Below are 72,089 nucleotides of genomic sequence, written 5' to 3' on the forward strand. Positions count from 1 at the left end.
TATGTGACCATGAGCTATTGGAACATGTGTATTTACTCATTTCACATTTGTGTGCATGTTCACTTTAGCACACAACACCATTCTTGAAGAAATGAACACTTAGAGTAGCATTCATTTACATATTTTTGCTAAATGAGACCTCAAGGGCATTTTTGGTATTTCACTTGAAAAATAAATGTTGGTCTTAACATGGTTGACCAGAAAACATGATTTTAAGGGGGGTTACTTCACAACTTTTTTCCAAAAAAGTCCCAGAAAGTCCTCAAAATGGCATTTCAAGGTCGCATTTCAGGTGCAGCTACAAGAGTTCGAGCGCTCTAAATGGGAGTTCGAGCGCTCGAAGTTTGGGCAGAAAGTTTTGGGCTCGGGTAGGTACTGTTCGAGTGCTCGAATTCCTAAGTTCGAGCGCTCGAAGTACTGTTCATAGGGTGTTTTTGTGTCTTGGTTCAGCATTGCATCTCCAACTTCAAATTGTCATATCTTCCTCGTTTTAACTCCAAATTGGTCCGTTCTTGAGTCTAAATTGACCACATCGAAATAAGATTTCCAATGGTACCAATTAGAGTTTCATATTCCTTTGGTAGCTCAAGTTATTCAAGTTTTAGTGGAGGGGTGTCAGTTTTTGGCTCGAACCGGGATAGGGTTTTTCTTCCTTCGACTTTAAGGTTTGATGTCTTTGCCGTCCGGACTCCGAATCAAGTGATTCTTGAGTCTAAATTCATTAATTTTTTGTTTTCTTTCCAATGGTGTGCTTGGTAGTACTCACTTTTAGGATGGAAATGACCATTTTACCCTTGGGTTCCTTTTGTCCATTTTTGAAGTCTTGTTTCCACATTTGTTTTCTTTGGGTTCTATGATCTCATTGAGGGTCTCTTTGGTGTCCTAGAGACATGTTGTGTCCCTAGGGATGTCATTTATCTTTTGCTTCCGCAATTCGGATCCGTTATCGGGTCATCTTTCGGTTCATCACTAACGCACAAGGTTAAAAAACCTTGGGCCGTCACAAGTGGTATCAGAGCTCCTAGGTTTGAACACCTTAGGACGACGAGTTTTGGGTGCATATCATGCTTTTGTTGATGTACTTTGATGCATTCACATTCTTTTGATAACATGTTTTGACTTTATAACATGTTTAGATGTTTCTTGATAACATGCTTAGTAGTATAACATGTCTTTATGCTTATATGCCTATGTGGTTAAGAGTGCCTTTGTTTGACATGTATGTTTATCTGTTTAAGTGCTTAACTATTTAAGAAGTTTTTATAAATTGCTTTAGCATGACAGTATGTTGCATACCTAGTCTTGCTTCTTGTTTTATTACATTCATAGTATGAGTTGCATTTAGTCATAATAACTTGTGTTATTGTTGGCTTCCTTTGTTTTACACGTTTAGAATCATGGTTGTCACACGTGGAGAGTCTTCACGTCAGGGCATTGAGGAGCAGGTGGCTGACACAGAGTTCACGAGGGGTCCGGGGAGGCCCAGGATTCCAGTTCGTAGCACGGATGCTGATCCGCCGCGGGCACAGACTTACGAGGAGCGAGTAGCTCAGGGTATCACTCAGGGAATTGCTGAATCCCTACAGGAGATGATACTCAGACAGGTGGCAGGGATACAGATTCCAGCACCGGCACCGGCACCGATTGTCAATGAGGCGCTAGAGTACTTTATGCGACTTCAGAGGGTCAAGATTGATCCATTTGCAGGGAGTTCAGATCCGCTAGTCTCAGAAGCTTGGTTGGACCTTATGGTTCGCAAGTTAGACAGTATGGCGGTACCCACAGACAGGTTGAGGATTTCTTTGACTGCTTCTTTGTTCATGGGGGATGCAGATATCTGGTGGAGGTCTATGACCAATGTCCACAATATTGAGTTGATGACTTGGAATGAGTTCAGGGGTTTGCTCTTCGAGCGCTTCTTTCCTAGGGCTATGAGGCGGGAGATGAGGACACAGTTCGCAGGTCTTTATCAGGGCACTATAAGTGTCATTGAGTATGAGACACGTTTTACTTCTCTCTCTCGTTATGCCGAGGATATGGTTGCAACAGACGAGGCCAGGGCAATGAAGTTTCAGGATGGGCTACATCTTGATATCAGGCCACGGGTCTCAATTCTTGATTTAAGGACTTACCGAGAGGTGGTTCAGAGGGCAATGCTAGCTAAAGCAGAGGAACGGGATCAGTTACGGATCAGGAGTTCACGTAAGCAGCCTCGTGGAGATAATCCATCATCTTCCGGGAGTTAGTGGAAGAAGGCTAAGGTAGGGAACAGTACTCACTCATAGGGGGCATCACAGCAGAATCATTCTGCACCCACAGTTCATGTATCTTCGGGATCAACCCAGGGAGTGGTTTGTTACCATTGTCAGCAGCCGGGGCACATCAAGCCTCGTTGCCCACAACTTCGGGCACAGGCCAGTCAGACTTCAGTTTCTACAAAAATAGGGCAGGGAGCTTGCTTCTATTGCAAGCGGCCAGGTCATCTCAGGAAGGATTGTCACAAGTTGTTGAACAAGTCACGTGGGGGCACAGATTCATAGACGGTACCGGCACAGTCTGTAGTGGTTCAGTCTGGTTTCAGAGTTCCTCAGGCACCACAGGCAGTGGCGCCAGTTGGCACTTATCTAGCCAGAGATTCTACACCTACTGCTTCTACACATCAGTCAGGCTATCAGGGCAATTCACAACAGGGCTCAAGGACTCAGGGACGAGCCTACGCTCTTCCACAGGTGCATGCTTCCGCAGGCACCTCTTCAGTTTGAGGTATCTTTCCAGTTTTTAGTTCTTGGGCACGAGTTCTTGTTGATACCGGTGCATCCCATTCTTTCATTTCTGCATCATTTGCACATTCATTGGGTCTGGAGGTCACACTTCGGGATAGTTTTCTCTGTGTTGACACACCAGTAGGGGGTCCAGTGTCTTTGGATCGTGTTTGTCGAGGTTGTGCTATTAAGATAGCTGGACGGACTTTGGAGTTCGATTTTGTTGTTCTTGACATGATGGGTTTTGACGTCATTCTTGGGATGGATTGGTTGTCATTCTTCCAGGCTACGATCGATTGCTTCCGTGGGAGGGTGTCTGTTTGCACTCCCAAGGGAGATTGTTTCCATTTTGTGGGAGATCGGAGCGATTCCCACCCGGCAATGGTTTTCAGCATCGGTGACTGGAGTCGCCACAGATCCTACTTGGCTAGTTTGCTAGTTGACGAGGATAGCAGTTTAGGCCGTGTTCTTCCGGCAGTTGTTGAGGAGTTTGTTGATGTCTTTCCAGAGGAACTGACAGAGTTACCTCCTTTAAGGGAAGTGGTTTTTGCCATTGATGTCATTCCCGGCACGGCACCCATCTCTATGGCACCGTACCGTATGGCACCAGCAGAACTTGATGAACTGAAGGGTCAGTTGGATGATTTGAAAGCTAAGGGCTTTATTCGTCTTAGTGCTTCACCATGGGGAGCACCGGTTCTTTTTGCGAAGAAGAAGGATGGGTCTTTGAGACTTTGCATCGATTATCGCAAGTTGAATCAAGCTACGATCAAGAACAGGTATCCTTTGCCTAGGATCGATGACTTGTTTGATCAGTTGAAGGGAGCGACATGCTTTTCGAAGATTGATTTGAGGTCGGGCTACTATCAGTTAAGGGTTAAGGATGAGGATATATCCAAGACTGTTTTTCGTACACGGTATGGCCATTATGAGTTTCTGGTGATGCCATTTGGTTTGACCAATGCTCCAGCAGCTTTCATGGACTTGATGAACCGTGTATTCAGTGACTATCTTGATAAGGTTGTGGTGGTGTTCGTTGATGACATTCTCGTGTACTCAGCTTCAAGGGAAGAGCATAAGTATCACTTGAGAGCAGTTTTGCAGATCCTTAGGGATAACCAATTGTATGCCAAGTTCGAGAAATGCGAATTTTGGCTACCGGAGGTGAAGTTCCTTGGACATGTCGTGTCAGGGGGCGGTGTTGCTGTGGATCCGTCAAAGATGGAGTCTGTAATGGATTGGGAGCAGCCGAAGACAGTGTTTGAGATTCGGAGCTTTCTTGGCCTAGCCGGCTATTACAGGAGATTTGTTCAGGATTTCTCTCGTCTAGCGGCACCAATGACTCGACTTACTCGCAAGGGAGTCAAGTTCATATGGAATGAGGCTTGTGATTTTGCTTTTTAGGAGTTAAAGGTCAGGTTGACATCAGCTCCAGTTTTGATCATACCTGAACATGGTTTGGGTTATGTGATCTATTGTGATGCTTCACGGGAAGGTTTAGGTTGTGTTCTGATGCAGACTGAACGGGTGGTAGCTTATGGGTCTCGACAATTGAAGACTCACGAGTTGAACTATCCGACACATGATTTGGAGTTAGCAGCAGTTATCTTTGCCCTTAAGGGGTGGAGACATTATTTGTATGGGGAGAAGTTCAAAGTTTTCTCCGATCACAAGAGTCTCAAATATCTCTTCTCTCAGAAGGATTTGAATTTGAGACAGCGCAGATGGGTTGAGTTCATGGAGGACTATGATTTTGTGTTGCAGTATCATCCGGGGAAAGCCAATGTGGTGGCGGATGCATGGAGTAGGAAGTCACGAGGTATTCTAGCTAGCATTTCCATTCACCGATGGAAGATGTTAAAAGAGCTTGCAGATCTTGGTTTGCAATTGTATGAGGATGTTTCACCGGCTATTTTATTTAGCCTTGTGGCTTAACCAGCTCTTGTTAGCAGAGTTATTGAGGCACAGCAAGAGGATGGGGAGATGAAGTCCATCCACGATCAGATTTCAGGCGGCGGGAATGTAGAGGGTTGGACTTTGCATTCAGACAGTGGTCTCAGGTACAGAGGGAGGATGTTTGTCCCTTTGTCTTGTCGTGACGATGTTCTTCAGGATTTTCACCATTCTTGACTCGCAATTCATCCAGGTGGTACGAAGATGTATCACAATTTACGAAGACAGTTTTTGTGGAAGGGTATGAAACGGGATGTTTCTCAATTCGTGGCTAAATGCCTTACTTGTCAGCAAGTGAAGGCGGAGCATCAGAGACCAACAGGTTTGTTGCAACCACTACCAGTGGCAGAGTGGAAGTGGGAGCACATCACTATGGATTTCGTTACGGGACTTCCGAGATCCAAGGCAGAGAATGATGTCGTTTGGGTCATTGTTGATAGATTGACTAAGACGGCTCACTTTCTGCCTATCGCGGTGACGGACGATGCAGAGAGACTTAGTGGACTGTATGTGGGGCAGATTGTCAGGCTTTACGGGGTTCCAGTATCCATTGTTTCAGATAGGGATCCCAGGTTCACGTCTCACTTTTAGCAGAGTTTTCAAGAGGCTCTTGACACAGGGCTTCACTTTAGCACGGCATTCCATCCTCAGACTGATGGTCAGTCAGAGCGTACCATTCAGATATTGGAGGATATGCTACGGGCTTGCATTTTGGATTTTAGGGGTAGTTGGGAAGACTACTTACCCTTGGTTGAGTTTGCCTACAACAACAGTTACCAGACCAGTATTGGCATGGCACCTTTTGAGGCGTTGTATGGCAGACCTTGCAGATCTCCAGTTTGTTGGACCGAGGTAGGTGATACAGTCGCCTTGGGTCCCGACATTGTCATTGAGACTACAGAGAAGATCAAGTTGATTCGTCAACGGTTGGCTACAGCTCAGAGCAGACAGAAGAGTTATGCTGATAAGAGGAGGAGATCCTTGTCTTTTGAGGTAGGGGACCACGTCTTTCTGAAGATTTCTCCACGGAAGGGACTTCTGAGATTTCGACAGACGGGCAAATTTTCTCCTAGGTTCATAGGACCATTTCAGATTTTGGAGCGCGTTGGTGAAGTTGCTTATTGTTTGGCATTACCACCAGACTTAGATAGAGTTCATGACGTCTTTCATGTATCTATGTTGAGGAAGTATGAGCCGGATCCATCGCATGTTTTACGGTGGACTGATGTTGTTGTTGATGAGGATGTGACCTACGAGGAGGGTCCAGTCCAGATTCTTGATTCACGGGAGCGGGTTTTGAGGACCAAGACCATCCCATTGGTTAAAGTTTTGTGGAGACATCACGGCGTTGAGGAGGCTACTTGGGAGCTCGAGCAGGAGGTTCGCTCTCGGTATCCCCATTTGTTCTCTCTTTCAGGTACAGCTCAATTTCGGGGACGAAATCCTTTTAAGGAGGGTAGGTTGTAATGACCCGGACCTTTTCCTCCTTTTTCATTTTTGGTGATTTTCTTTTCTTCGTCTTTTACTCGTTTATCGTTTTTCCTCGCTTAACCTCACTTCGGGTGTTCGGATTTGATTCCGGTTTTGCATGCATTCATGATACTTGATTTTCATGACATTGGTATTTTCACTTTTGTTGAAAAGCATGCTAGTTGCTTTTATTTTTCATAAAGGGCATGAATGCTTACTTTAGTGTAATTATACATAACTTTTGGGATTTTAGTGTAATTATGCAAAATTATTCTTTTTCGTTTGAGGGACCTTTTTGCAATTTATTTTAGAAGATATTTTGAAAAACGACCATTTTGCAATTTTTGGAAAGTGTGACAAGTGTCACACTCTCATGAAGCCATTTGTTGGCATTTAGGTGAAGAGACTTGGCACCATGATCTTTTGACATTTGGTGGGTGGAGATTCATCCATGTGTTGGCCTTAGATTGGTGCACATGTAACCATTGGATTGTTGACAGGTGTAAGCTTAGGATTAAGTCTTGGAAGAGGCATTGGATTGTTGACAAGTGTAAGCTTAGGATTAAGTCTTGGAAGAGGCATTGGATTAGTGACAAGTGTAAGGCCATGATCTAGTCCTGCATTGTGTGTGGTGAGAGGTAGTGTAAGAGCACATAGTAAGTGGAGGATCTCTAGCCCTTCCACTCACCATTTTTCACTTATCCTCTTCATTTTCCCTTAGTTTTTCAAAGTTCTAACCTAGCCACCATTGGAGAAAAGCTTGGTTAATAGCTTTCTTCTTCAATTTTGGTGCCCTTCCATTCATCTTGGACTAAGAACCTTAACTAGTAAAAGTTTCCTCTCATTCTCCTCTTCATTAACCCTAAGCTTGTTATCCATTTAGTGCTTGGTTGCTTGGATTATAGAGATACAATTCTCTATTGAGGTAGGGGTGGAAGTATGTTTATTTTCTAAGTGTTTTGAAATCCTTGGGGTTTAATATATATTGTGCACATGCTTTTAGAATTGTAGTATTGCATACTATAGGAAATCCTTATGATTGACTTGGGATTTCATTGATCAAGCATGTATGTTGTGTATATATCTTGAGTAGGATTGTTGAAGTTGTATAGAATTCTTAATGATTTGAATTACTATGCTATTGTGATGAAAATCCTACATTCTAGTGTATTACTATTGATAATCATGGTTGTTTTAGAAGCTATTTGCTAAAATGTAAACATTTAGTATATATGGCTTATTGTTGAGGCATGCTTAAATTGATAAGTTAATTATATTGTTTTATGCATAATATCATGCTAAGAACTTGTCATCTATCATGTCATTCTAGACTTGGAACCCTAAGACATGGTTTATATGGTTTCAAAGTACTTGTGCATGGAAGGTGGTTTATATGCCTTGTTATCTATATATAAGTTTTGAACTTGATATATATACTTTAGATTCTCTTGGGACATGGTTACTAGTAACATGGCTAGAGTTTGGCTTTAGTGCGGGAAGTATGAGTTCTCCCCAATAGAGATAGTGCGCACTTAGGGTGGTCTTCCCTGCGGGTTAATGCCCGGAATAACCGTTGAGGTCTCGGCAGAATTTCGAGCTTAGGTGTCCAAGGATTCTACTTTTTTTAATTTCGCATTCATTTCCAAGTTGACAATCAATGCTATTTGTAACTTGTAAATTTTGTTATATGCGGTTTGATGTTGCTAAGTACATCTATTTTGATATTGTGTTGCTAAGAAACATTTAAATTAGCTTAAGATGATCCCTTAGAACACCTTGAACATAGACGTTAAGTGGAATGCTCCCTTGTATTCGTCTATATTAATCTTGCAATGATATTGAAACTTTAGGTTATACGCATATGCTTCTCCTACGAGTAACTTGATTACTCACCCTAGTGGTTTGGGTTATTTTTCAGGTAAAGAGACCATGTTCTTGGATGCTCATCATCCTTAGAAGATTTTGAGTTATTTGAAGCATTTTTGTATATTGACATGCACTTGTTTAGCATGCCTTCCTTTTTGGATGTTAATTTTGTATACCATGGATGTATGGTATTGTAGAAGCTAAGATGGTTTCCTTGATGTGTAATGTATATCTAAGAACACTTGAAGATGTCTATTTTGTAAGCATAACATGAGGCCAAGTGCCATGTACATTTATATCACATGTATGCTAGTTTAATCCCATAGTTGTCTTATGAAATGATGAGAATTCGAGGTGTGAAAGGTTGTATTTTGTATATGACATGTTAGGTGACCATGAGCTATTGGAACATGTGTATTTACTCATTTCACATTTGTGTGCATGTTCACTTTAGCACACAACACCATTCTTGAAGAAATGAACACTTAGAGTAGCATTCATTTACATATTTTTGCTAAATGAGACCTCAAGGGCATTTTTGGTATTTCACTTGAAAAATAAATGTTGGTCTTGACATGGTTGACCAGAAAACATGATTTTAAGGGGGGTTACTTCACAAACTTTTTCCAAAAAAGTCCCAGAAAGTCCTCAAAATGGCATTTCAAGGTCGTATTTCAGGTGCAGCTACAAGAGTTCGAGCGCTCTAAATGGGAGTTCGAGCGCTCGAAGTTTGGACAGAAAGTTTTGGGCTCGGGTAGGTACTGTTCGAGTGCTCGAAGTCCTAAGTTCGAGCGCTCAAAGTACTGTTCATAGGGTGTTTTTGTGTCTTGGTTCAGCATCTCCAACTTCAAATTGTCATATCTTCCTCGTTTTAACTCCAAATTGGTCCATTCTTGAGTCTAAATTAACCACATCGAAATAAGCTTTCCAATGGTACCAATTAGGGTTTCAGATTAATTTGGTAGCTCAAGTTATTCAAGTTTTAGTGGAGGGGTGTCAGTTTTTGGCTCGAACCGGGATAGGGTTTTTCTTCCTTCGACTTTAAGATTTGATATCTTTGCCGTCTGGACTCCGAATCAAGTGATTCTTGAGTCTAAATTCATTAATTTTTTGTTGTCTTTCCAACGGTGTGCTTGGTAGTACTCACTTTTTGGATGGAAATGAGCATTTTACCCTTGGGTTCCTTTTGTCCATTTTTGAAGTCTTGTTTCCATATTTGTTTTCTTTGGGTTCTATGATCTCATTGAGGGTCTCTTTGGTATCCTAGAGACATGTTGTGTCCCTAGGGATGTCGTTTATCTTTTGCTTCCGCAATTCGGATCCGTTATCGGGTCATCTTTTGGTTCATCACTGACGCACAGGGTTGAAAAACCTTGGGCCGTCACAACAATTAAAATCCAAATGCAAGAAAATATTAGCCTCCACATGGGCCGATGCTTGGACTTAAAATAAAGCAATAAAATAAGCCTTAACAAGGGCTATCACAAGCATGTAAAGAAGTGAAACAATTAAAATACAAGAGTTCCAAGAATTGCTCACAATGGTCCTTAAGCAACTTCAAATTTTAATGTTAGCTTTAAGCTCCAATGATTGCTTCAAGTTCCAAAGTTTGCCTTCCTTGTAGTCAAGTACCTAATTGAACAAATAATAATGAGAACAAGAGAAAAGAATATATAATGGAAAATAAAATAAAAATAGAAACAATCAAATGAACACTATTGTCTAGTTTAATTCCACCAAAACCGTTAATCCCCGGCAACGGTGCCAAAATTTTGACGACGGCCGTTCCTATACGCCAAAATAATGTAGTGAATGTGCGGTTCAAGAAAAGCCTTTTGGGTCAAGTTTAAATTTATAAAAACCACTACCAACACTACTACTAAAGTAGCAAGAGTGAGTAGGGATCGTCCCAAGGGATTATACGTGTTGGAATTTAACTTCAACTCTAGCATATCATAAGATTGCAAAAGATAGAGATTAGTTGATTAAACTAGAAAACAATTAATTAAAATGAAAGTGAAATAAAACTAATTAGAGATAGGGATTCAAAAGATATGAAGAGAGGACTTAGGGTGTTGGAATTACCACTAAGCTCGTGTAACTAACCACTTGCTTTCCATTAATGGGGAATACATTGTTGTGAACAAAATGCGACTACTAATTGCAATATTAAGCATGGACCATCTAATTTAATAATGAATTGACTACCTAAATTAAGTGTAGCACAACCCATCAATTTTAAGCATGACCCAGCTAACTAGTAACAATTGTAGCACACATCAATCTAGAGAATCATGGAATTTGCAATAATAAGCCATGGAATATCTAAGCAAGCATAGATTGTCTACCTACCTACAAGCATGAATTAAATTGTAGAACAACCTATTAAGCATAAGTATAAACCATCAGATTAATTGACAGACCCATTCAATGAAAACCTATGCTTAGCCATCACTAAATCCTTAATTAATCACACATAGACATGCAACCAACATAGAGAATCTAGTGTAGAGATCAATTCCCCAAATAATCACACAACATGTAATTAAAATAGAGAATCATAAGAAAGAATTAAATCAACAATCACAAGGCTAGAGCACTAATCACAACAATATATATATATACATATCCCCAAAAATAGAAATACAAGGGTTTAGATTACACAAGACTTAGGGCTTATCCAAGCCCTAAGTATAGATCTAGCCAATCATGGAGGAGGTGGATGTGGTCATGGAATCAAGCTCCAATTATGGCTCCATCTTCTTCTTCCTTTTCTTCTTCTTCTTCTTTGAAGCTCTAGAAATGGAGAGAGAAAGTGGTCTGGAGATGGATCTTGAGATGTGCCTCCACTTCCCTCTTTTCTTCTAACCCTAATCTCTAACTTTGCTAGAGAGAGAAATAAAAATTACAATGTAAAAAATAAAAAGATAAAAAGCTTCTTTACAAAATGGGTCACTTCCCTTTATATAGAAGGTCCTTTTCTTAGTCATTAAGTCAAAAATATAGCTCCAAAAATATCTAATCTCGTACTATGTAGTAGGTGGACTTTTGGGCGCACACGAGAATAAGACAGCTCGCTGCCAGCAAAAGTTCAATCGATCAGAGAAAAAGTTCTATCGATCATAGAAAAGTTCGATCGATCCAACTTTGATTTTCGATCGATCCAACTTTGATCGATCTCACTTGGCAGCATTTTAGGATCAGCCTCTTTTTGCTCCAAATTAACCTCTTTTTGCTCTGGATTCTCACCAAGACTTAGTTTGACTCCAAAAAGGCCTTAAGAAACCATTTTTAGCCCATTTTAACATTATTGACCTGAAATAGATAAAAACACAAATAAGTACTAAAATGAAAAAATAAGATAGATAAAGGTCCTAGAACACTCAAGCTTAAGGGGTTTAAAAACGCACTTTTCAGCGCTCATCAGTATACCTCATACTTTCCCCCTACCACATATAGCATGCTTGTAATTAACATAAACACTTTATTTACATGTATCGACAATTTAAACACGTATGCACTTAGCAAATAGGCACGCCTTTCAAAACAATAAACATTTAAATAGGTAACATGTAAGCATGCTTCTTAAACTGTTAAGCACTTTAACACATAGGCACATAAACGATGCAAGTCAACTCTCTACCCTTTTCTAGGTAAGCCACTACCCGTCGTCCGAAAGGTATTCGAACCTAAGGCTCTGATACCATTCTTGTAACGACCCGAACCCGGAGGTCTGAACCGTTAGCTGGGTCCTTATTCGAAGCTGAGGTCGTCCAAGTCTTTCCCATGGTTTCTAAGGTCAAAACATCAGTGTTAAGGTCATAATTACAAATCACAAGGATTCCAAACAACCTCCCAAGGTGAAGGATAGTTCATACCCAAAGAATGAACAAAGTGGGCAAGATTGGAGTGTTTCGGTCGACCGAAGTGGGGCTTCGGTCGTCCGAAACAACCCCCCTGAATCGGTCGACCAAAACTCCCTTTTGGTCGACCGAAATGAGAGATCCCGAGAGCTTGAAAAGAGTTCAGTTGAAAAAAAGAGATCTTGAGAGCAAGAAGATGGTTCGGTCAACCAAACCCTATTTCGGTCGACCAAAATAAGAGATCCCGAGAGTATGTAGAAGAATCGGTCGACCGATGCACCATTTCGGTCGACCAAAATGGCTCAGCTGAGCCTGGGACCTGATACTGAGAAGCTGCACTTGTGGAAATGAAGGGAAACTGAAATGAGGACTTTGCAAATGCTTTAAACTTGTCCCAAACATTAAGAAAATGAGTTATTATATGATCATTAATAAGAACACCGATACATGATCTCATTACAACGTCATTTGATTCAATTACATAAAGTTTATGCATAGTCCTTACAATTGTCTTAATTTACAATGAAATGGATTCAAGCTTCAAGTTATAACACAATTTACATGCCAAATAAAGTCGGTACATTGCATATCATGTTGCTGTACAAAATCAGTTTAAGTCTTTACAAAATGCTCTCAAAATGCCTTCAAGTTCTGTTAAGTCTGAGGTGGATTATCATTCGCCAATTCCTTACCATATCCTGATAAATGTTAAGTATATGGGGTGAGCAATTTGCTCAGTAGATGGCACTTAAGACACGCTTCCTGTGTCCTCGTGAATCCATACAAAGAATAGAGCAATGGGGATGGGGATCATACCATGTAGGGATAATATAACACAACCACTAATCTCAACATAAACATTGTAATGCAATGGAATGCTATACATGCTAATGTCACTCCCCATTTTCAACATTCAAACCATCGCTTTCAAACTGTTAAAACAAACCGCCATTTGGCGACTTCGTAGCGACACGAGAGAAGGATTGGCTAGTGTCCCTGACACTTGGTACCCCCGCGGCGTCATTTTAGGCCCAGCTAGCTCAACCACACTAGGACAGTCCCCCTAGTTCCCTCTAGGTTATATTAACACTCCGGCCCTTTGGTACCCCCGCGGCGGCCGGGTTTTCATAAAACCAATTCATCAAAACATTTCCCCAAAATTTCCTTTTTCATTTCAAAATGATTTCTCCCATTCATGCCCCATAGTATGCACGTACGTCATGTTCTTAATGCCATGGAAATGAAGGCTTTCACACTATACAATTGTGCATACACTACAAGTACTCTAGGGAAATAACACATGCCATCACATATCATTTCTAACAAGTTTTACAACAATATAAGCATGGTAGATCAACTATTAGACAAAAAAATTAATCAAATAAACACGTTCTCATATAACTTAAGTAACACATTTAATCATAACTTTACACATAACACTTACATCATCTTTAGAACAATTAATTTAAAAACAATCATGCTTTACAACAATTTAGGAGGTATAATTCACAAAAGAGCAAGAACATCATGAATTAAGAACCCCTACCTCTTAGTTACGCAAAACCCTTAAAATGGGTCTCAAATTTCGAAATTCAAAGGACGGCCTAAAGCTGAAATTGTTGGTATTCGCACGTAGAGCTTGTCGTGCTCTCCGTTTTCCCTCAAACGTCACTCTAAAATTCCAAGAAATGAAGTTGGAATCAAGATTTGAAGTTTTGAAACCAAAAGAAAAGAAAAATGAAGAAGAAATGAAGGAGAGGGAGAAACTTACGGGGAGAGAGAGTGTGGGAATGAAAATGTGGTCTCTAGACCACTTATGAGGTAGTGGTGGGTCCCACCACCAACATTTCTTTTCCTTTTTTCTTTTATTTGCAATTTTACACCACAATTAAATATATAATGCACCACCACACAATTACTACATAGCTCACATAATTTAAAATGTATGAAATGCAAATGGACTCAACCAAAATCCCGTACGCGACAATATCGGCAGCGGGTCCCACACGGAACCTTCTGGCCCGAAAAACAAAAAAATGCAAAAATGATCACCCTTACATTTCAAAGAGTCCTGAATTCAATGAAATACCCCAATCAACTCTCGGACATAACCGGCATACCCCAATCAACTCTCGGACATAACCGGCACACTCCACGGTCCCCCTCCCCCCCAAAAAGGGACACAAAAACGATTAATAAGGGTTGAAGTTGGTTAATTGAATCAATCCATGGTTGGTTATGTAGTTATCCTAGATTTGAGGTCAATTGTTCGCTTTGAATAAGGACATGAGAGATAAATAAGGGACTGTTTGGGCTGAAGTAATTGAAAGGAAAAACATAAAAAGAAGCAAATTCATTCTTTGCTCTACAATTTGCAACTCATTAGAAAATATCTTAAAATCCAATACTTGTACCAATTTTGAGTCCGGTCATAAACTTGCACAAAATTCAAATGGGCTACTTCAATTAAAATTTGGGCCGTGTACCACGTGGAGTTAATTATTTTCTGCTGGAAGAATTGCATGTAGACCAAATTGCGTAGGCTGCTGGGCTTTGTCGTCCAATTCTTTAAGTGGGCGGGCCTGAGTTTGTTTTTGCGACCCCTGTGTGGTCTACAAACCCAGCCCATCAAGTATGCGGGCTCAAAATTTTAAAAAAATTAGAAAATAGGTCATATAAAAATAATAAATTCATAATTTTTATAACTTGAATACTTATAAAAAAAAAAATGATATCCCTACTTTATATATATATATAAGTATATAAGTTAAGAATTATTATATAAGTAAATAAATTATATACTTTAAATATATATCAGTTAAATAAGTATTTGATATAACTAATGTAAATATTACTTAATGTCTATATTTACCAATGTAAGTTATAATGACTTGCCCTAAAGTTTCACTTAATTACACATGACAACAATGTTCATATACTTCTAATTATATTATATTTATTAAGATAAATTATAATGACTTCTCTAAAATTTGACATGATAACAATCATATTGGCTTGTGACCTAAGTAATGTTAATTTATAGAACACTCACTTTTCATTTGAAACATGAGTCACTATCACTATATTACATTTGATGAAACTCTAATGTAATAGAAGGCACCATTCATGTACCTAGCATGTAGTTAATAGATTGTCACTACAACTATATATGAATAGTGTTTATGTTTATTTATTTTTATTATTTTTTTTTTTTAAACGCGTTTATACAATTTGAAAATATCCATACATGCATCAATACATATTGAAATTAGCTCTCCCCCATATATCTACACACGCAGACACGTATATATTGAGAGGGGGTGTCTTAATGCGATAGTGAATGGCAAGGGCCACAATATATGTGTTGATATAATATATTTATATTTATATATTCTCAAAAACTTAATATAGATGAAATAAATGAAATCAAACACAATATGAAACTGAATATTCTCACGAATAGTTTCATATATATATATATATTTGAGACAAATAAGATATTAAATAAATTCCCAAGAACAATACAAAACACACTAAGAAGCATAAAACTTTATTCAACTTTTTCTAGCTTGGTACTCTCACGTTCATGTTCCGAGAGCGCTCTCACGCTCCTCCCGCGTCTTTTTTCACGCTCCTGTTCTCACTTTATATCTCCGATTCTCATTCTTACGAAGATTTCAAGACAAAATATTATAACAACAGTGGCCTCGATAATGAAAAGTCATTACAATCTTTAAAATCTTTAAAGATTTCAAGACAAAATGCATTTAACTCCTGGTTTGTCTTTAAAATCTTTTCCGGCCTTTGCAAACTTCAATGAACACACTGTTAAAACAACCAACAAGCTACTAAATATTAACCGGGAACACACTGACTTTGATTTAAATAATTTAAATTGGCTGTTATGCGTAAGTTTAATCTCACACTCATACTTGGTGCTGTATGAATTTCTCTCCTTGAAATTGTTAAATGTTCGTTGGTAGATTATGTCGTTTAATAAGCTTTTAGTTAATTCAGGAGAAAACAAAAAGAAGACAAAAGCTTTCAGTTACGCACTTTCGTACATGCTCATGAAAACCTTTTGTGAATGAACTGGAAATCTGTCTCTAGTGATTTATTTCTAAAATTTGTAAGTGCTGCCTTCGTTCTTTATTACTTTTTTCTTTTCCTCTTTTTCCACAAAGTGCATCTGCAAGAGTCCATTATTTTATTTTATTTTATTTTAGGTAAATTTTACTCAGACCCTCTGAGGTTAGGTCATTTTTCAACTAGATGAGAATTTTGGTTTTAACTTTCACTTACATCCCAATTTACTTTTTAGCATCTGATACATGTGAATTGACCATTTTTCCTCAATTTTTTTATTACAAAATATATATAATCTTAAATGACAAAAAGACCCATATATATATATATATATAATCAACTGCCGCCCCACCCTTAACACCTCTGGCGGATCAGAGTTACGGAGATCCGACGGAATCAACGCCAGCGTCCTCTCAGGTCTCCTCTACACTGTCGTCTTCGCCCGCCGACGCTGCTCTCCCATTTCGGTGATGAAGCTCGATTGGTTCAGCGGTGGCTTTGGCTATGATGAAGCTCGGCTGGACTGATGGTGATGCAACGACGGGCTGGTTCGGTCGGTGTAGACGGGCTTGGCCGTGGATGCCGGAGGAGACGTACTCGGCCGTGGACGGCGGATGAGATGGGCTCGGCTAGTGGTTTGCGGCGAAGGTGGGCGAAGAGGATGCTGGTTTGAAACTTGGCCATTAAGAAGAAGATCGGTGGATGGAGAAGAACCCACCGGTGGCGATGGATCCGGCGATGGGCGGGCGGCCAACAAGATCTCACGGCTGTTATGAGCAAGGGCGATGGAATTGGCTGGACTGAACTCAGCCGTGATGAAGACGGTGGCTCGCGATGTTATAGCAGCAATGATTGATGGCGATAATGGATGTGCACGGCTAGGAAGGTGATGGCAGTGAGCAAGCCTGGAGAAGCCAAGCTCCTTGAGGCGATGTGGATGATGCTACAGCAGGAGAGCCCCGACGACTACGTGGTGGCGACGAAGTGGCGTTTGGGTACGTTGGGTTGAATTGGAAGGACTATATAGTGATTGACAAGAGGTATTTTAGGCCTTTCAAAACGGCAAATCGAATCGGTGATAGATAGGATTTGGGTCTTTCTGGGCACTGTGCTTCTTCTCGGTGGAGGAGTGGCGTCAGTGGTGTTGGGTCTTGAGATCGACGTCGGTTGGGAGGCGAATTAAATAGGGTTGGGAGGTTGGCGAGTTAAGTGTCGCCACCTACACCTCTTCGACCTCACCCAGCCACCTCCACCTCCAATCCACAACCCAAATCCCCATCATCAATCGGGCCGACTGCCCCTGTCTGTTTTGTATGTGTGTATATATCTATGATTCTATATATGTTAATAATTTTGTGTGTATATATCTATATATATACTATTTGTGTGTGTATATATATATATATATAAATATATGTTTCTATATAGATATATATGTGTGTGTAATTTTGAGGAGTGGTGCGGTGGTTTTGTCCGGCGTGAACTGTGGATGATGATGGTATGTGGAGAAAGAAGAGGAAGGTGTATGTTGTGGTATTTTCGTCACAAAAATAGTCAATGGAAGGTCAAAGGGTAGCATAGTCATTTAACATCTCAAAAGTACTATAACCCTGCCAAAAATTGACATTTGGGGTGTAAGTGAAATGTTAAACCACTAATTCAAATACAAGCGAAATCTGAAACCAAAATTCTCATCTAGCTGAAAAATGACCTAACCTCAGGGGGTCTGAGTGAAATTTACCCTTTTATTTTTTATCACTATATATATATATATATATATATATATATATATATTCCTAGAACAAAGAGAGATTCAACCATGCACATGCCAAGTTAATGAATATGTGATTGAAGGTAAAATTACAGGATCAAACAGTTGGATTGTTGTACCCAAACTACCATTATTTTAGGCAATTTATTTTTCAGCTGTTTGGTTGATATTGTGGGATTTATTTACAAATGTGCTGCTACGAATCTTAAGGTAAGACACTTTCGAAGCTTATTTAAAAGCTCGATTAAGGGCTCATACTTGCTGCTACTGTTTATGTTGGATTAATTGAGAGAAGCAGCTGAATTCAACAAATACTAATATATTCAACGTGTGATCCTCAATTGAGCTAGAGATGCTTTTATGTGAATTAGGGCAAGGTGAAAGATAACAAGACTAGTAGATGGCTTCAAAGAGAGTGGGGATTGTGAGAGCAAATGTTACCTTGATTGTGCTTATTTTATGTGGGTTGAGTTTTGATCTGATTGTTTATGTAGGTGGTGTGCTTCAAAGAGAGTGGGGTTTGCCTTGTATATGCTTATTTTATGCGGGTTGACTTTTGATCCCGATTGCTTGTGTAGGTGTTTCATTATTGTTGCCCAGTTGATGTTGAGATATATTATGGTGATTCTTTACGGTGGAAAATGATGATAGGAAGAAACAGAAAGCGTGACCAAGTCTTTTAGGTCTTATTTGAGGTAAGACTCTATTTCAACAATTGTTTTTGTCAAAGAATAGAGAAACTTTTGTTAACCATGTTTTCCTAGTCATATTCTTAAAACTCTTACCATCTTAAACAAATCTAAATCCTTTTCAAGAATGAAACTCCTCACCCACCCCCCCCCCCCCCTCCAAAAAAAAATGAAAAAAGAAAAAAAAAACAAGGGATTGAGTATGAAACTCCTCTAGAGCTTATTTCATAAAAAAACTCATCTTTGTGGCAATGCTATAGGCTCCTAGAATCTTAGTCGATTTATGAGGGTGTCTGTTTCCTTTTGGACAGTTTGGGTTGGAAGCACGCTTGTTTCAAAATGTGAAATTGACACCTACATAAAATATGATGAATGATTGAATTTGAATAACTCTGTTTGCAAGTTGCAACTACAACCTGGATAATGTCCAATGACCATTTCCTCTTGTAAGATTAGAGGAGATAGCAAACACATATATATACATAGAGAAGGGTCACATATACAGAGAATATAGATATACACATGTCATATATTTTGATCATGGCTTCTATATTTTTGTTTCTTTTCCTTCCTGCAATTTCAGCTGCAACAGCTCAACAAAGAAACACCAACATGAGCATAGGCTCTTTTCTATCACCCATTAGCAATTCATCCTTGGTCTCACTTTCTGGCCGCTTGGATTTTGGATTCTACCCAAAAGACAATGGCTTTGCTATAGGCATCTGGTTTGCTGAAATTCCCCCAAAAACAGTTGTATGGACAGCAAACCGAGATGATCCACCAATCTCCACCAATGCTACATTAACCTTGACTCTTGATGGTAAGCTCATCTTGCAACAATTGCTAGGTGGAGGCCAACCCTTTGTCAATGCTTCACAGTCTGTTGCATCAACTTCCATACTTGATTCAGGCAACTTTGTCCTCTATAATTCTGATTCAAAGATCATCTGGCAAAGCTTTGATTATCCAACAAACACACTTTTACCAGGACAGCTCCTACCAGCTAGGGATGAACTGGTTTCTGGTGTCTCGAAGACTGATCACTCTATTGGGAACTACAGGGTAAAGATGCAGTATGATGGGAACCTTGTTATGTATCCTGTAGGTTTGCCAGATGGACCTGAAGCTGTTTATTGGGCAGGAGATACATACTTTGCAGGAGACAATGCAACATTAACTCTTGATGGAAATGGCCTTCTGTATGTGTTTGATAAGACAGGTACCAACATAAAGAACATAACCAATGGTGGGAACTTATCCATGGGGAAGATATTCCGTTCAACGATGGATGCAGATGGGTTATGGAGGTTATATTCTTATAGCTTGAATCTGAATAGTAATTGGACAATTGAGTGGTCTGCACCAGATGATAGGTGTGATATTAAAGGCATGTGCGGCATCAATGGGTTTTGTGTTCTCATGGATCAAGAGCCTTCTTGCACTTGTCCTCCTGGTTTTATTTACATTAATCAAGGGCAAAAGAATTTGGGTTGCAACCAGAATTTCAGCACAGAGAGTTATGTTTTCAAGAATGGAAACATAAATTATACCATATATGAATTGGATAATGCCATTTAGGAGGATAGCGCGTACTCTACTTTTTTTTCCATGACCAAAGAAGGTTGTAAACAGGCCTGTTTAGAGGACTGCAACTGCGAAGCCGCCACATTTCAAAACCAGGACTGCAGAAAACAAAAACTTCCATTGAGATTTGGGAAGAGATAAGTAGATGACTCCACTGCAACTCTTGTCAAAGTAGGCACTGGGGGGATCGGCTGGAATGGAACCACCACTACAGCTAATCGGGTTCCCAAATCTTCCAAGAAAGACCTGCGAATGGACATTCTAATTATTGGTATTGCAAGTCTTAGTTTTTCAGTTATTATACTAATAGCCACTGTTCTTATATATAGACATCGCATTTGGGCATACAAAGAGCTTCCTTGTAAACGGGATGATGGATTGATTGAAGATATAACCCTGCGATCATTTTCCTACGATGAACTTGAAAAAGCAACCAGTGGCTTCAAAGAAAAATTGGGCCAGGGAGCTTTTGGAACAGTTTTTAAAGGGGTCTTATCGAATGGGCAGAGGGTCATTACTGTGAAGAGATTGGAGAAGGTTGTAGCCGAAGGAGAAGAAGAATTTCGTAATGAGATGAGATCTATTGGGAGAACCAATCACAGAAATCTAGTTCGGTTGCTTAGCTACTGTCATGAGAGATCCAATAGGCTTTTGGTGTATGACTACATGAGCAATGGTTCATTATCAAACTTCCTCTTCAAATAAAAAATGAAACCTAATTGGGATGAAAGAGTTCGGATTGCTCTTGACATAGGTAGAGGCATCTTATATCTACATGAGGAGTGTAACAAATAGATCATTCATTGTGACATAAATCCCAATAACATACTCATGGATGACAATTGCAGCCCCAAAATTGCAGACTTTGGATTGGCAAAGCTACTGATGCCGGAGTAAACCAGGACATTCATTGGCATCAGAGGAACAAGGGGATATGTTGCCCCTGAGTGGCACAGGAACTTGCCCATAACTGCGAAAGTAGATGTTTACAGCTATGGGATTCTGTTCTTGGAGATCATATGTCGACGCAAGTGTGTTGATGTGAATGTTCCAGAGAATGAGGTGGTCCTTGCAGACTGGGTGTACACCTGTTTTGAGGAAAATAAGTTGAGAATGCTGGTTCGCGAGGAAGAGGTGGACGAGTAACAATTGGAAAGGATGGTCAGGATTGGACTTTGGTGCATCCATGATGAGCCATCACTCCGTCCCTCAATGAAGAAGGTTGTATTGATGTTAGAAGGGACTGTAGAAGTACCAGTTCCTCCCAGCCTTGCTTCTTTATTCAGTGTCATCTAATTCATGTAAGGCTTGGCACCACAATGATGGTTATTTCTCAGATGCTTTGTAATCAATGATCTGATAAAGTATCAACATAAGATCCTTCAAAGTATGTTTCCTTTTCTTGCTCATTTCTGTTTAATGTTGTTATATGTAACTCTGTTGAATAGAAATGCCTACAATAAAAAAAAATAGAGTTCTTCTCTGTTACAATGCATAATAAGTACTTCTATGCATAACAAAAGTTCTCAAATCTAAGTATTGTACTATTATATATAATACATAAGCCTCATTGTAGGGCATAGCTCAATATATTACGAGTAATTTGGTAGGTGAATCATACAAATGTATGTAATCATATTTTTGCCTTTGCCCCATATGGAAGAATGACCCACATTAGTTCTCTTTTTTTTCATTCTTTCTTATTATATACCATTACTTCTCTAATATTTAGTTCCTTAAAATATTTTTAATTACTTTAGCATATGTAAGTTTTGATCTGTCTCTTTCACGTTTACCTTGCGGGCTAATCCTTTTCTACCCAGTGTATCTTTGAGTCTATATTTTATATAACCATGCCACATAAGTCTACTTTCTCTAATTTTATTATTAGTATACGATATTTCTAGTTCTCCACTCACTCATCCATTACTGATCTTATCTCTTCTAATTATTCCCGTCATCCATCGTAGCATCCTCATTTTTCACTACACGAATGCATTGTTCGTATTTCTATTTCATTGCACAATAATCTGTTCCATACAATTTAGCTGACCTAAGAACTATGTTGGTCCTTGTGTTTCATTGTGTTTGCCCTTTTAATGTCAAATCCATGTGTTTCAAGGCTGCCGTGCTATTTCATCACTATTCCTGTTGTGCTTAGTGGTGTATATTATCTCACAGGGGTAGTTTAGTCTTTTACTAACTTGTGATATATTTTCATAAAGCTTAAGGATGGTACATACATTGTGTTTGGCACTCAGTTATAAGGCATGTTTCTGGTTTTTTATGAGGTTCAAGGTGTGATAATTAGTTACAGGCTTATCCAGGGGCATTAATGTCTTTTCATAGTTGAATTGGACCTTTTCGCACTTGTCTAGTATGCTGCATTGTATTGAACATCACAGAATTAAGGTCCATTGCAAGTTTTACATTTTCAGCAACAGTTTTGTGAATTATGTGGCAAGTGGCATATCTAAGGGAATTTATGTCTTTATGCTCAGAGCCTAAGGTGCGACATGTGGCTATGGTCCTGAAGTGAGTGTATATATACATAAATGCATTTCTTGACCACCAAGTGTGGATAAGATTGATGAACGTGCCTTGCAATGTGAGCTATGATTTTTTGTTATATTACAAGACAAAACAACTGAGTTGGCAGGGGTACTATAGTCTTTCAATATCAATGTCAAAAGTATTCAAGGTATTATATGTTGTGGTATAGTCAAAGGCTATTGTGGTATATTGGTCAAGGGATTTATGGATGTTTGCTCAAAGTCTAATTGATAAAGGCACATTGTTCACAGAATTTATCTAAGAAGGCACTACAGCCTTTGAAGCTCAGTAAATTCTGTTTCAGCACAGATGGTTTACTCACAGTCCTTCTTAAGGGCAATTCTGACTTTATACACATCCTGGGGTTCATATTACATTTACCTGAGAAGCTACATTATTCATTTGAGTTCATCTTCTCAGTATAACAGACCAACCACATGTTCTTCAAATGCTACATCAGTGTTTTTTTACTTGTCTGTCAAATGGCAACTGTAAGGGCATTATTGTAATTTTGTGTGTAGCTGACACGTGCATAGTGGTCCTGCTTAGAGAAGATAATGATAGAATCGCATTCTTTGGCCTCAAGTGTATAATGCTTTACATATATACATATACACATGTATGTGTATATTGTGACTATTAAGGGCTACTCAAAAGTGTGTATCAGCATGTATAAACAAGGACAATGTGGTCCTTTCTCACACTTGTATATTAGATTTGTAACGATCCAAATTCGGGGGTCGGATCGCTAACAGAGTTTAACCAGACCCGAGAACACTCAAGGGTAAAATGGTCTTTCTGACCAATACAGTGTACTAAAGGTTATGATAATGCCATAATAGTAATTACTAATCCAATTGGTTCACTTACGGGTGAAAGAATCAACTCCATCCTCAAATCGGACCAATTAGGGTTACAAGGATAAATTGGTCTTTTTGGACCATGCAACGCATTAGGGACCTTACAACTATAATCTAGGTCATATCTAGTCACTTAGGTTCATTTGTAAATGAAAGAAAACTACTTGGTTCGATGTCACCCATTTTAGGGCTAAAAAAGGTTAAAATGTCATTCCGGACCAATCCACTCGCATTCTGACGAGGCAATAGTGATCTAAGCCCCCTAAATACCGTGTGGGACCCATACGTTGAAACTCGTGGCCAACGAAAAACTTTCAAAAAAATAGTACCTAATTTATAATATGGAGCACTCCGTCGACGTCCTCGGACAGTGCATGCCTCTAGCGCTCGGTGGACACCCTCGGAGCGCTTGATGGGCATCCTCGGAGTGCTCAGTTGGCACCTTGAGGGTGCTCGGGGTGTGTCTTAGGCACCCCAGCATGCACACCGAGCGCTCAAGTAAGCCAAAAATGGGTTTTTTTGCCCTTTTGTTCCCGTTCGTGATCCCAAACACTTGTTTGGTCATTTTTTTGGACCTTCTTGCCCCTGTCCTAACTCACAAGCATGCATAAATATTGGATAAGAAATTAATACATCAATTTATGATTTTAAATCATAACACTTAGTCAAATTCATTTACATGATCCAAATTACATTGAAAACAATCCAAAAGAATAGAAGTTACACATATAAGTCTTTACAGTCACAATTACATCACTTTACAAAAGAATTACATAAATTAAGCCTCGATTACAAGAATAACAAATGAAGCTCTCGTCAACCCTAAATATACATGTGAAGGTCCATCATTGATCACCTTTTTGTCATAACCTGGAAATGTTTAAGATAAGGGGTGAGCACCACCGCTCAGTAGAGGATTCCTAAATGGCATCTCCTTAAGTTGAGTAAGCACAGAACAGAACACAAAGGAGCATAGTAAGATAAAAAGGGGTTATATAAAGGATTTCAAACACTAATCAACCAACATGGTTTGAATCAAAGTTGTTGGCCTCCTATAAATACTACCAATGGCTACACTCTTATTTAATGCTGAGCAACCATCTCCAACAGTCATATTTGGACAATTAATGCCTCTCATCTACCTCTACACTCTATCTAAGAGCATGCATTGAAGAAGGTAAGATTCGTCGTTGAGAAAACATTTGAAATACCATTCAAGGAGCATTTACTCTATCAATCATTTCAAATCACCTGTTCATTCAATCATCATTTTAGCTTGTTTTGTTTGGATTGCTCTTTTTTTTTTTTTTTTTTTTTTAACCTGAACTGGTTTTTGTTATTTTTTTTGTGAATCTCTTTTTGTAGGGGTATTCCCTCCATAATCCTGAAATCGTTGTTTCATAATAAAAAAAAGGAATTGTCGGAATTTACAGTACTACTGGACCAGTACCACAAGAGTATAGGTGCTATCAACATATCATATTGTGATAAATAAATAAATAAATAATTTAAGAAAGCCAAAGATATTTGGTGATTAATTGATTAAAATATTTAAGTTCATTCTTCATAACTGAGTAGGTAGGGGTTAACCCAGGAATGTTATCTTGAGGACCAAACTAGTAACACTAAAACTCAACTAAAAATAAATAAAAAATTGTAATATGTAATATATTTTTCTTTCATTCAAGAAAGAAAATATGTATATATTTATTTCTTTCAGTTGATGTCTTAGTAGATTTTTCTTTTTAATATAAAAGAATATCTAATGTTATATTGTATAATCTATTAGGTTCATACATATGTACACCTTGCTAATTTCGTCAAAGAAAATGAAAAAATAATATATATATATATATATATATATATATATATATATATATATATATATATATATATAGCTCCTCAAATATGTAGCCAATTATAACATGGATTTGTACAAAATGAAACAAAATATTGATCAAATATCTACTATCAAAATTATGCCTGAAAAAATTATTATTATAGAATTCAAACTAAAGTTATGAGTAATTTCTATTTCAATTTTGACAATTAAGTAATATGCTATACCTCTGTTGAAAATGTCCTTGTTACGAATTTTCATAAACGAAAGAGCACTTTTGGTGAGTAAAGGCAGTAGCACATGGAACCCAATGATGCTCGTGAGCGGAAACACTGTAGTGAGACTTTGCGACAACACTTATGAGACTATTCTTTGATTGTCACTATATAATTCTTAAGAATGATATGTTTGAATAAGAATAAAGAATAAGGATATTAAGAAAAGCTGTCTTACTTTTGGAGTTTAATGGTGCTAATGAGAGAAATTATGGGTGATTCTTTCTTAGAGATTTTTGTCAATTTTTAGCCTGTTTAGTTTCTAATGCTCAAATTTCTTTATTCCTTTTTTTTTTTCTTTGATTTTTTTTTTTTTTTTTCTATTTTCTGTACTGGTTTTTGTTATTATTTTTGGGAATTTCTTTTTGTATCATAGCCTCTCTTTTTTTTCTGTTCAATTAGGGGTATGCCCTCCATAATCTTGAAATTGTTGTTTCATAATTAAAAAAAATTTAACAATTATCCGAAATTACAGTACTACTAGACCTACTACAACAAGAGTATAGGTGCTATCAACATATCCTAATGGGATAAACATTTTATGACTACAACAATATTTGTTTTAGGATTGAACCTATATATAATAAGAAAAACAATAGTTGGAAAACCAATGATATAATTAAATGAAATAATATTAAAAGATTAATAAGGAAAGTGTATAAGATCAAACAGGTCAGTAGCCGAGCGATACCAAGCTCCTACTTTTCAAAGAGAGGTCAGGGGTTCGAGCCTCCGTAGAGACATGTGTGTATGAATACCCAACTAGGAAAAAAAAAAAGTATATAAGATATCTCAAAATACAATGTTTTTTAGTCTAAGCCTTCAAGGAGGACAAAAGAAAATTGGGCGTCAAAAACAGAAAAAAGAAAGCAGAGAAAAATGTAATGGAATAGGGTTGAAATAAGAACAAACGGCTCAATAAAATTTGAGGCGGAAGCTAAGATTTTTAGTTGGAATTTTTAAGACTAACATGATCACATGAGTTGGACCCTTATATTGTAAATTTTAATGTAGAATTTACTCATTTCTTTATCCATCAAAATAGTTGTATAAACATTTATATATATCAGCCAATGCATAAAAATTTATGTGTGTTTGTCAATATCTCAGTCGTATTCACTTAGAATAGTTTCTTCAAATTATGTGATCCGATTACAGAACAATTGTTGATAATGGATTCTGCGCAACCCGGATCTGATCTGACTTCCTGAATAAAGAGAAAAAAAAATGATCCTACAAACACCGGTGTGTTACCGGTGGAGTAGGCTCCGACGAACAAGTCAGTATGAGAAGTAATCTCTCTAGAGAAATCAAGAAATTGAATTAGGATTTATTGCGTACCTCTAAACGTCGATTAACCCCCTTAATTTATTGGGCTTAGGTCAGGATGTTACGTAGAGTTCCCGTCATCTTAATCCTTATCGTCATCTGTAGGCCTAATCCCTTTCGTATTTTGTAATCCTTATTCATAGTATGTAATCCTTATCTTAGCCTGTAATCCTTATCTTAGCCTGTAGAGCCTATCTCAATCTTATGAGATAGCACGTTACTTTAACGATCTTCTCCTATCTACGGGTATTTAAATTATATATCCATCAGTTGCCCCCCGTTTTGGAGGATTGCTTGTCAAACCACTGGAATGTTAATTCCCAAATATTACATAATAACAGATAGTTAGAATTGTAGAACCATTCACCCCGCATTTCTATAATAAATTGGTTTGATTATGAGATAGTAGAGCCTTGTCCATTAACTTGACTCAGATTGCCACTTCGCGAATATAGTCGGGGGTCGAGCCTTGTCCATTAATTTTTTTTTTTTTTTTTTTTTAGGACCGTAGTTGCCTTTAAAGTATTTGTCGTAGTGCCACATTGGCAGGACCATAGATGTCTTTGAAATATTTGTCGTAGTGCTACATTGACAGCTCATATATACGGCAAGCTGCCATGCTGGCAGCCTACCTTTTGGCACATACGTAACTCATGTGAGGCTGCCAGTGTGGTTGTCCTATTCGAGGATTGACTCCTAATCCTATTCTACCTTGTAAAAGTAAATTCTTATGCAAAATAGCCCGCTGGGAGCTGCTTGTCCCTCACGAAGCAGATTTCTATTAGAATTCCACCATAAATATTTTCCTTATCTGTTTACATTCTTCTGCTATAAATCGAGATGGTTTGAGTAGAATTCATTAGAATTCATTCAAATTACTTCCATCTTCCAGAAAGCCAAGTAGTACCAGTTGTAGTGATGTGGTAAGTTCCATGCCCTTGTTTTCTTCCTTCTTTTATTTAATTCATTATTGCTTCTTCCTCCAACTAAGTATACAAAGACCAAAGTTAGAAAATTTTATAGGTCACTGTGAAGCTAGGCTCTTGCATACAATAGTGTGCGTTACTGCTAGCATGTTTCACCCAGAATCCAACACTATATCAGACGAGGAACACCACTAGTCTGATTCGGCTCCGTCAGAGACACATCTGGTACAGGATATAGCAAGCTCCCTTATCTCAAAGAATCTGGATCGAATTAGGCAAACTTATTTAATTCTAGACAGTATTGCTCTCAGACTTCCTTCATTTGATGATAGAGCGTCCTCCTTTTACCCAACTTAGATTTGTTTCTATGAGTCTGCTTTTATTGTCGGATTGCGTTTTCCAATCCCTCTTTTTATTAGGGAATTGCCGCGTTAATCTTGCTCCGACTCAACTCTCCCCGAATGCTTGGAGAATAATGATGGGTTGTTTAGTTCTGTGGCGAGCTTGTTGTAATACCTCACTCACTATCCAGGAGTTTCTTCATTGCTACATTCCCAAAAGGGGTGACTGGCTGTACTTCTCCCCATAGGATAGAATTCTTATCTCTGGAAATCTTAAGCACAAACCATGGAAAAGCTATTTCTTTTTCGTTTCTGGTGATGGCTGGGAGTTCTTTCCTGATGAAAGTGCTTTCCTACGAATAGGGACTTCCATTCCTCGTGCGTGGTGTAATCCGGATTCCACCGGTGAGTTATCCATAATGATACCCTCTTATGTTTTAAAACTCAAAATAAATTTTGTTTGAGTTATTAACAGAGTTGTTGTCCTCTCAGGCATTAAAGAGATTGCCATTTCATCTAATGATCTCCAGCGAATAAAGAAAGCCTTTAACCACTCAGTGAGGGACTGGTCTTCACTCGTGACACCTCAGACTTTGTTTACCCATGGGATTGGTCCTCATCCAGTTGGCAAGTCCTCTGTAACTATATCCCGAAAACTTAATAAGAGGCTTCTAGCTTAGTTCAAAGAAGGCTCAAGTGACTTCCCACCTACTTCCCCCGCTAAGAGGAAAAAAGAGAAGCCTACTATTACAACACAAAGAGTCTTACCTATTTTAGTTGTTTCTCCACATGTATCCGACTTGCAATTCCCTCATCAGCTTGTGGATGAGACTAGGCCATTCCTTACTGAAGCAGGGGTACTCCCCTCAGATCCTTATTCTTCAGCAACATCTGTTTTAGGCAATGATCAACTTGCTTTTAAGAAGATAAGCGAGTCTTTGTCGAAGGAGGATATGATGTATCTAAATTCTTGCCCTCCAACTGAGATTGTAGACCGACTCATGCATGATCTCGCACGGGTTAACTCTCGCACCATTCTCAGTTTTTATTTAGCTTTTCTTTTCCTCTTCATTGTAACTTTTTGTTTCCACGTGCGTACAGGTGAATACACACGCGTATTACTTGTCGTGTCTAGCTGTAAAAGGAGGGGAGCATTACACCAATACGTTGGCTTCTACTCGCTCCCAACACCAAGCAGATTTACAATTGGAGCGTGATAAACATGAGGCCGCGCTACAAGCAATGCGTGCTGAGTTAGAAACAGAACGAGCTTGTCATGCATCTTATGTGCAAAAGCTCGACAAGGAGATGTCCCAGAAACTGATGGTGGAAAGATCCAATGCAATAGATGATTTTAAAGCCTCACCAACCTTCAAGGAGATTATGTCGAAGGCCTACTTTGATGGCTTTGAAGATTTTCAGAATCGTGCTGCTTCTGAATTTGCAGACCAAGACTTCTTCGTCATTCAACTGGATGAAGCGAGTGACTCCAAATAGGATAAATGTGTAGCCATTCATTTATTTGCTCCCATGTTTCTCTTTGTGCTTGAAACTTCTATTTCTTTGCAATCAATTTCCATTTATATTTGTAGGGTTGATGAGTAGGATGGATAGTTATGTTTTGCCATTGCGATTGCCACATTATGTTATTCTATTCACATCTTTGGTCGGCTCATCCCTTTAATACGGAAAGTAGATTAAGACGAGTTTTACTCAGCTCGTCTATATAATAAAGTAAGTAGATGAATATGAGCTTCACTCAGCTCACCCTTTAACAGGGGAAGTAGATGAATACGAGCTTCACCCAGCTCACCCTTTAACAAGGGAAATAGATCACTATGAGTTTCACCCAGCTCACCCTTTAACAAGGGAAGTAGATTACTATGAGCTTCATCTAGCTCACCCTATAACAAGGGAAGTACATTACTATGAGCTTCACCCAGCTCACCCTTTAACAAGGGAAGTAGATTACTATGAGCTTCATCCAGCTCACCCTTTAATAAGGGCAGTCGATTACTATGAGCTTCACTCAGCTCACCCATTTAACATGAATATCTTAACATATCAAAATGATAATGAATTATTTGAAACAACTGATCCAAGTAGGGAATACTTTATTAAAGCTAAAGATGATAACAAGGCTATTTCAGACATTCATTCGTAGAGAATGAGACAATTATTGAAACTAGAAGAATTAGCAAAAACAAATACTAAATTGAGACTAAACTGAAATTGTTTACTGATAATATTTCTTTCGATGATCAACATTCCATAGGTGAGGCAGTGACTTTCCCTTTAAGTCTTCCAACTAATATGTTCCTGGTCGCTGACATTGCGTAACTTTGTAAGGCCCTTCCCATTTGGGACCCAGTTTCCCTATGGTTGAATCCTTAGTCACTTGAGTAACTTTGCGGAGTACTAAATCTCCTACTGAGAATCTTCTAGGCTTGACCCGAGCATTGTAATACTTGGAAACCTTCTGTTGATAGGCAGCCATCCTAATCTGGGCTTGGTCTCTCCTTTCTTCAATTAGGTTCAAGCTTGCTTCCAACTCCCTTTCGTTCTGCTTGGGCTCGTAATGCTCCGTCCCAAAGCTAGTTAGGCCAATCTCTACAGGTATCACTACCTCACTTCCAAACACTAAAAGAAAAGGGGTTTCCCCTGCGGGAGTCCTTGTAGTAGTACGGTAAGCCCACAGTACACTGCAGCTACTCAGGCCACAGTCCCTTTGCAGCGTCAAGTCGAGTCTTGATCATCTGAAGGATTGTTCTGTTAGTAACTTCGGCCTGTCCATTTGCTTGGGGATGTCCTGGTGATGAGAAATGAATTTGAATCCCGAACTCGGAACAAAAAGTTTTGAAGTCAAAGTTGTTGAACTGTTTTGCATTGTCTGTGACAATCACTCTAGGAATCCCAAATCTGTAAACTATTGATTTCCACATGAACTTCCTTATATTATTCTCTGTGATCTTAGCCAGAGGCTTAGCTTCTACCCATTTAGTGAAGTAATCAACCATAATAATGGCATACTTAGTCTGTGTAATACCCCTAATTTTCAAAAGGATAGTCTCGGTATTTTGTTTAATTGTTTTTTTGTTCATTAATTATTTTTGGTTCATTAATTGTTTGGAATTATGTTTTAATTGACTGTTTTAATTGACTTTTTAATTATTTGATTTACTTGATTTATTTGTGTTATTTGAATTAATTAGTTGGTTTATTTGTTTTCTTTGGTTTAATTACTTATTTGAATTATTTACATTAATTGTGATAATTGTGATTATTTAAGTTAATTGTTTAGTTATGTGTTTAATTGTGATGGTGTTATATTTAATTCTTTATTGTCAATTTAAATTGGTAATTGTCTTGATTTAACAATTAGGGTTAAATTGGTAATTGTCTTGATTTAATAAGTAGGGTTTTACTTTTAATCAGTTTGTAAGCCGTCGTAGGTTTGTCAGTATGTTGGATGGGCCGGTTAGGATTTCAGTTGGGGCTTGAATTAATTTAGGGTTTAGAAAATCCTATAAATAAATGTTAGATGTTGGTTAGGGTTTGAGAAACATAACAAAACCTATACGACTGTGGAGACAAAGGAAGAACAGAGAGGGTTCACGTTGGTTTTCATCGGAACTTTAGAGACGGTGTAGAGATTTTTGGACAAAGATCTCAAAGGTAAGTTCTAACCTTACTCTCTCCCTTATACTCGTGTTCTTTGCATACTCAATGGTTCCAGGATGAATTACATGTTTAAAAATAAAAACGTTATCTGTTTCATGTTTAGAGTGTAACTGAAACTGAATTTGGTTTAAAAATTGTAAACTGCTTAACTTTGAACTTTCTTGTTTAATTCTTGGTTTAATCCATATTAGTAGCATAATAAGGACTGAGTTAAGGGTTGGAATCTTCTGGGATTAAGTTAAACTCTCTGAAAACCTATACTGTGAAGTGTCGGAGGCGTAAACGGCGACCGGAGAGGAGAACACGAAGAAGAGGAGGGAGAGAGCCGGCTCCTATTGGATTGGAGCCGGCTCCTTGGACTGGAGGCGGCTCCAATGGTCTAGGAGCCGGCTCCAGGGCCATTGGAGGCGGCTCCAATATTCTGGAGCCGGCTCCGGGTTGTTTGTTCGTGGATTTTCTGGGTTCTGTTGGTTGTTTTTCTAATTTTCAGTGATTAGGCTTCCTAGTGATTGTTTTAATGTGTTTTAGTGGAGAATAAATACTGTAATGGATAGTTTAGGAGTGGTCTAGAGTAAACATAAATATGCAAAGATCGGATTAACATAGAATTGGACACAAAGCATTAATCATTAGGATTACATGGAGTTAATTACGAATGTCTTGCAGACTTGTGTGGGTTTGAAGTTTCTAACTTCCAGATTATAATGTAAAATTTCTGGTGAGAGTTTGTGCACTGCTAATTGCAAATTCTTAGAGTATACCTACATACAAGGAATTTGTATTTTTGCTAAAGATTAATTGATGATTAAACTTAACATTTAATTCGTCAATTTTGTTGAATAGGAGCCTAACAGTATGATAAATTGTCTAGATTTATTATACCTGCCATGGAAATAAATATTATAACATTTGTTTAAGCTCTGTTAATTATGGATACCGGGAATAAACTTATATTTACAGACACAGTCCTGTGGGTGATCAGGTAATGGCTTATTGCTGGATTAATTAAGTATGTTTTCCTAGTATACTTTAATGTGCTTAGTTTGGAACTATGGGTTTTGACACTGATACTGGTAGTTCTTAATCAGTGGTTGGATTTATTAAAGCATAATGGTTAATCTATTCTAACATGGTTAGGTTGGAATTGTTGGTTTTGGCATTTATAAATTATTTAAATGCATGGAATAGAGTAATTAATATTGATATTTATGTTTCCAATGTTAATCAATTTGTTGGGACTATTCAAGAACGGTTGTTACTACATTCTGATATGCTTGATATGGACTCGTTGATACTGTTATGTACTTGTATATGCTTTATCAACTATCGGACAGATTGGATTGTATGTACCGGTATGGGACGGTGACATACTAGGTTTGGATTAGCTCAAATTGCTAAGTCCTACCTATTTTGGAGTAAGGGCACGGGTTATAAAATACAATCCTCCTTATATATATAAGTCAGTACGGTTGAATACGCCGAGTGACTTACTGGATTTCTTATGGATGGTTAGAAACGGAGTTTAGATATATTTTTATGTTACCGTGTCATGAGCTTGAGTCTCAGTGTCGACGGTTAGGGTGCGTATATGCAGTTGGATGTGTAGCTGACTGTGAAGGTTGAGGTATACCCTATAATGGTTTAGGTACTCATGCCCACCCAGGTGTGTATTGTGTGATGCCTTCTATCCAGGTTGAGACCCCCTTCATGGCCTAGCGAGAGTCCAGTAGTGTGGATATATTTATGTACGGATTATTAGTTATTGTTGAACTATTTAGTATGTACATGCGTATCGAGTCTCTGCTTGGATTGTAGTAGGTTAGAACTTGTTCGTGGGCCTGACCCACTCCTATTTTTCAGGTGTACGTCAGTTCCAGGCTTGAGCTTGTTCGTGCTGAGCAGAGACGATCTTCCATTTTACCGACAATGTAGGATTTCTTTCCAGATCTTGGATTTGGATTTTATCTTTCATTTTACTTTCATTCAGTGTGAGATTTTTATTAGGGGTCCACTAGAGATGGATTCCCGAGTTGTTCAAGTTATGGATATTTGGTTTATCAAATTTAAGTATTTAATTATTTAAGGATTATCTTTTAGTTTCTTTTCAGCTTTAAACTTTCATTTCTTAATTCATTTTGTATTCCGTGTTCGTTATAAAATATTAATTATTTGATATTCCCTCGGGTTTGGGCCTGGGCCTGATCAACCCGTGTCTCGGATCCGAGAGGTATCACAGTCTGCCCTTTGCCCTTGACGAGAGGGCCAATCAAGTCCATTCCCTATTGAGCAAATGGCCATGGTCCTGACATGGGAGTTATCTCCTCTGACGGTTGTCTCGGGATGTTGGCAAATCGTTGACACTTGTCGCACTTTTTAACTAAGTCAAGTGTATCTTTCTGCATGGTGGGCCAATAGTATCCTTGTCGGATGGCCTTGTTAGCAAGTGACCTACCCCCAGCATAGTTTCCGCAAACTCCTAAGTGGATCTCCCTCAAAATGTAGTCAGCTTCCTCGCTAGAAACGCATCATAAATACGGTATGGAGAAGCTTATCTTGTAGAGCACCCCTTTGATAAGCGTATACCTAGCTGCCCGCATTTTGACCTTTCGAGCTTCTGCTCGGTCTGTTGGTAGCACCCCATCCTCGATATATCTAATGATAGGATATGCCCATTCCACACTTAATATCACTTGTTGCACTTCAATTTGTCTCTCCTGAGATATAGATGGTTCGTCCAAATATTCCAGTGGTATAGTCTTATTGAGCTCAGGTTCCAATGCAGTAGCTAGCCGGGCTAAGGCGTCTGCTTTCCTGTTCTCTTCTTGTGGTATTTGATGAATTGAGAATCTTTGGAAGTGATTCTTTAATTCCTCCACCTTTTATAGGTAACTCTTCATCTTCTCGTCCCGTGCCTTATATTCTGCTCGAACTTGTCCAGCGACCAACTGGTAGTCGGTGTACACCTTTAATTGCTCAACCCCTAGGGCATTTGCCACTTTTAATCCTACTATCAAGGCTTCATATTTTGCCTCGTTGTTGATTACTTTGAAACCAAACCGAAGTGCGTACTATATACTTTCTCCCTCTGGGGAAACAAGAACTAGCCCGGCTCCGCTAGCCTGAACATTAGATGAACCATCCACGAACAAGTCCCAAACTACCTTTGGGCCCATCTGCTCACTTGAACCTGGTTCTGTCGAAAATTGGGTTTGTTTCTCCTCTTCTAGAGGGGTAAACTCAGCTAAGATATCAGCCAACACCTGAGCCTTTACTGCTGTTCTTGGCTTGTACTGAATGTTGAACTCTCCTAACTCTACCGACCACTTCATCAGTCAACCAGAGCTTTCTGGCTTGTATAGGACCTGTCGAAGGGGTTGATCTGTTAGGATCACTATCGTATACGCTTGAAAGTATGGTCTCAGTTTCCTGGCGGACATAATTAAAGCAAAGGCCAACTGTTCCATCCTTGGATATCTTTCCTCCGCACCCCTAAGTGCTCTACTCACAAAATATACTGGCCTTTGGACCCCTTCTTCTTCTCGTATCAGAGCTGTACTGACAGCTGTCGTGGAGACTACAAGGTATATGTATAGTTCCTCTCCCAGTATGGTTCAAGACAGTAGTGGGGGTGAACTAAGGTATTACTTTAGTTCTTTGAATGCCTGCTCACACTCTGGGGTCCATTCAAAAGCTTTTCTTAGCACACGAAAGAAAGGTAGACACCTGTCAGTTGACCGAGAGATTAGCCTACTCAAGGCAGCAGTCTTCCTTGTTAATCGTTGTAGATCCTTGGTTGATCTTGGCAATCTCATGTCAATGACTGCTTGGATCTTCTCTGGATTGGCCTCAATTCCTCTTCTGCTTACCATATATCCCAAGAACTTTCCTGAGGAAACCCCAAAGGCACACTTGCTGGGGTTGAGTTTCATTTTATGCCTCCTAAGTACCTCGAAGGTCTCCTGCAGGTTAGTCAAATGGTCTTCAGCCTTTAAGCTTTTCACCAACATGTCATCAACATATACCTCCATGTTTCTGCCAATTTGGTGCTTAAACATTGCATTCACTAGCCTCTGGTATGTTGCACCAGCGTTCTTGAGCCCAAAAGGCATTACTTTGTAACAGTACAAACCTCTATCAGTGATGAAGGCCATTTTTTCTCTATCTAAGGTGTACATAGATATCTGGTTGTATCCAGAACATGTATCCATGAAACTTAGTAGTTCGTGTCCAGCCGTTCCCTCAACGAGCATATCAATTCTTGGGAGAAGAAAGCTGTCCTTCGGGCAAGCTTTGTTAAGGTCGGTGAAATCCACACGTAGCCTCCACTTTCCATTTGCCTACTTCACTAGGACCACATTTGCCAGCCAGTCGGGGTAGTACACCTCTTGAATAAAGTCGACTTTTAAGAACTTTTCCACCTCTTCTGATATAGCCTGATTCCTCTCTAGAGCGAAAGTCCTCCTCTTTTGTCTGATAGGTTTGAAGTTAGGATTTACATTTAAGCGGTGCTCCATGATAATGGGGTCTATACCTGGCATGTCTTCATGCACCCATGCAAATACGTCTCGATTTTTCCTGAAGAATTGAGTAAGTTCATCTTTGATACCCGGGGGAAGTGAAGACCCTATACTCACTTTCTTCTCGGGCTCACCATCACCAAGGATGACCTCTTCTAGCTCTTCTGTAGGTTCTGCTCTATGAAAGTCTGGCCTACCTTTCCCTCCCAGCCCTTCAATCATAAGTGCCTTTTGCGATTTTGTTTTTCTGAGAGAGGCGACATAACATTCTCGAGCCATTGTTTGGTCCCCTCTTAGCTCTCCCATATCATACTCAGTTGGGAAACGCATCAGGAGATGGTAAGTGGAAGTGATTGATTTCATGGCATTCAATGTTGTCCTCCCCAGGATAATGTTGTATGATGATGGGCAGTCCACCACTACAAAGTCCACCATTACAGTGACCTGCTTTGGATTGGCTCCTGCAGTTACTGGAAGGGTAACTGCCCCCAGTGGATATACTTTGTCGCCTAAAAATCCCACCAGTGGTGATTTCATGGGTCAGAGCTTCTCTCGGCAGATTTTTAATTTGTCGTACACTTCAATAAATAGTATGTCAGCCGAGCTACCATTATCTATCAGTATTTGTCGAACAGTGAAATTAGCGACGACCATAGAAACTACCAGAGGGTCATCATGGGGCTGGTGAATCCCCTTGTCATCTTCTTCAGAAAAGGTTATGACTGGCTCTTCAACTCGCGGTAATTTTGTTGGAGGACTTATCACTCTAACTTTATTTACCTCTGAAAAACTCTGAATTCTCATGGCATGAGCCTTTTGAGCCAAACTCGTCTCCCCACCACCAGCGAAGCCACTTGATATAACTCTGATCTCACCCATTGGTTGGTGTTGAGGAGGGCGATCATCTCGGCCCTCTCAGGCTGGATTAGAGCCTCCTTTTCCATTCCCAGTCGTAAATTTGCGTAAATAACCCTTACGAACAAGGTTCTCGATCTGGTTTTTGAGGTCGAAACAATCTTCTGTGTTATGTCATGGTCCCAGTGGAACCTATAGTATTTATCTCGAGACCTCTTTGTTGGATCAATCTTTAGCTTTGGCGGCCATTTCAATGATGCGTCATCTTGAATCTGCAGAAAAACCTGCTCTACAGATGTATTTAGGGGGGTGTAGTTATTATACCTGCCTGGGCTCACTGGACGGCGAGACGATCTATCAACCTGGCTGTTTGAGAATTTCTTGTACTTCAATTCCCTTTCCTCCCTAATGCTAGGTGCTGGCCTCTTTTTACCCGACTTCTTATCTTCACCATCTTTGTTTTTTTGTGCATTCATAGCATCCTCAGCGTTCATGTGCTTCCGTGCTCTAACCATTAACTCTGTTATGCTCGTAGGGGCTTCCTTTGACAAGGAAAATAGGAACTTAGAGGTCTGTAGTCCTCCCATAAAGGCTGTGAGGACAACCTTGTTGTCCACCTCTTCTACCTGCAGCATTTCAGTGTTAAAACGACTTATGTAATCACGGATAGGCTCTCCCTTCTGCTGTTTTACATTCAATAGATGTGTTACTGGTCGCTTATGCCTCTGCCCAACGATGAAGTGTCCTATGAATTGTTTGCTCAACTCTTCAAAGTTTTCAATAGAGCCTGGTTTTAATTTATTGAACCAAAGACGAGCCCAACCCTTTAGTGTGGTAGGGAAAGCCCTGCACATAATCTCATCTGGTACGGCTTGTAAATACATAAGAGCTTTGTAGGTCTCCAAATGGTCAAGAGGGTCCCGCGTCCCATCGAAGCTCTCAAGGGTTGGCATCTTAAATTTGCTAGGTAGAGGACAACTCATAACAACTGGGCTAAAAGCTAAGTTAGTTTTGTGAACCATATCGTTCACTGCAGCCTGGCCCTTCCCTTTCATCGCTTGCATAACATCGTCAACTCTAGCTTTCAGATCCTGAATCTCTAGATCAAAATGAGTGGCATCCTCAGTCTTATCACCAACATAACTAGAAGTATCTCCACGGAGCCTAGTGGTATTCCGTTCAAGGAACCGATGGTGATGGCTCCTCTGTTGACCCCCTATTTGACTAAGCTCAACATCGTTGTTAACCCTACGGGAGTCATTGTTGGGTACTTCACTGTTTCTCTCCTCGTTGGGGACAGCTAAGCGTTGCAGAATCATCACATTTTGTTGGATTAAGGTTTGAACCTGTTGTTCCAATGCTGTGACCCGTTCCTGATCATTTGGAACGATGGGGGGTTGCCCCATCGAGTCCCCTTCATCAGAAGCCTACAACGCTTCGTCCTCACCAGCGGCCAGACCAAATCATAATCGAACCATGCTTTGTTTAAAGAACAAAAATATGTTCCCACAGACGGCGCCAACTGTTGATGATGGATTCTGCGCAACCCAAATCTGATCTGACTTCCAGAATAAAGAGAAGAAAAAATGATCTTACAAACACCGGTGTGTTACCGGTGGAGTAGGCTCCGATGAACAAGTCAGTGTGAGGAGTAATCTCTCTGGAGAAATCAAGAAATTGAATTAGAATTTATTGCGTACCTCAAAACGTCGATTAGCCCTCTTTATTTATAGGGCTTAGGTCAGGATGTTACGTAGATTTCCCGTCATCTTAATCCTTATCGTCATCTGTAGGCCTAATCCCTATCGTATTTTGTAATCCTTATTTGTAATCTATAATCCTTATCTTAGCCTGTAATCCTTATCTTAGCCTGTAGAGCCTATCTTAATCTTATGAGATAGTGCGTTACTTTAACGATCTTCTCCTATCCACGGGTATTTAAATTATACATCCATCAACAATAAACACCAACATTCATTAGAGATTCAAGAGTACACATCCACTAATGGAACACAATAGCATGCAAAAAATATAAATTTCAATAAAAAAAATAAACTAATTGAATTTTAAGAATGGCAATTTTGACTAAGAATGAAAAAAAAAAAAGGATCTTGAGAAAATCGCCTTCTTTTTGGAGCCCATTCATGCTCAAGAGCGAAAACATCTTATTCTTTTGAGACTTTACCGCAACACCTGAGAGACTATTTTTTATTACCACTAAATAGTCTTTATGTTCTTTGGATGTAAAGTTAGCAACATAATAGTATGCAAAAAGACAACTTTCAAGAAGAACAAACTAATTGAATTTTAAAGTAAAAGACAAGAATTGAAAAGTAAATAGAAAAATGAAGGCATATTTTTATAGAAGTGTTATTAGGAATGAAAATTTTGAATAAGAAAGAAGAACAAGGATATTGAGAACAACCGCCTTTCTTTTGGAGCCAGGTGTTGCTTATGAGCCAAATCATCATTTTTAGCGTGGTTTCATCACAATACTCACGAGATTGTTCTTTGATTGCCACTACATGGAACTTGGTCATAATCTTATAGCTTAGTGTTTTTCTTAGGTTATAATTAAAATTGGTACTAATATTATCCTTAAAAAAAAAAAAACTTCGTAAATTTAGGAACTTAGGATACTAACATTAATTGAATTAAAAAAATATTTTAATATATTATCGTTAACACAAGAAGAATTTCAATTGAATTAAAGAACATAACACTAGAGTAGTAATAGAAATAATAAGGTATAAATTTTATAATGTTTTTAGTATTTATTAAGATATATTTTTCTTTTCCTTTGTATTTGTGAAGTTTATTAAGTATGAAAACCCATAGACTTTTTGGTTGAAACGATGACTTGGTACAATAGATGGCTATAAAGACTCCGCTAAACAACATATATCAACTTTTTTTTATTATATTGTAGGTCCGCTTTGCTTTGGAGGAGTGCTTGTAGTTGTTTGTTGTACTTACACCATGTCATCGTTATAACGATTGTAATGAATAATTTCTCATGCTATTGGAGTTGAAGTCTTCAACCGAAGACTTTGGCCAATCACAGTGCATGGTGCACTAAAGGCTTGGGGCGCAAGAATCATTATTCTTTAAAGAGTCGCGAGCAAAAAAACACCCTTATGATTTTCATATAGTGTATATAACTCCTACTACGTTCTTAAAACTCCTTAATATTCAATTTCAAGTGCAAACATGTCAACTGCTGTAAAATGTATACTAAAAAGACTAAAATGCCCTTCTATATAGTGTATGTGTTTTATGTTTGTTGCCGCCACTTAATGGATATAATTTGATTGGTTTGGCCTCTTTTTGAATTGGACCCAAACTTAAATCAGATGATCGGAATTTTCGCAACTTGCTTAAATTACAATACTACATACATTTTTCGCTGATTAACAAGCTCGATATGTAATTTTATTACATATATATGCATAACCAAGATTGAATTCCACCCTAAGAGTACACTGCAGTACATAAATAAAACCTTAATGTCCCCTAAAATAAACTGACAATCTGTATAGTCAACTTTCTATAGTAGTGCCACTGTCACCAGCGCTATTGAGAGACATTGAAATCGATGATGGTGGAGGCACGGCTTAGGGCTAGTGGTGGTGACAATGACGGTGGAGGAAATGGCGGCGAACATGCTAGAGAGATAAATGGGTGGAGCAGGAGTGATGGTGGAAGGGGCCATCAATGGTGATTTTGGGTAGAGAGGGGATGGTGATGGAAGAGAGACAGATAGAGTTGCTGGCAGTGGTGGTTGTAGGGAGTGGGTGATTGTGACGGCGCTGCTATAATTTGAGGCCTTAGGCAAAAAAAATAAAAGTGGCCTTTTAATATGTAATATATTAAAATTAAATAATAATTAATAATATTTATTTAAAAATTACACTTTTATTTTTTCAGATGCAAAGTTTTTAATTAGATTAGGGGGAATTGCAAACAATGCCCCTTTCCTATTACCCAGTTGCGAAAAATTCCCTTTATGAATATTTTTGGCAAAAAATCCCGCTCAACTATCTCAAGGGGGTGTTTTAACGGTTGTCCGTTTTAAGTGGTTGTCTGAGAAAATTTTCTGAATAAAATTACCCCTTAACAGATTATTCTTCAGATAATTTTTTTTTAGTTTTTCTCTTTTCTCTCTCTGTGTCAAACAAGCCTTCTCATTTTTTCAAACACAAAGCTAACAACAGATCTAGAAACCCAATTGTTAAAAAATTTATCTTTCAACACTGTTTGGACAACATGATATAACACATGTAAACAATAGTTAAACCCCAAGAATACTTAGTTATTTTTCACTTAATCTATTACTTATTTTTATTTATTTACTTTTTTTTTCATCCATGTAAAAAGTGTTATGTTTCCATTGGTTTCTTACCATCTTAATAATAAGATTTTTTTAAAAAAAAATATCTTAATAATAAGAGTAAGTAAACTTTCCAAAAATTACCCCATATACTTCGTCCACATGGTATGTAATTTTTGAGCAAAAAGTTACTTTGGGATATTTCGTGTTCTCTAAGTAAGTAAAAAAAATTTTAAAAAAAAAAATCGGATTTGAAAAAGAAAGTATGTTGCTTTTTAATTGTCAATTTTAGTCTACTTACTTGCTGTAGCATAATTCAATTTAGGAAAAGAAATAAATTGGACTAAGAAAACATGACAAATTATTAATTATTTTTCTTAAAATAATTAATTGTTATAATGGATGTTAAAGATCAAGTGTACTGAAGGAGTTCTTGAGCTGCTTAATTTTTCCATCTTCTATTCCAACGCCATGGTGGATTTTCTCTCTCTTGTGCGGTTGTACTCAATTTTATTTTATTAATTATACATAGCTTAAATATGATTTTATTGGCTTTTCATTTTTTGTTTTTTTGAAAATTTTTATTTACTACTTCATATACCTTGCTTGACGAAGAGAGAGAAAATAAATAAATAAATTGTCTGAATAATAATCTGTTAAGTGGTAATTTTGTCCAAAAAATTCACTCAAACAATTATTTAAATGGAGATCAATTAAAAACTTCCCATTGGGATAGTTGAGGGGAGTTTTTTTGCCGAAAATATTCATACGAGGGTTTTTTGCAACTAGCGAATAGTCGAGGGGGATTTTTTGCAATTCGCCCATTAGATTATTGTATCTAAGTTTTCACAATCTATCTTTTTCAATAGATAATATAGCCAATTCATTTAAAATTTCTTGTGACATATTAGAAGTGATTTTATCAATTTTAATTAAAAAAAACTCCTTTATGTTGCATTACAGTATTTTTTTTTTCCTTTTAAAACTTTTAACTCTTAAAATAAATCTAAATCATTAATATGAGAAGACTCATCATATTTTGGAAAATTCTAAATTAAGCCAATATTTTCTCAAACCATCATCATATAATGATTTTAATTTTTTAAAATTAAACAAAAAACCAAAAATGTATATCTTCATATTTAAATTGGTTCAAACCTATAATGAATTAAAGAAATAGCTTGGTTGACTATTTATTAAAAAACAAATTGAAAAGAAGAAGATAAAGTTAAATAGAATATGGAAAAAGTTATTCAATATTTAAGGCTCACGTAAGGATAATGAAAAAAAAAAAAACCACCGAGAAGAGAGGGTGAAAAAAATAAATAAATAAAAAAGGTTGAGATCTAAGTCACATAAAACGGGAGCGAATTCGAGAGCGAAAGCGTGAGAGCAGCATAATTAAATCATAAGCAGTGAAAATTTGAGTGAGAGCGTGCGCTGTAATGACCTGGTCATTTTCCTTCTTTTCATTTTTCAGAAATTTCTTTTTTCGTCTTTTTCCCTATTTTGTCCTTTAATCGTTTTTCATTTTTCTTTGCATAACCTCACTTTTTACACTCGGATTTGATTCCGGTTTTATATACATCCATGATATTTAAATTCCATGATATCTATATTTTCACTTTTGCATAAAAGTATGTTAAATGTTTACTTTTCTTGTAAAGGGCATAAATGCGTAACTTTTGGTAATTACTCTAAACTTGAGGGGTTTTTGTGTAATTAAATAAAGTAATTACTTTTCGTCTTAGGGACCATTTTGCAATTTAATTTGAAAGATATTTTCAAAAAGGACCTTTTTGCAATTTCTGAAAAATGTGACAAGTGTCATATTCCTAAGGTACCACTTGTTGATTTTGTGGTGAAACCACTTAGAAGCCTTATTTGATGACACATGGAGGGTGGAGATTCACTTATCTATTGGCCTAGGATAGGAGCACTTGTTGGCATGGATGGTTGACAAGTGTAGGTTTGATATTTAATCTTGAAAGCTTACTTAGATTTATGACAAGTGTAGACTTCACAATTGGTCTTGCATTAGTGTGTGTGTGTGAGGTAGTGCAAGAGCACCTACTGAGTGGAGAATCCCACCATTTTAACTTAGGGTTTTCACTTTTAATTCATTATCTCTTTCTCTCAAGAACCCTAACTTAGCCTCCATTGAAGGAAAAGCTTGACCAACAACTTTGACTTCATTTTTTGCCTCCTTCCACTCACCCTAGACCATAAAGTTTGGAATATAAAAGCTTTGCATCACCTTCCTCTTCATAACCCTAGAAGAAAAACATGGAATTCTTTTGCTTCCCTTGGATTCAAGAGGGACAATCCTCTTGTGAGGTAGGGGGTAGTTGTTTATTTATCCTCTTTGGTTTTTATATATATTGGAGTTTGATATATATTGATTACATGCTTTTTAAATTCTTGTAATTACATATAAATAGAGATTTTATATGCTTGACTTAGGATTTGTGGATTAAAGCATGTATATGACTATTAAATTGTATAGGTAGGTTATTGTTTAATGATTTGCCCAATACTTGTGATTTCATTGAGGGTTTATTATGAATATCTTGATATTACACTTATGTTGTTAAGTAAATGGAGATTTCATTGAGAATCTAGTATGAAAATCTTATATATAGCACTTATAATTACTTGTAGGTAAATTATTATATTACATGATTAGTAATTGTGGCCTACATTAATATTAAATTCATATGGCATAATGTGTAGTATCATTAGCTTGCCATTTTAGACATGCAACCTTAGGGCATGGTCTGTGTGGTCTTACCCTACTTGTGCTTGGTATATAGTTTCATGCATTGAGATTATATAAATGTCATGAACTTGTTGATTTTTGGAAGCTTGTAAGGATATGAAATGTTGATGGCTAGGGCTTGGCTCTAGTATGGAGGGTAAGAATTCTCCTAAGTCATAGTGCGCACTAGGTAGTACCTTGTGGGTCGTAATTACCCAAAATAACTTGTATGGTCTCGTGGCCACATATCCTAGTCATTATATTATTTGATTTCGCATTACCTTCCAAGTTGTAAATCATTGATTTCTTGTAGCTTGTGATTTGGTAATCTTAGTTTTAATATGGTTAGTGTACTTGTCTTGTATACTTGGATGCTACGTGTTTATCATTTCAAACATTTGTATAGCTTGAGATGATCCTTTAGAGTACCATGGAAACATAGACGTTAGGTGGAATGCACCCTTGTGACAGTCTATGTTTGGTTCAAATTATACTTGAAATTATAGGGTATGCGCATGCACCACATCCTAAGAGTAACTTAATTACTCACCCTAGTTGTTTGGGTTGTTTTTCAGGTAAAAAAGCTTTATTGTGGGATGTAACGACCCGGTCATTTACCTTCCTTTCCTTTTTCCTGAAATTTTATGGATAAATTTTTTCCGTTTAATTTTCTTTTCTGAGCTCTTTTTCTTGTCACATAATGTCTTCTCGAGTGCTTAAAAATGGTTTCTGAGACTCTTTCGTGTGAATTGACAACTTCCTTTGAGGACCGAGTCATTTTCGTATTTTCACTTTTTGGACACTATGCACTATTTCGTCCTTTTCCCTATTATGTCTTATCTCCGTTTGTCAGTTTTTGGCACAACCTCACTTTTCGTGCTCGGAGTTAGCTTTTAACTTCACGTGTCTTCATCTTCAGTGGTTTCCTCGAAATACGTATCTTTACTTTTGCAAGAAAGTACTCTGGTTGCTCCCGGTGTCCATAGGGGCATGGATGCACAATTCTTTATAATCCTTTTCATTTCTTGGGGTGTTTTTCATAAATATCTTTTGAAGATATTTTATTTCAGGAACATCTAAGAAAATATCTTTTGGAAGATATTTTCATTCTGAGGCAGTTTCACAGTTAACCCTTTTGTAAGGGTCATTGTGCAATTAACTAAAGTTATTGCAAAATGTCTTATCTGGAGCCTGGATCCTCGTACGGGATTCATTTTCACATTTCGTCGAGTCATGAACTCTTGGAATTTCCTTCTAGTCATTTTTCTCCAGTTTCAGAGTTTTTGGACCCCGTTGCCGCCGAACTTGTTCGAGGCATATCTCTCTGCTCAGGACTCCATTTTCGACGCTGTTTCTTCCGTTATTCATATTTTCTCATTTTAAATCTTTTTCGTTCACAGATTTTTTCCGTTTGAGCGCGTTTGCTCAAAATCCACTTTTCCGGACCCGACGGGGCGCGTTCAGTGCACTTTTTGAGATTTCTATTAAAGGGGGATGAGATATTTCATTTTTCATCTTTCGCACTCTCCTTGCACGACCTGAAGCAGCCATGGATGTCTATGTAACTGCCACCTTCTATTTCCTCCTTTGCTCTACTTTTCCTAGGGGTGGCAATTCGGGTTCGCGTGTCATAATCGTGTCGTGTCGAACTAGGGGTATTACACTAAACATGTCAACCCGAACACGACACGATTAATAATCATGTCACATATCCTAAACCCAAATATGACACATTTATTAAACAGGTAACATGACACGACACGTATAACCTGTTTAATAAACGTGTCGTGTTAGACACATCAAACACGACCTGTTTAACGACCTGTTTAACATATTTACCGGTTTAGCCTGTTTAACATGTTTACCCGCTTAACCTGTTTAACTTGTTTACCCGCTTAACCTGTTTAACATGTTTATCCGCTTAACCTATTTAAGGTGGCCAAAGATTAAAATACTAGCAAACATGACTAGAAATTTTGTACTGTGATGCAGTCCAAAAGAGAGATTAAAAGCCAAAGATAAAGATTAAGTCAGAAGTCATAAGTTATTACAAACCAAAATAAAAATAAGTCATAAGTTATTACAGACCGAAATAAAAATATTTAATAGAAATGTTAGAGTAACATGCAATCTTCTTAAGCCAAAAATCCACTCAAAAACTTCCTTCTGCAATTTGCATGCACTCTTTTCTGAAACACCCAAAAGTACAAATTCCTACAAAACAGGTAAGTGTAAAATAAGTTTAGATAAAAAATAAATAAATGACTAAATAACAGATTGAAATATAAAAGAATGTATGTAACAAATTATGTGAAAAATAAAACAGATGCAGAGGGCTTTTTTACCTAGCTGGATTTTAATGTTCGGTCACGCTAACACTGGTGGAACATTGGCCCTCAGCAGCGTCATCATTGTTGATATTAAGTTTCATTACATCATCAATCAAGTCATCCGCTTGAAGCTTCATTGTATCTAAGTAAAACATACACAAAAAAATTATTACTTCACTATTCTCTGCAATAATAAAAATATAATTTGAAGTTTATTATAAGTCATTTACCTTTCAAACCAAAAAGCCAGTCCCTCGTGCATACCAAAGCTTCCACATTTTCTGGTTTAAGTGCACTACAATATTGATCAAGAACCCGACCACCAACACTAAACGCAGACTCAGAAGCAACTGTAGTGATTGGAATGCTCAATATATCACGAGCCATTTGAGCAAGCCCGGGATACCTAAACTAATTGGCTTTCCAATAGGTAAGCACGTCAAGGTTCGCATTCCTATTGATTTTTGGTTCATCTAAATAGAGTTCCAACTCTGATTTTTGGACATTTCCAAGCAATTTATCATTCTCAAATGAGTCAAATTCCTACATTACAGAAATTATGAAAAACAAATAGATCAATCAATGGCAAAAGTAGAAAAATAAATAGATGTAATGAATAAAATAGGCATTAAAGGAATTTAATATCTCAAAAAAGTATTATTCACCTTCATAACATCAATGAACTTTTTAGTTAACTGTCCCTCATCAACTTGCTGGTGCTCACTTCCATCATTTGGTGAAGATGTGGATTTGGTGGTACAAGCTATAGGAGAATTCAACAAATATTGATCAAAAAGGTTAAACAGTGCATCACGAACTAGTGTGTTCTCAATGTTGTTATCACCATTAAGCTTGTTATAGCTAAAAATAACAAACCCAAGCTTATATCTAGGATCTAAAATTATAGCAATAGCAAGGATCATGCTATAATCAGACCAATACTTTACAAACTTTGAATACATTCGAGTTGCCATCTTGCTCAGAAACTGATCCCTACTATCCATTTCCTCTCGCAATGTCAATTGAACCGAAAACACAGATGGAAAGTACAAGTTTGCCGTGGGATACTTGGATCTAGAAAAGATGTTTGTAACATCATAAAAAACAGTTAAGAACTTGTAAATCTTTTCTATCCTACTCCACTCCTCTTGAGATGGGCAAAACTTGTAATTTGAATCACTCAACTGCAAATGACAAAAAGCCCGACGATAATAAATGGCAGACTCAAGCATAAGATATGTTGCATTCCATCTTGTAGGAACATCTTGCCTTAACCCTCTTTTACATTCTAATGAAACATGAGAGACACATTCAAAGAATTTTTGTTTCCTCATTTGAGAACCTTTAACATACTTAACACTCTCATGAATCTTTATGATAGATTCATCAACCTCTTTTAACCCCTCTTGCACTATCAAATTTAAGATATATGCACAACAGCGAATGTGAAAAAACTCCCCACCACTTAATAAAGCATCATTCAAATTGAGTTGAGACTTCAACAATTCAACAAATGAACAGTTTGGAGAAGCATTGTCTAGAGTAATTGAAAATAGTTTCTTTTCAATCCCCCATTTAACTAGTAATGTATAAATCTTTTCTGTCAAAGCAACACCATTGTGTGGAGATGACATGTAAGAGAAGTTCAAAATTCTTTTTTGTAAGGGCCAATCCACATCAATAAAATGTACAGTAAGAGATAAGTACCCATCAGTAGTCAGAGAAGACCAAAATCAGATGTCAGAGAAATCCTACCATTTGTTGATTCCAACATATGTCGAAGCCTACCCTTTTCATTTTTATACATCCTTAATATGTTAGCCTTGGCTGTGTTCCTACTTATGGGCTGAGCCTCCTCATTTGAATAATGACACATGTTTCTAATGCCCTCATATTTAACAAATTGAAATGGCAGATCATGCATGATGATAGCAGCACTCACTAACTCACGAAATCTATTAAAATCAAACTTAGAAGCACGCATAGATATGGATCCAGATGACTGAGATAAAAGCAACTGACCTATGTCCCGTGTATCCCTCCTAACACACGAATCTATATGCCGCTTTAAATTACGAGTGCCATACCTACCCTCCGTAATATACTCAGTCCCACACTTCTTATATCTGCATCTTCTCTTCTTGTCCTTGCCGGGTGGAAGTATATCATAGTGCAACCAAACTTTTGATGTGAGTTTTCTTTTGCGCTTCATGTCTTGCTTCTTTTTCAGTTGCACTTGCACATCTGCATTTTCATTCTGATCCACTTCAAGGTCAATCAAATCAAAATCATCTTCTGATCCACTTTCGTCAAGTCTCATGGCAGAATCCATCCAAATAGTGAATATTACAAAAAAAAAAAAAAAAAAAAAAAAGAATTAGTTGAAGTGTGAAGACTTTTAGATTAAAATGCCATCTTCTATAAATATACACGAAAGTTAATCATTTTTAAAAAATAAATAAAACTACTGGAATCTCTTTTCTCATTCTATTCTATGTACTCTTAATTAATTAATTTTTTGTTTTGGGCTACAATTCTATATACAGGAGAGCTAGTATTTGTAGTTAAAATATTCCATTTGTTCTTTGTTCTTTCCCTTGTCTCTCTCTTTCTCTCTCTCTCTCTCTCTCTCTCTGGTTCTTCTTTGATCTTCTTCTATCTTTCACAAATTAAACCTTATCCACGTAAGTTTTTCTATGATTTCTCACCATATACAAATTGCAAGGAATACAGAGATCTATGGAGGAGCTTGTAGAGAATCACATTAACCTAATTATTGCCACTTCTTAAGGGGAAGATAGTTGTCTAATTTGTGGCAACTGTGTATGTTCATTATTGCAACTGTGTAAGTTTAATTTGTGGCAACTGTATAAGTTTTTATATCAAACCTAGTTGCCTCGTGCAACTCCGGCATTCTAGTCAAGAATCTCATCAAGACTTGTTCACCATGTCATAACCACCAAACTTGAGCAATACATTCCATGCACCACTTAATTAACTTGTAAAAAATGAGCCAAATTTCTCATCATTATAAGGATATACATGTAATAATTTGGAAAACCCAAATATTGGATTGAGCCCAATAAATCTCAAGCTCAGTAAATTAATGAGCCATTAATTTTGTTCTTGGCGTACAAAATTGGAAGATCAGGTGTGTGTGTGCGCGCGCGCGCGCGCACACACGCAGTGGGTTTAACAAGATTCCAATGATCATGAGGTCATGATGAAATTAATTTCTTGTCCTACCATCAAACATGTGACATCATGTATGAGTAACAGCAACATTCCAAGATGATCACTACCCAATGAAAATATATCTAAGATTAAATTAAACTTTAAAATACAAAGGAATTAATATAGTAGGATATGTAGATTTCAAATTAAACTGCAAATCTGTATTGCTTAAGTTTATTCACCACCCATACAAAGATAGCACATTGTAAATGTCAGTGTCCTGTTAGATGGCTCATGTTAATCTCTTTAATTGGCATAAAATGTAACGATCCGGTTATTTGCCTTCCTTTCATTTTTCCTGAAATTTTACGAATGAATTTTTTTCGTTCAATTTTCCTTTCTAGACTCTGTTTCTTGTCGCTTAGTGTCATCTCGAGTGCTCGGAATTAGTTTTTGAGACTCTTTCATGTGAATTGACAACTTCTTTTGAGGACCGAGTCATTTCTGCATTTTCACTTTCGGACACTATACGCTATTTCGTCCTTTTCCCTATTCTGTCTTATCTCCGTTTGTCAGCTATTGGCACAACCTCACTTCTCATGCTCGGAGTTAGTTTTTGACTTCATGTGCCTTCATCGTGAGTGGTTTCCTCGAAATACGTATCTTTACTTTTTTAAGAAAGTACTCTGGTTGCTCCCGGTGCCCATAGGGGCATGGATGCACAATTCTTCAGAATCTTTTTCATTTCTTGGGGTGTTTTTCATAAATATCTTTTGAAGATATTTTATTTCAGGGGTATCTAAGAAAATATCTTTGGAATTCTGGGGCAGTTTCGCAGTTAACCCTTTTTATAGGGGCCATTGCGCAATTAACGAAAGTTATTGCAAAATGTCTTGTCTGGAGCCTGGATCCTCATACGGGATTCATTTTTACATTTTGTCGAGTCGTGGACTCTTAGAATTCCGTTCTGGTCGTTTTTCTCCAGTTTCAGAGTTTCTGGACCCGGTTGCCGCCGAACTTGTTCAGGGCATAACTTTCTGCTCGAGACTCAGTTTTCAACGCCGTTTCTTCTGTTGTTCATATTTTCTTGTTTTAAATCTTTTTTGTTCATAGAGTTTTGCCATTTGAGCGCGTCTACTCAAAATCCACTTTTTCGGACCCGGCGGGGCCCTTTCGGGGCACTTTTGTGATTTTCTATAAATAGGGGGTTTGAAAAATTAAAATATAATTTTCTTCTTCTTCCCCACACGTTCTGGACCAAATCTCACAGCCTTCCATGGCTGCCATCTTCTCCCTCCTCTTTTGGTTCACTTTTCTTTGATGAAAAGTCTTCGGCCTTAACGTTTAATGCTTGTCTTGATGTCGTGCATCTTATGCCCTTATTAAAATCCATTTTCGACGATTTTTTGAGTTCGGGTTTGGAGTCAAATTGGGATTTTCATGGGGCTTCTTGCGGATTCTTGTTCACAGTGTTGTCCCCGACAAAACCTCTCGGTATCATCGGATTCGGAGCACTTTCGTTTCGGTGGGGATTTGAGATTTTCATCTCAAATTGAGGTAGGGGATGTTCTAGGTTTAAATTCTTGTTATATAGCATGCTTGTGATGCTTATACTACTTGTTTGCATGATTAAATATAAAATCTAGAGATTTTATTATTTGTTTTTCTTGTACGGGATCTAATTTTTCCAGTTGCTCGGGACTTAGTTTAAACATGTAGCATGATATTATATTGCCCCATGATATGCTCATTGTCATGTATTAAAATTAGAGCATTTAAATAAGTACTAAAGCTTTTATTTAATATTTATCTTAGGTGAAAGATTAATTCACATGGCCTTAACTAGCTTGAAATCAATATGTGTTAGCATATTATATTAGGCCCTAGCATGCTCTTCAACATAGATTAAATTGAGAGAAATCATAATTGTTTTGAAATCTAGTAATATTTAATTAATTTGATTAATTAATTTATTCTGGGTATACTATTCACCCCATTGGAATTCCGACTTAACATTCTTGGTATGCATGCTATATGGTTTCACATATATTAAATCTAGAATATTTGGTTAGGTTTTGAAATCTATCATTTATTATTTTTCTAGTTTTAAAGTTTAATGCTCATGGCCATTCATCGCATGGAATTCACTTGTGTCGTGTTTTTAAATCATGTCTTGGTATGTTGTATAACATATTTAAATTTGAGATCATTTAGATGAATTTCAAAACTTAGAGATTTTAATTAAATGAAATAATTAAAATCCATTTAATAGCTCATTAGTCTTGATTAAGTTTCTAACTTGGAATTCATGCTTTCCTTGACAAGTTCCTTCACGTGTATCAAATTGAGAATAATCCGATAAGTTTTGAAACTTATATTTATTTATTTCCTTTGTATGGAACTTAAATCACTTGGTTGTATCTAGTATGAAATGAACTTGTAACTTGACATTGGACTTGCCTTGTAATCTTGACAATTTAATCCCTTAAGTAGATTAAATTTCCTTGTATGCTTCCATCGATTTAATCATGCCTTAATATGAATTCTTGTTAAACTTGTGAACTTGACTTGAATTTCATTAACTATTACCTTTTTCTCAAGCATCGTGATCCATTGTATCTTGGTTTCATTAATGTATTTAATGAACTTGCTCATTTGTCTTGGAATGGTTTACTTACACATGTGTTGCTTAGTAAGTACTTGAATCATGTATCTTATACTTGTGGTATATTTATTTCAATGAATCTCTTATGCTTTGTATCTTGGTTATAATGTATGCAAATGCATACTATGAATTCTTGATATTTCACATGCCACTATAGTCGATGAACTTAGGGCATGACTTGTATGTTCCAAAATCCTAGTTGTGCATGGAATGTGGTTTAATGCATTACTTGTATTTTGATACAATCTTGACTTGCACAACTTGTTGATTTTGGGACTTGGGATATCAATCAAGAATTGACATGACTAGGACTTGGTTCTAGTATGGGGGAATATCCTCCTACAACTATAGTGCGCACTAGGGAAAATGTACCCATGGGTTAGTAGCTCTAAAGTGATCTCAAGAGTACGGTTTTAATCCGGGCGATATCCGAGTTTCCACATTGGTTGATTTCACTCTTTAAATTTCAAGTTGCTATTCCTTGAAGATTTAAACTTGTCGTGTTATGTGAAATGCTCCAATCTTGTTTCATTGCATAGATATTATGCCCCATTCGTGATTTCAAGTATACTCCTTGTCATGTTAATTGCATCGATAATATAATTCTTGTTAACATATGTCCGAGCATACTTATTATCATGTTATATGGAATGTTCCATCCTTGTATACTTGCATAGATATTATGCCTTGTTCTTGATTCCGTGTATAATTCTCATCGTGTTAATTGGTTTAATTCCAATCATGTAAATTGCATTGATAATGTGATCCTTATATTCCATTGTTTTCATGACGTGTTGTATGGATTGTCCCTAACCTTGTTCAATTGCATAGATAATATGATTCATGGAAAATGGTAAACTTGTCATGTTGATCTGTATTCAAGTATTTTTCTTATCGTATTCTTTAGATTATCCCGAACTTAACTTGTTTCATGTGTGTATATGTATCATGATTCTTGTTGCTTATGCTCCATGATAGCTTAGGATGCGCCCTGAGTCTCACTTTGACATAAACGTTAGGTGGCATGAGCCCCTTTGACATGTTTCACCTTAAGGTGATAAAATTATAAAATGTTAGGTCGATGCATGCTCATCTCCTATAAGTAGCTTTATGTTGCTCACCCCTACGTTACTGGGGCATATTTCAAGTAAGAAGACTTGGTTCGTGATGCTTAGCATTCCTTAGATGTCATGTAACTTTCAAGTTTCCATTTCATGCAAATGTTAGCATGAAATGTCATTTTGTAGACTTATATGTAAAACTTGTATTCTTTGATTCCATGTATGTAATGTGTACTTAAGTGCACTCCTTTCAATGTATTCAACATGTATGAGATGAGGCCGGAGGCCATTGACATGTATATTAAAATTTTTGTAACTTCTAACTTCTTGAAATATTAGGAAAATATTGAAGAACGCCAAGTCATTGTCTCACCATGGTTGCATCGGGTGTGGGAATTCATTTTTCATTAATTCATAGGGTTTTATAAATCATGTTTGAAGTGTGGCCAAGGGCCAAACGGTCATTTGATCCCGTTTTGAATTTTTGGATTCCGAGTTTTCATTCTAAGTTCCATTTTTGCCTTTTTGCCCGTTGGGGGGTCAGATTTTGTATCGGTGGTATTTTTAAGTCGTGGACCATTGTAACACGTCCAAATAGGTAAGTTACATTTGCGTGCTTGGTCGTTTCCGGGCAAAACCTTATCGTTTGTGTTTTGAGCTTCCTATGGACTCATTTTGAAGTTTTGTTGCATAATCTGATTTTAGGGCACTTTGGGATTTTTCTTCAGGAAATAAATTCCGGTCTCCTCATGGTGACTTAGAAAACGTGATTTTAGGAGAGGTTTCTTTTTTGTGTTTTTCCAGAAAATGTCATCTTGACATCGGAAATCCATCGCAAAGTTCAGCATTCAATTTTGCACTTAGCAGCTTTTTGGCCTTCAATGACCAGATTTCTTGGGAGGGCATTTTGGCCATTTCACAGTGAGTTTTTTTTTTTAATTCTCTAACAAGTCACTTAGAAAACTCAATTTTCAGGGGGGTTTCTTCTTTGTGTTTTTGTAAAAAAATTCATCTAGGCCTCCAAATTCAGCCTCTGTTCTGGATTTTTCTGAAAAAAAAACCACACAGCAGCTTTATGGGCTGCTGCCAGCCATGTGTGCACCCAGCGCGCGAGGCGTGTATGGGCGCGTGCATGGGCGTGTGCATGGGCGTGTCATGGCCCCTCTTCGGGCCGCCGCGACGTCAATTCTTCTTTTGGGCTTTTCTCCTTCGTCCGGACTCCGATTCAAGTGAATTTTTTTTTTAACTTGATTAATTTTTCATCGTCTATCCAACGATGTGCTCGGTTACACCCAGATATTTCTAAATAATTACCAGTTTTCCCTTAAAGCTTTAAGTGTCTGTTTTTGGTCATTAGGCCATAACTTCTTTGTCCAGATTCCGAATCAAGCTATTTTTGAGTCTAACTTGATTTGTTTTTCGTTGTATTTCCAGCGGTGTGCTCGGTGGCACCCGAGTCCACAGTTTTTAGAAATGACTATTTTGCCCCTAGGAGATTATTTGTCATATTTTTTATCTTTTGCTTCGGCATCAGTTCTCATTGAGTTCCACGACCTCATGGAAGGTCACTTTGACTTCTTAGAGTCTTGTTTTCTATTTTTGCTTCCGCATATCGGATCAATTATCGGGTCAATCTTTGGTTCATCACAGAACACGCTGGCCTAAAAACCAGGGTCATCACATGAAACAAACCTTAGTGAGTTATACTAGTATTTGGGCTATAATTCTATATACAGGAGAGCTAGTATTTGTAGTAAAGTATAAACAGTCGTTCATATGGTCCGAATGGGACTGATGTTGGTGGTTATCATTGTCAATATATACATCAGACAGAAGCACCGAGTGCGATACATATAATATATACATCAAAAGTTCTAAAAACCAACAATAATAATGGAAAAAAAATAGATAAAATTTGTTTAAAAGTAGATCTGAAAGAAAAAAAATTAAAAAAAAAACTTGTTTCCAAGTAGATCTGAAAGAGAAAAGATAAAAAAAAAAAAAAAAAAATGGAACTCTTGTTGTTTTAAAGTAGATCTGAAAGAGAAAAGACAAAAAAATTAGAGAAAAGTAGAAAACTCACTTCAATTGTTCAAGATTTGTGTTCTTCGCTGGTCGCTCGAAGTGTAGACTGTAGTGGTCTTGGTCGCTCGAGGTGTGGTGTGGATTTGAGAAAGAGAAAGAGAGAGAGAGAGGGAGTTGTCTGGACTATCGATTCAAAGAGAAAAAGAGGGGAAAGAGGAGAGGCGAGAGAGAGACTGAATAAGGTTTAATGGTTTATTTTGTCTGGCTGGCTGCGTAAGTTACTAAGTTTGATAATTGATATATTTTGACATTTTGTATAAACAGTATAATAAGAATAGGGTTTCTTATGTGACTATGAAATGACGAAAATATCCCCTATTAATCAGGTCAAAACAGGTAACGGGTTCACGGGTGACACATTTAATTAAACGGGTTACACGGGTTAAGCCACACAAACCCGAACACGACACGTTTAACTAAACGGGTTATTCGTGTCAACCCGTTTACGACACGAACCCGTTTATGGTAAACCTATTACCCATTTAACTCGTGTCGTATACGTGTCGTGTTGGCGGGTCGTGTCGAATTTTGCCACCCCTATTTTTTTCTAAGTGAAAAGTCTCCGGCCTTCACCTTTTTTGTTCCCCTCGACGTGTTCTACCATTCCCCCTTATTAGAATTCATTTCTGACCATTTCTTGAGTTTGGGTTTGAAGTCAAGTTGTGATTTTCATGGGGCTTCCTTCGGATTCATGTAAATCGTGTTGTCCCCGACAAAACCCTTCGGTTTCGGCGGATTCGGAACACTCTTCTTCCAGTGGGGATTTGAGATTTTCATCTCAATTTGAGGTAGGGGGTGTTATAATTTACTTTCTTGTTATATTGCATGCTTGTGATGCTTATACAACTTTATTACATGCTTGAATCACAAAATCTAGAGATTTTATTATTTATTTTTCTTGTGAAGGATTTAATTTTCCTGGTAGTCCATAACTTTGTTTAAACATGTGGCATGATATATTAAATCTAGGTTATTTGGACAAGTATTGAAGTTTTTATTTAATATTTATTTTGAATAAAATATTAAATCATGTGGCCTTAACTAGCTTGAAATCAATATGTGTTAGCAAATTATATTAGGCCTTGGCATGCTCTTCAACATAGGTGAATTTGAGAGAAATTGGAAGTGTTTTGAAATCTAGTAATATTTAATTTATTAGATTAATTAATTTGCTCAAGTGTACTATTGATCCCGTTGGATTTTCGATTTGGTATTCTTGATGTGCATGTCATACAGTTTCACATATATTAAATATAGAATATTTGATTAGGTTTTGAAACCTTACATTTAATTAATTTCTTTATTTGAGATTTAATCCTCATGATGATATACAACTTGGAATTAAAGTGTGGAATGCTAGTAATTTAGGCCTTGGTATACTTGTTAACATATATTAAATTGGAATCATTTGAATGAGAATTACAACTTTTATTTAATATTTATCTTTGGTTAAAGTTAAATTTACATAGATGTAACTTGCATAAAATAAGCTTGTAATGTGATATTACAATAGGCCTTGGCATGTTCCCTAACATATGTTAATTTGAGAACATTTAGATGAGTTCAAAAATCTAGAGATTTTAATTAAAAGGATTAATTAAAATCTATTTAATGGTTCCCTTGGCTTAATTAAGTTTTTAACTTGATATTGATAATGACCATGACTTGTTTACTAGCATATAGTAATTTGGGACCATTTGAAGTTGCTTTAGAACCTTAGGATTTAAATAGCATGATTTAATTAAAATTCTACTTTATTGTTCCAACAACCTAATTGAGTTTTAGAATGGATATAGGTGATGACCATGCTATGTCCTTTAATATGTATTAATTTGAGGTTATTTGGAATTGAATTGGAATCTAGAGAATTTAATTATGTTTATTTAATTAAATTCTATCTAATTGCTCCATGGAATTTAATTGCATCTTGGAAGTTGTTTCTATATTTAAATCATGGACTTGGAGTTGTTGTATATCCACTTGGTTATATTTAAGTAATTGATACCATTATTGTTATATTTAAATTCATGAGCTTATGTTTTCAATGTTGAAAGATATTGTTATAGCGTGTAACGAATTGCACACTGAAGATTCGACATTTGTCATGCCATAGTAGTTGTAGACTTAGTACATATATTGTATGTGTTTCCAAATTTGGTTATGCTTGGTAGATAGTTGATATCTTGTATATACATGTTAATATATATACGTTGTTGTACAACTTGTTGATTTTGGAAACTTGGGGATGTCGTTGTTCGGCTATGGCTAGGACTTGGTTCTAGTACGGGGGATTGTCCCTCTATATAGTCTAGTGCACACATAGGGAGGTTACCCATGGGCTAGTAACCCTAATGTAACTATGGTGTCGGTCTGATCCGGCGTGACGTCCAAGTATCCACTTTGTTTGATTTCACATTTCATTTCAAGTTGATAACTAGATGATATCGTAACTTGTTGTTCCTTATATGATTTCCCATTTTGAGTTTCAAGATGTTTACTTTAAGAAATCATGCTTTATGCATTGTATTGGAGGTTCCAATGTTGGTTAATGGCGTCGATATTGTGATTTGTGTTTTGATGTTCTACTGTAGCTTAGGAATGATCCTATAGATTCAATTTGAACATAGACGTTAGGTGGCATGACCCACTTCTGTGGTTTTCATGCATTAGATTTCAAGTTGATGCCTTTGAGGATTTGTATTTTGTTGCCTTGTATAACATGCTTTTATGTTGTTCAATTACATTGATAATGTGATTCATGTTAATTATAAACTTGTCGTATTCCTTGGATTATCCCAACCTTGATTCGTTTCATATACGTAGATGTATCATGATTCTTGTTGCTTATACTCCATGGTAGCTTAGGATGATCCTTGAGTCTAATCTTTGACATAGACGTTAGGTGGCATGATCCCTTTTGAACTATATCATGTTAGTCCTAAAAATCTTTAAAGAAATCGAGTCGATGCATGCTCATTCTCTACGAGTAAACTTGTTTACTCACCCCGAAGTTACTAGGGGATTTGATCAGGTACGAAGACTTGATTCGTAATGATTGCCGTTCATTGGGATGTCTTCCAGCCTTTCAGTTTCCTTTTCATGCAAATGTTAGCATGAAAATGCCATTGTTATAGCCTTATGTATAAAACTTGTATTCTTTGATTCCATATATGTAAAGTGTACATAAGTATACTCCTTTTTATTGTGTTCAACATATATAAGATGACCAATGACATGTAACTTGTATTCTATGTACTTTTATTCTCAAAGTTACTATGAAAACATTGAAAAAACCACAAGTCTTTGCCTCATAACTTTTGCATCGGGTGTGGGAATTCCATTCTTTCTTTTTCATAGGGTTTTTGTGATTATGTATGAGGTGTGGCCAAGAGCCAAACACCATTTCATTCTAGGTCTTGCATTGTAGTTCCATTTATAACATTTTTAGGCATTTTTGGCAGTTGAGAGGTCATATTTTGCATTTTCGACATTTTGAGGCCGCGGACCATTGGAATGCGTCTTAAATGTCTTTTTACGTTTGCATGCATGTCCATATTTCACAAAACTTTTAAGTTTCAACTTTTGACCTATTTTTGGGCGACTTTTATGAATTTTTATGAAAAATTCCTCCACGGGGTGTCATTTTGAGTTCCCTCTTGTTTTAGCATGTTTTGAATGCTTCAATGATGTTAAGAGATGTTTTCAAACTTATCCGGATCATGTATAAAGCTTAGAGAGCCTTAGAAATGGACCTAGCATCACACACACACATTGCAGCAGCTTTTCTGAGCTGCAGCAGATTTGTTGGTCGGCTGATGGAGCATCATCAGTCGGTTAACAAGCCTCGACCCAATTCCAGTACCCAAAAACCACATTTTGACCAGCTGATCATTGGGGTTCGGCCAACCAAAGGTTGAGGTTCGGCCGACTGGTCCTTGCCGTCGGTCGACCGATCCTCCCTGGAGCCTTCAGTTTTCAGTTTCCTTGGACAATTTTGTCATTCCAACTTTGGGAGATCATATCTTGTCTGTTTTTAATCTAAATTGGGTCATTCTTGATTCTAAGTTTAAGAGCTTGAAGTTAGCTTTCCAATGGTATTAACCACTCATCAAAACTCCACCTATAGTGAGAGTTATTCTAGTTTTAGTGAGATACGTTTGTGGTAACTCCAAACGGAAAGGGCCACTTTGTTTTAATTCATATCTTTTCCGTTCGGACTCGGAATCAGGCGATTCTTGAGACTAACCTTGTTCATTTTTCATTGTCTTTCCAATGGTGTGCTCGATAGCGCCCATTTCATTTTAGAAATGACCATTTTGCCCTTTGGTTCATTCTTGTCCGTTCGTGAACCGTTGCTTCAGCACTTGTTTTCTTTGAGTTCTATGGCTTCATGGAGAGTCATCTTGATGCTTTAGGGATGACGTACATCTCTTGAGGCCATTTTGCTTCTTCTACTTCTGCATTTCTGGATCCGGTTCGGGTCATCACAGAAGACACTGGGTTGAAAAATCCAGGGTTGTTACATGGGATGCACAACACTCTTAGACTTGTTAGAATTCTTGGAGTACTTTTGGTGACATTGAATATGCACTTGTTAGCATATTATGATCCTTTTTGCTGTATTGTATAAGAACTTGTATCTACTGTCTAAGCTATGTAATGTGCACTTAAGTGCACCTTTTGTCACTCTTCGGATGTGTATGTAATGAGGCCAAGGGCCAAAGACACTTATATGACATGTATGTTATTTTAACCTCAATGCTTGTTTATGGATTATAAGGGAATTTCGTGCATTGAAGGGTCATATTTTGCATATGACATGCCATGAGGTCGTAGGCCATTGTAGCACGTTTACTACATCATTTTACGTTTGCGTGCATGCTCGCATCTGACAAAACTCTTAAGTTTTGACTTTTGAACTACTTATGGATAAATTATGAATTTCTATAAATAAAAAAAATTCATGCATTGGGGTATGTTTCAAGTTCCCTTTTGTTTTAGCAGGTCAAAGATGCTCTTTTGAGATTATGGAATGTTCTTAAGCGTATTCAGATCATATGGGATGCATGCACCTCCTTAGAATTGGACCAAGGACCTATTTCTAACATTTTTGCAAGTTTTTAAGTCATTTCGGCTAACCAAAATGCCATTTCGGTCAACCGATGGGTTTTGGGAATTCAATTGCACAGTAAAACATCCATTCAGTAGCCATTTTCACTGTTCAGGGCTATTTCGGTCAATCGATGCCTTATTTCAATCTACCGAAATGAGCTCCCCTCAAAAACATGTTTTTAGTAAAGTTTCTGGTCATTTCGGTCGACCGAAACTCCATTTCGGTCGACCGAAATAGCATGCATTCTCACAGTCTCTCAGTTATGTTTCAGCACTGAAGTTCTAACTTCAAACGATCATAACTTCTTCGTTTCTAACCCAAATGGAGTGATTCTTGAGCCTAAACTCAAGGATTTTGAGTCATATTTCCAATGGTACCAATGGAATTCTTAGATTCCAAATCATAGTAGGAGTTATTCATGTTTTAGTGAGGTAGGGTCAGTTCTTGCTTAAACCGGGAAATGGCGTTTTTAGGGAATTCTTAGCCAATAATCTTGGAACCTCTTGGAATGCTGTGAAATGATTAGATTAGGTTGTATTCGCCTTGTTTGACTTGTTTAGAGTCAATTTTATCCTTTTAATTGTGAATTGACCATTTTGCCCTTAATTAACGGATTTTAGCCGTTTTGACTCTCATTTCCTCTTTCGCTCTCCTTAAGTTCCATGACCTCATGGAATGTCACATTGGTGTCTTAGAGATGATTGATATCTCAAAGGAATATGGTTTTATCTTTTGCTTCCGCATTTTGGATCCGTTATCAGGTCAACTTTCGAGTCATCACTGACGCACCAGGTTGAAAAACTCGAGTCGTTACATGCGTAAAGCGTAAGAGCGGGAGTGCATTAAGTCTCTAATGGTTAGGATTTAATAATGGAAGGAAATAAAATTTTCATAGAGGTTATAATATAAGGAAATACAAAATTTTGAGGCCTTTCCATTCACTAGAGTCTGATAATATAATGAAATAAAAAATTTTGGAAGCTTGTAGTATAAAGAAATAAAAGTTTTTGGGCCCTTTTTATTGGTGGGAGTCTAATAATATAATGAAATAAAATTGTTAGGAAGGTTGTAAGATAAAAAAAATAAAATTTGTTAAGCCTTCCTATTGGCTGGGGCCTTAGGCGATTACCTAAGGGTCCAACTAGTCTTGTGGCTCGAGAATATACATATTATATATGTGTGTGTTACTATTATGCATACAACCCTAATATTTAAAAGGGCATTTTTAAAAGACAGCAAGGGCACTTCTAATATTTTATATCTAAATGCGTTGCACATAACTTATTCACAGTCAATTTCTAACGGAACAATAAATTTAGGGACTTCTTTACACCATGATTTTAATTCAATTACACTCTTTGGGATTTGTCAATGCCCCCACATTTGCAAAAATTCAGTTAGACCCTGTAATACATTGTCGGTTAATAATGCCAAATATGTGAAAGAAATGACAAATCTATGTGAGATATATTTTTGTAATTGGCATATTTCGATAACAAAACGAGCCATAGTCGAGTTGTAATTTCAATTACTATATCAGCCTCGACATCAACTGCGGAATTCGAAGGTTGTTTAGAAGAGGAAAGTATTGTTGATCATCGAAATGGAAAGAACAACACATTAGGACTTCGTTTCCCACTTAGGACACAAATATCTATATGGTATATTTTCCAGAAGTTCCACAAACAGAAAATCCAAGTTCAAATTAGATTCTGTCAAATAGGAACCGGTACCTGAGTTTGGGAACTGGTTCCAGGAGCTAAGATTCGAAGAACTTCATTCTGTCCTTTTGGAACCGGTACCAAGATTGGGAACTGGCTCCAAGAGTAGTCCTGATTGCAAAAGGTTTTCAGTTTCCTTGTTCTGTTTAATTCCTTTTTGATCCAACTTTCCTTCAAAGTCCTATGCATGAAATTTCCTTTATTTTTAGAAGGAATAAGACTTTGCAAACCTCTATATAAACCATGTCATACACATAGGTTTATTCACGGCTTTTGCATTATCAGTATATTATTCTTAAAAAACCTTAGGAAGATTATTTTTGAAGAAAATCAGAGTTGATTTTTCTGTCATCTTTCTAGAACACATACACATAAACACATAGAGAGTTTAGATTTGTGGAGTTCAAATCCTGATCGTAATCATACAGTTGCATCTACATCGATCAGACGAAAACAGATCTACTTCTACATCGAATTCAGACGATTGAAGAGCAAAAGTAAAAGTGATCGCACTTTGAAAAGGTTGGAATATTCGTGGAGTGTTGTATAATCTACCTGTTACTCTTCTACAAATGTCAAGTATACACCTGAGGTTAAGTTACTGTTGGACGGGAGTCGCAAAACCAGAGGATTGTCAGCAGTTGGTGCTTGGTAGAACGATAGGGTGTGAGCCAGAGTCAAAGTTCAATGTACTTTGTTTCAAGCATAGTGGAACGGTTTACTTTGGACAGCATAGTCCATGAGGTTTTTCCCATACCAACAGTTGACGTATTTTATCAACTGGGATTTCCTCGCTAAAATCTTGGTGTCATCTCTAACTTTACTTTGCTTTATTTTATATTGCATGATATTGATTTATTAATTGCTAAAATAAAGAAAGTTGGAAAAGACACTGATCAGTTTTAAAATAATCAAAACTTTCTAAATATTTCACTGCGTATGACTCACAATTTGGTATCAGGGCCAATCTTTATACATTGAGTTGATCCTTGTTGGAAAGTTTTTGTTTTCTTTTTCAAAAATTATTTTCAAAATCATTTCTTATGCATTGAAAGAAGGCGGTTTTAATCAACGTGGTCCTTTATTTGAAGGAGATAATTACAATTTTTGGAAATCAAAGATGAGAGCCTATTTGCAAAATTCTGGTGGTAAAACTTATGCAATAGTTGAATCTGGCTATATACCACCTACAATAGATACAACTGTGGATGGTAAAGTAGTCAAAGAGTTAAAAGATGCTTTTGCTTTTACTGCTATTGAAACTGAGCGTAATGATGCTAATGACAAAGCTTTATATACAATTATTAATTCTGTTGTCCCATCTGAATATGCTAGAATTTCTGATTGTAAAACTATTAAAGAAGCTTGGGATATTTTGCAGGTTACTCATGAAGGAACTTCAAAAGTGAAGTGATCTAAAATTCAGATAGTTTCTCATAACTTTGGGAAAATCGTGATGAAAGAAGATGAATCCTTTTATGAATAATTTTTGAATTGCGTCATTTTGGTAAAAAAGTTAGTGATTAGAAAATCTGTGAGAAAATCTTATGGTCTTTACCTAAAAGATTCCATATTAAAGTTGAAACTATCACTGAACATTAGGATTTGACTACTTGTAAAGTAGATGAGATGGTAGGTTCATTGAAAACTTTTTAGATACAGAACTTTGATTTAAATCAGAAGCAGAAGAATATTGCCTTAAAATCTACACAAGATGAGAATTCTATGGATGATAACTCTGATGATGATCTTGCATTTTTGTCGAGGCAATTCACTCAGAACTTGCTAAGACAACAGAGGAGAAGGAATAGCAACATGGCTATTCCTCAAAATTTTGACAAGACGTCAAAGTTTAGGTTTAATGAAAAGAAAGTAGAAGAATCAAAAGAAACTGAATTCACTTGCTAGAATTGTGGTGGCAAAGGTCACGAATCAAATGTTTGTCTTAGTCCTAAGAAAGAACAAAATGATATGAATAAAGGAAAAACAATGAAAGTTTCTATGTCTGAAAATTCTACTTTAAGTGATAATGATTCTCCTCAGGATGATACTAATGATTTTTCTTATGTGGCTTTTCTTAATAGAGGTCCTCCTGTTATTACTTTATTTGACTCTGATATTTCAGATAACGAAGACAATGAAATTCATGATGAACAGGTACAAGAGGCTGAAAATGACGATGAAAGATTGAAAAAATGGTTAAAGAAACCATGGAAGTAAAACAGGCAATCAATAAGCTAGCAAAGGAGCTTATCCAAGCAAAAGGAGAAAATGAAGATCTAAATAAACAGATTGCTGATAGCAAGAGGAAGGCTTTTGAAAATAATTCTGTCATCGCTGAGCTTGAGAAGTAGATTATCAGGCAGATTATCATTCTTGAGGATAAGGTAAGTATTGCTAACTCATTGAAGAAATATCTTACTTTGAAAAATGATTATCTTGAAATTGAATTGAAATCTGAACAAGATAAACAGAAAAGGTACGTTCAATATGTAATACCACTAATTTTAGAAAGGACTTAATTGGAATTTAATTATTATTATTTAGATGCTTATGTGGATATGTGTTTATGTGATTTCATGTTTATGTTTAACTGATTAATTGTTTTATTTAATTAGATTGTGTGTTTATTTGGTTATTGTGTTTGCCTGTTAATTTGCATTAATTGATTAATTATTATTTAATTGAATTGTTTGTTTAATTGGGTATTTAATTGTATTGTTATTTTCTTTAATTGAATTAAATTAGTTTAATTGTTTAAATGGTTGGTTAGTTTATTTAAATGAGTTAACTAGATTTAATTATTAGTTTTTTTTAATTGTAATGTTAAAATAGGGTTTTAGTCTTTTATGTCTCACGTGTTAGCCGACTAGACTAGGAATTGATTGATTTTTCCATCTCTGATTAGAATTGGACTTAGGTTTTTATTGGTGCCTATATACATACTGTTATACGTCTTCAAAATGGTTGGAAAAACCCTAGGCACTTATAGTGTTATATAGAGAAAGCACAGAGAGAGATTGTGAGGCAAACAGAGGGATTTCGGTTAGGGTTTCGATTGTGGCTTAAAGGATGGACCAAGGAGGAAGTTTGAGGGTTGTTCAAGGGTTAGAACTTGGAGCATAGGGCAGTCACGATCATCAAAAAAACTTAGGAAGACAGCGACGAGTTTTTGATTTAAAAACCACACAGGCAAGTTTTATTCTGTCTCTCTTCCCTTGGCTTATGTTCTGTGCATACCTAGATGATCTCTAGGAATTTAATAGCATGTTAATTGAATCTTGTATGTGTAATATATGTAAATTGATTATCTGTTGTATGTTTAATTTTGTCTAAAATAATTCTTGCAAGTTTGGAAGCTCGTCGTCTGTTTTTAAAGCATAACAAATTGGTATTGTTTTCATTGTGGTATTAATTCCTACTATTATAAACAAGGGATTGGGATGATACTAGATATATATTAGACTATTAAGACCATTAGAGACCTTAACATTGATGAACGGAATCAACGGAAGTTGCCGGAGATAAAGCAGAAGACACGTAGTAGGCAAAGAGACGGCTCCTTTAGCAAAGAGGAGGCACTTTGATAAAAGAGAAGGCTCTTGATTTGAAAGAGAAGGCTCTTTGATAAAAAATTAAAAAAAAAAGGCTCTTTGATTTGAAAGAGGTGGCTCTTTGATAAAAAAGAAGGCTCTTGATTTGAAAGAGAAGGCTACTTGATTTGAAAGAAAATGCTCTTTGATAAAAGAGAAGGCTCTTGATGTGAAAGGAAAGGATTTTTGATATTAAAAAAAAAAAAAAAAAAAGAAGGCTCTTTGATTTAAAAGAGAAGGCTCCATGGTCCATTGAGCCTGCTCTGTGGTTTTGAGAGCAGGCTCTTTTGTTTTGGCGCATTCCGAAACAGTTTTGGGCATTATTTTAGACATGTTTGGTATTCTGGATTGTTTCAAGGATTGTACTGAGGATTTTAAATGTAATTTTATGGGACTTTAAACTCTCTAATTTCATAATTTGTTTAGTAGTGCAAATAGAAGGAACAGTATAAAAATAAGCAACTTTGCACGCTTTAACAGATAGGAAGGACTGAATTGTTTAATCTTGTTTTAAAATTTTAACGGATTATAGCATGGACTCTAAATATGTTATTATGCTGTATTAAAACTCACATTACATAATTAGTGTCTTTATGCCAGTGGATTTAACAGTAGGGAAGTTTAACTAATATTGCATACTGTTAACGGTTGGAGAGGATTTAATGGCTTAAATTGTGCCTAGCGATTTAACGGAATATAACGTGGTTATAGATCTTGTTGTGGATACACAATAGGGTCATTTATTTATCAGACATGGTTTATGCTTACTCTGGATTCTAATTGTTGAACTGTTAAACTCTGTTATGCAATTACATAGATTAAATGTTTTGGATCCTATTTGCTAAACTATGAATAATGTTTTAGCAATTGCAGAGATGTTATTTTGGATTTTTGTTGATGAACTATTTAAATTCTGTTTTATTAACTATATGGATTATGTGGATTTTATTTGATGTACTGTTTAAAGTGTCGCATCATTTATGGATCATATGCATTGTATGTACCGGTATGGGACAGTGGCATACTAGGGATGGATTAGATCAAAATGCCAATGCCTACCTATTCATACATATGGAATGGATTAACTAAAATAGTTAAATCATATATGGTTTCATGTCCTGTCAACTAAAATAGTTGAACGACATATTGGATGGTTGTTTACATTTATCAACTAAAATAGTTAAATGACATATGGGATGGTTGTTTATATTTCTGTATTAGGAAGGAAATGGGGTTTAATTAAAACATTTAAATCCTAATTATATGTCGTGTCTTGGCAACGAATAGTTGAGCGGCACTACATTGGTTTTGGATGGGAATTTATATATATATATATATATTTTCGGACTATATAGATATGGTTGAGACATCTAGGATGTATCTGCGTATCGGGTCTCTATTTGGATTGTAATTAGAGTAGAACTTGTTCGTGGGCCTGACCCACTATTATTTTTCAGGTATCGGATGGTTCCAGTCTTAGAGCTTGTTCGTGCTGAGCAGAGACGGTTACTCATTCTTTCAACTGCGTAGGACTACTATTTGTATTTAGCTTTGGATTTCCTTTTTAATTTAATTTGTCTTCAGTTGGATTTTCTAGGGGTCCACACAGTATGGATTCCCGAGTTGTATTTTGGAGGATCAGTTGTTATCAAAAGAATTTATTAATTAATGGAAATTTATTATGAGGTTTTCATTATTGGATTATCACTTTAGTTTCATTTTAGCAATTTTCATTTATTCCTATTTATCTTAATTGTATTCTGTGTTCGTTTATTGCTAATTGGTTTGATATCCTCGGGTAATCGGGTGTGGGCCTGGCCAACCCGCATCCGGAAATCCGGGGGTATCACAGTTGCTATCAGAGCACTCTAGGTTCAAGTGTCCTTAGAAGTGTCTTTCATTATAGAACTTTCGCGTTGCGTCTCTTGAAACTTGAGCCATATTAGGATTCGTTATACTCTATTTACGGTTTGTTAGGAGGAGTTGATGTCAATTATGTTCCATTGTCATGGAATGGTTGACACTAGGAGGAGGATAAGTCCAAGGCGAAAGTGATACAGACTCAAAGGAGTACGTTATCGAGTTCCATGCCAGAAGCAGAACTTGGATCGAAGATAGTTCTGGGGTTGGTATTACTTAGAAAGTATAAGCCAAGAAAGGATTAAGGTGTAGGTGTTAGGTCAACGCATATTAGGGCCAACATAACTTCAGTTGTTCTCAAAAAGGAGACAAGCGAGGAATAGAAGTCCGAAGAGGATCCTAAGGGAGGAGATTTCAACGTATCCAAAGAAGAGGATACTAGATCTTGAAGATAAAGGAACACACGAGGGTGATCTTATTCGTTTGTGGTATAATGAATGATACTAGTAGAGTTAGGCTGGATCAATCTACATATAGTTAAATTTTTGTATCATCTCTAAGAGAGTTATGTAAGAAGTACTATTCTGGAGTTTGGGAATTTCATGGAATTCTTATCAAAATGAATACATGATTTTATATCACATTCCGGAGAGTATGGGGATTAGGTTGTGATGTTCTAAGTTGCTTTATAAAGCCACGTTAGACGATTTGCGTTCCGCGTATAAGAAGGATAAGGGTTAAGCCCTTTGGTATTTGCTTAGGCAAATGAATGTTACTTTCTAAGCTATGTTTAAAGGATATGTTTCGCAGTTAGATGATTACCTACGAAACTATAAAAATGAACTTTTGTGAAATAATTTGGCAAGTTGAGTTCAAAGGAAGTTTGGTTTTCTTGAATAGGCAATGTCTTAAGTAGAATTATATTTTATTTTAATGTGTGTATCATATGTGTTTCATTTTTTTGTGAATTATTCTAGATTGGGGAGATGGTTTAGTTGGGGACACAAGTATGTGATCAGCTGACTACTATTTTAATAACATAGAGAAATAGTGCTATCTACTCTAGGATTGTAAGCATATGGTCATAAGATTTGGTAGATGTACATGATTCTAGCCAATCTATTCAACCTGAACATGCATCAATATGGTATGCTACTTGGGATGGGATAGTTAAACTATTAGTTCGAGTCAAATAATCTAAAACGATTAGTTGATATGCTCTATACTAGATATGGATTCATTTTTTTTTATGCTCTATACTAGATATGGATTCATTTTTTTTACAACATCCTAATAATGGTAGGTGTTAATGTGGTGGTATTCGTGAGGTTATGGTAGATAAAGACCACTGTAATGCCACTATGGTTTCTCAAAGGTGTCAGAGGTGCAGAACATCTTCTTGGAAATTTTAGAAGTGGCCACCAAGACGGAAGGAGGATTTCGTGCTGGTAGGTACTTATTAGCATGACACCGAGAGAGGATAGTGGACTGATTAAATCTTCATCAGTCTATTCGTAACCAAGACATTATTCACGAGGGTGTCATTTGGAGGAGTTGCTGGTGTTACACTTGGAGGAGGAACCAAAGTTTCTACACTGTATAAAATGTGGAAATTTTTTTTAAGGGTCATAATTCGCAACAATTAGTTGTTGCTATGACATTGATGATTATATAGAGGATGGAAAAAGTTCAATATTCATTTGAAGAGAGACAAGGAGTCAAATTGACACTTACTTATATTAAAGAAGTAAGGTGTGTCAAACACAGGATGGTGAGACCGATCACCTATAATAAGGAAGAGGTGCACGATGTGTGTGGAAAAGTCATAGCTAGTTGACCTTCGATGAATAAAAGTACCGGTTAATTTTTTTATCAGTAAGTTTATCACTAATTGGTGATGCACAGATTCAATTACAGGGTTAGCTTTTGACGATGCTCTAATTTAAACAATGGGTGCATACAAAAGCTAATGGTACCAGACTAGTTGATACTTTCAGTAGACAAATGGGAAGGAGGATATAAAGACTGAGGTTCACAACTCTTAGTTCTTTATTCATCCGGGTGAAAGCAAAATGATTCATGGTATGAAACAGATGTTTGGAGGATCGGCAAGCAGAGGGATGTAGTGATTTTGACACCATTTCTAATATTTATTAGATGATCGAGCTGAACCATTCGAGATTACCGGATCCTTGCAGCCATTTTCTATATTGCAGTGGAAATGATAGAGCATTTTCACATATTTAGTTGAGGGATTGCTGACTTTACAAAAGGGTCAAGATTTTGGTTGAGATATTGGATTAATTTCTAAATTAAATCAGCTCAACTCTTGTTTGTTTCGAACTGGTAGGACATCAGTTCATATGAATAGAGTGGATTACGAGACGACTTAGATGCATTAAAGTGGTGAGTCACACTTTGCATTAAGTTCTGTCTAGTGGAAGGGAATATGGAAGTGGACACTTTCACAAACTGATAGGATATTCATATCTTTCGATTTGTTGTTGAGTTCGCAGTTAAAGTTTTAGCCTGTATAATAATGACACTGGCTGTTATCGAGGAAAATAAGGAAGTCAACTTCAAATTTTGGGGCTGATCTTAGTGGAGGTGTTATCTTACTCAGATAGAGCTTAAGGTACTGACAGAGGATTAGTAGTTTCTGTTAATGTTGTCGAAGTGAATGCGATATAAAATTCGTCACTTCTTTTCAATGCACTCGGACGATTATAAGGTACATCAAGACATCGAATGTCTGGTCAAGTGAACTGGCTGATATAAGGACATGTTTAATTGGTATATCTGGATAGGTTGATTTTAAATTAATGTTATGCGTATGATATGCATGCTATGACTATGTGTAATTTAGTTCATCGTTAAATTTAAAAGTGGTATATGGTTGAATTAAGCCATGGTTGATTTGTTAAAATATAACTAAATGTACTTATGGCAGCATGGTTGATTTACTAAAGACATGGTTGAATTGTCGGCATGGTTGATTTGTCTAAGTATAACTAAATATACTTAAGGAGGCATGGTTGATTTTCCAAAGGTATAAATAAATATACCTAGGGTGGCATGGTTGAGTTGCCAAGATATGAATAAATATATTCATATTGACAGGGTTGAATTACTAAATATAGGAACCTTGTTTAGAGTTGGATGCGTTGGAATTCGATGGAGCCTATACACAGAGGCTAAGTCCACGCGAGAACGGAAATGATTTTTTTTATAAAAAAAAAATAACTCAGGGTTTAGTAAATTCCGAGGATGGAATTCCTTTTGTTAGGGGGGAAGAATGTAATACCCCTGATTTTAGAAAGGATTTAATTGGAATTTAATTATTGTTTTTTAGGTGCTTATATGGATATGTGTTTATGTGATTTCATGTTTATGTTTAATTGATTAATTGTTTTATTTAATTGGATTGTGTGTTTATTTGGTTATTGTGTTTGCCTGTTAATTTGCATTAATTGATTAATTGTTATTTAATTGAATTGTTTGTTTAATTGGGTATTTAATTGTATTGTTATTTTCTTTAATTGAATTAAATTAGTTTTAATTGTTTAAATGGCTGGTTAGTTTATTTAAATGAGTTAATTAGATTTAAATATTATTTTTTTTAATTGTAATATTAAAATAGGGTTTTAGTCTTTTATGTCTCACGTGTTGGTCGACTAGACTAGGAATTGATTAGGTTTTCTATCTCTGATTAGAATTGGACTTGGGTTTTTATTGGTGCCTATATATACACTGTTATACGTCTTCAAAAGGGTTGGAAAAACCCTAGGCACGTATAGTGTTATAGAGAGAAAACACAGAGAGAGATTGTGAGGCAAACAGAGGGATTTTGGTTAGGGTTTCGGCTGTGGCTTAAAGGCTGGACCAAGGAGGAAGGTTGAGGGCTGTTCGAGGGTTAGAACCAAAGTAGAGGAGTCTTTAATGGCAATTACGATCGCTAAAAAAACTTAGGAAGACGACAACGAGGTTTTGATGTAAAAACCACATAGGCAAGTTCTATTCTGCCTCTCTCCCCTTGGCCTATGTTCTGTGCATACCTAGATGATCTCTAGGAATTTAATGGGACGTTAATTGAATCTTGTATGCGTAATATATATTAAATTGATTATCTATTGTATGTTTAATTTTGTCTGAAATAATTCTTGCAAGTTTGGAAGCTC

General features: G+C 36.9%; 3 protein-coding genes across 3 annotated transcripts; 1 reads left to right on the forward strand and 2 right to left on the reverse strand.

Moving 5' to 3' along the window:
• The first annotated feature begins 16,526 nt into the window (after positions 1–16,526).
• Positions 16,527–20,038, forward strand: LOC132272396 (G-type lectin S-receptor-like serine/threonine-protein kinase LECRK1). The gene is made up of 3 exons (XM_059773554.1): positions 16,527–16,648; positions 16,883–16,995; positions 19,044–20,038. Exons 1-3 carry the CDS (start codon positions 16,527–16,529, stop codon positions 20,036–20,038), a joined length of 1,230 nt encoding a protein of 409 aa, XP_059629537.1.
• Positions 20,039–36,186: 16,148 nt separating this feature from the next.
• On the reverse strand, positions 36,187–37,170 carry LOC132272397 (uncharacterized). The gene is made up of 2 exons (XM_059773555.1): positions 36,975–37,170; positions 36,187–36,875 (listed from the first exon to the last, which is right to left on the reverse strand). Exons 1-2 carry the CDS (start codon positions 37,168–37,170, stop codon positions 36,187–36,189), a joined length of 885 nt encoding a protein of 294 aa, XP_059629538.1.
• A 9,880-nt stretch (positions 37,171–47,050) lies between these two features.
• Positions 47,051–48,273, reverse strand: LOC132272398 (zinc finger BED domain-containing protein RICESLEEPER 2-like). Its single transcript, XM_059773556.1, has 2 exons — positions 47,305–48,273; positions 47,051–47,182 (listed from the first exon to the last, which is right to left on the reverse strand). The coding sequence occupies exons 1-2, from the start codon at positions 48,271–48,273 to the stop codon at positions 47,051–47,053; spliced, it is 1,101 nt and encodes a 366-aa protein (XP_059629539.1).
• Positions 48,274–72,089: the final 23,816 nt, after the last annotated feature.

This window comes from Cornus florida, unplaced genomic scaffold, assembly GCF_030987335.1.
Source record: "Cornus florida cultivar Cherokee Brave unplaced genomic scaffold, ASM3098733v1 CherokeeBrave_3.0.0_Hap2_Chr09, whole genome shotgun sequence".
Lineage (NCBI taxonomy): Eukaryota > Viridiplantae > Streptophyta > Magnoliopsida > Cornales > Cornaceae > Cornus > Cornus florida.

Bases quoted from the DNA above. Each gene is read 5' to 3' on its own strand.
- LOC132272398 (XM_059773556.1), bottom strand. From the start codon at position 48,273: ATGTCATCTCCACACAATGGTGTTGCTTTGACAGAAAAGATTTATACA. The intron at 47,183-47,304 runs GTGAATAATACT...TCTGTAATGTAG, and splicing joins AGTTCATTGATGTTATGAAG to GAATTTGACTCATTTGAGAA.
- LOC132272396 (XM_059773554.1), top strand. From the start codon at position 16,527: ATGGTGATGCAACGACGGGCTGGTTCGGTCGGTGTAGACGGGCTTGGC. The intron at 16,649-16,882 runs GTGGGCGAAGAG...GTGCACGGCTAG, and splicing joins GCTAGTGGTTTGCGGCGAAG to GAAGGTGATGGCAGTGAGCA. The intron at 16,996-19,043 runs GTACGTTGGGTT...CTGCAATTTCAG, and splicing joins GGCGACGAAGTGGCGTTTGG to CTGCAACAGCTCAACAAAGA.
- LOC132272397 (XM_059773555.1), bottom strand. From the start codon at position 37,170: ATGAGAATTCAGAGTTTTTCAGAGGTAAATAAAGTTAGAGTGATAAGT. The intron at 36,876-36,974 runs GTAGCTCGGCTG...TGGGATTTTTAG, and splicing joins ACAAATACTGATAGATAATG to GCGACAAAGTATATCCACTG.